Source organism: Pantherophis guttatus, chromosome 2, assembly GCF_059756535.1.
Source record: "Pantherophis guttatus breed Tessera chromosome 2, ASM5975653v1, whole genome shotgun sequence".
Lineage (NCBI taxonomy): Eukaryota > Metazoa > Chordata > Lepidosauria > Squamata > Colubridae > Pantherophis > Pantherophis guttatus.
In genome coordinates this window covers 293,583,514-293,655,602 of record NC_142064.1, presented here as the reverse complement: position 1 = coordinate 293,655,602, position 72,089 = coordinate 293,583,514, and the positions used below count along the sequence as shown (strand labels likewise).

General features: G+C 45.0%; 2 protein-coding genes across 2 annotated transcripts; both read left to right on the top strand.

Moving 5' to 3' along the window:
• Positions 1 to 32,990: 32,990 nt before the first annotated feature.
• On the top strand, positions 32,991 to 44,853 carry LOC148116213 (extracellular calcium-sensing receptor-like). The gene is made up of 4 exons (XM_087885418.1): positions 32,991 to 33,281; positions 33,316 to 33,726; positions 33,991 to 34,055; positions 44,635 to 44,853. The coding sequence occupies exons 1-4, from the start codon at positions 33,023 to 33,025 to the stop codon at positions 44,851 to 44,853; spliced, it is 954 nt and encodes a 317-aa protein (XP_087741544.1). The 5' UTR covers positions 32,991 to 33,022.
• Positions 44,854 to 44,998: 145 nt separating this feature from the next.
• Positions 44,999 to 66,759, top strand: LOC148116212 (vomeronasal type-2 receptor 26-like). Its single transcript, XM_087885417.1, has 2 exons — positions 44,999 to 45,364; positions 65,872 to 66,759. The coding sequence occupies exons 1-2, from the start codon at positions 44,999 to 45,001 to the stop codon at positions 66,757 to 66,759; spliced, it is 1,254 nt and encodes a 417-aa protein (XP_087741543.1).
• The last annotated feature ends 5,330 nt before the right edge of the window (positions 66,760 to 72,089 follow it).

Below are 72,089 nucleotides of genomic sequence, written 5' to 3'. Positions count from 1 at the left end.
AGGCAACTGAACTTTCTTGGGTTTTTGGGAAAATGTTTCACTTCTCACGCAAGAAGCAACCATAGCAGCAAACTGGTTTCTTGGATGAGAAGTGAAACATTTTCAAAAAAAAAAAACAAACCAGGAAAGTCCTGTTTCCTTTTGTAAAAACATCTTTGGGACAACCATGACCTGGGTGACTGAGAGAGAGTCTCCATTCAGCCATGTCACTCCTGGATTGCTGGGTGATTATACTTTAGGACACAGATGATGGCCCACTGCATGCAGTATCTCCATAAAACTGATGAGAGAGGCCCTGAAATGCTGGGGATTGTGGAGCTGTGTTAGCCTGAAGTTCAATGATGTCTTGTCCTCATAAATTTTGTTGACCAGTGCCCAAGTTCAGACTTGGACTGAATCCAGTGACATTGAATCAAGACTGGATAGAGGCTCTGTTGGTCCCAGTGGGAAATAAGCTTTAGAATTGGGATTCAGTTTGTCCTAGTTGGAGACGGGGTTCTCTGGAAGGGTAGATCCATGGTCTGTGAAGTTTTTAAGCCGACCAGACATGGCCAGAGTCCTCTCTTTCACCCCACTGGGATAGTGCCATAGGCCTTCTGCTCAAGAAAGAATATCTAAGACTTTCAGTTCACATAAAATCATTGTGACTCAGCTGACATGTGGCAAAGAAAGCTGAAGCTCTGAAGAACTTTGATCCAAATGACCCCTTCCTGACATTGTGTATATAATGAGGGACAAATTGAAAGGAAATTACAGTTAGATTTGGGCTTTGACTTGTAAGAGGGCACCGCCTGAAAACCCTTTGAAGGGATTTGTGTATCTTGATTGTTAGCTATTTTATGTCTCTCTGGAAAAAAAGGAGGCTCCAAATTTAACTAATCATAAATGTCTGTCTGTCTTCCCATGACAGTTGGTGTCAAATAATTGTAATTCTTGAAAAGAAAGGACCTTGCCTTGGATACCAAGCTGGGCCTTACAGACCATCCCTTTCCAACAGGGCTCACGTCCATGTCCCGTTTGCTGTGGCAAAAGATGTCTTCTGGCTTACCCTTTTTGAGGGACACATTCTCATGGACCTCACCTCCATCTCATCTCACTGCAGTTCGAGGAACTGGCCAGTCAATTTTAGTCTTATTTCACCAGCATGGTTGTCATATGAATGAATAAATATAAAAATAAACAAAAAATATGTCCCTTAAAGTTGGCAGTCCCAATTTGTAAAAAAAATTTTACTTTGTAAATTTACTGGGAGACTCTTTTAGACTACTTTGATAGAGGATTGGCTTTGCAATGTTTCATGTGGTCTAGGAGAACCATTCCAGGTCCTATTGGCTGAAGAGGTGGCTCAGTGGCTAAGACACTGAGCTTGTCAATCAGAAAGGTCGGCAGTTCGGCGGTTCGAATCCCTAGTACAGGTCTCCTGCGTGAACAGGGGGTTGGACTAGATGACTTCTAAGGTCCCTTCCAACTCTGTTACTGTAACTGTAACTGATATTAGTCAGAATGTCAGGTATACCTCCTTTCAACACTTAAGAAAGAAAAACCCCGACTCCATTTTCATAGAGAAAGGTACTTTTACTGGGTATGAACTGAATGCAACCAAAGAAAAGCAAAGTCTGAGGCAATAGGTGCGAAAATCACATATAGGAAGCATCCTTAAAATCACATATAGGAAGCATCCTTAAAACCCTCCCCCCAATCATCCAGTCAGGAGTATCCAATCCACATCCCCCCAAGGGGTCATGTGGGGTGCAGCTTCTGATGGCTCCATCCTCCTGATACGCCGTGACGGTTGACCTTGAGTGGTTATGAGCACGCCTCCCAGCTGCAGAGAAGCACTGAGGAAAACTTTCTCCCATTTATTCCACCAGCTCACTTCCCCTCCCCTCCCAGACATCCAGACAGCCCTCGCCTCCCCCCCCCGTTACAATGGCAGCCGAGCAAGCAAGCAGTATAAAGGCGGAGGCTGACACAGAAGTTACATTATTCAACACAGTTTAATATATCCAATAGGATAAAAATAAATAAATCTTTTAGAATAAATTTTATTCTAAAATATAATAGTAAATCATCATACTTTAAAATCAAGGATATATGAAGAATGGAGGAATGCATGTTAATCAGGGGTGAAATCCAGCAGGTTCTGACAGGTCCTGGAGAACCGGTAGCGGAAATTTTGAGTAGTTTGGAGAACCGGCAAATACCACCTCTGGCTGGCCCCAGACTGGAGTGGGAATGGAGATTTTGCAATATCCTTCCCCCAGGAGTGGGGAGGGAATGGGGATTTTGCAGTATCCTTACCCTGCCACGCCCACCAAGCCACGCCCACCAAGCCACGCCCACAGAACCGGTAATAAAAAAAAATTGGATTTCACCACTGATGTTAATAATGGCTATGAAGAAGAACCCACATGTTATCACTTTATGCTTAAATATTTTCACAATTACAACCCTCCAGACATTAGTAAGTAGAGAATTCCTTCCTTCCAATGTCATAGCCCAGAAGGAAAAGAAACTACTGTAAATTATGAATCTGCAATTAGTTGCATCTCTTACAACCATTTGGAATTAGTTATACATTTTTTATTTAACTAAGTAAATCTTGGAGACTACTTGGCTAATGTTCATGTCTACCTCCAATTTCTATGGATGATGAGTCCTATTACAATTTTTTTTGGCATTCCTTGTTATTTGCTTAGCCTCTGCCTCAGTCCAAATGTGTGAAAAATTGCCATCCCGGATCTGTCAAGCGGGCTCAAGAAGGAGAGCCAGTTTGCTGCTATGACTGCGTTCCTTGTCCAGAGGGGACCATCTCCACTCAGGAAGGTGGGTGACACCGGAGGAAAGGGTACTGGATTCTTCCAGAGCATTTTGATCAATCCACGTGTTAAAAAAGACATCCGCCCCGACTACTTTGTTGTTGTTTGTTCTTTATTTTCAACATGCCCAACTTCTTCCATAATGAGGAAACTAAGAAAAAGGTCAAAAAGGACAAGGTAGGAAGAGATAGAAGGACATGGGGGATTTCCTTCTTAAAGAGCAAATGTCTTATTTTGGAAGTGTCCCACCATGTTTTCCTTTCTCAGGAACATCTGAATTCCTGGAAACATGAGGAATGGTTTGAGGCCAATGGTTTCTACTCAGTAAACTAATATACCTCCTTATTGGCCAATGAAACAGTCAATCTTGATTAAGATCCTAGAGACACATAAGCAGAAAGATCTAATTGGGAGGATCATGGAGGGAGAGTGGTCAGGTTCAAGAGACAAGAGAAAACCAAATGGAAGACTCACCATAAAATCCATTTAGAGAATATCAGTGTAAGAGAAGGGATATAAACTAAATTTACCATTATTAGGGATAAAATCTCCCTCTTTCCTCTCCAGTGTCTATTTATGGATTAAGAGATAAAACACAAATATTGTTTATAACACAGTTCAACATTCCAGAGTTCAGCGTAATCACCTTCATATATTCCTTGGAGGGATTGCTGCTAGATCTTTGCACTTGTTACCTTTCCAATTTTCTTGGTTATTAAATAGTGAAATAAAAAACAATTATAATGCTAACACTAAAGAAATCCAGTTGTGGTTTTGAATGGGGGAAAAAACTTTACATACGCTGTTTTGATCAAAATGAACCAGATTTAGGAGAAAGGAATAGAAAAAGAGAAATAGCCAAGACATTGTAATGGAGTTTGGACTGGATAAATGTGCCTCACTCATCAACAGGGGAAAAATAGTAAAAACTGAAGGAATCAAGATTTCCTATGGAAATAACATCAAGAGTCTGGAAGAATACAATCACTACAAATACCTGGGCATCCTTCAAGCTGACAACAAGAAGTACACTGAAGTCAAGAAAAAATTTATGAATGAATACATTAAGTATGGGAAGAAGAGTCCAAATTCAGTGGAGGAAATACCATCAAGGCAATCAACACTTGGGCAATTCCAGTCATTAGATACACGGCTGGAATAGTGAATTGGACCTGAGTAGAACTAAAAGCATCAGATAGGAACACCAGAAAAATAATGACAATGAACCCTGCCTTTCATCCATGTGGCGATGTTGACAGACTCTACTTGCCAAGGAAAATAGCTGGATGTGAAATGTTACAAGACACAACAGATAACAAGGGCTGCCTCTACAAAGAAGTTGAAGATTATCTGGTTAGCTGCTGCAAGAAGATCATACAGAGTGATTAAAAACAATAGCATGACAAAGTAGCAACAATGGTGCATTGCAAGATCTGCAAGAAATAACATTAGTTTTCAAGCAAGGGGGGGGTCATAAGTCCCCCTCTAGAAAAAATCATAGAAAATGAAGAAGCTAAAGTGCTCTGTGACTTTAGAAAAGAAGCCACCTGCCATATAATACCCTGGAATTGTCGATAAGAAAAATGAAGAAATCTGTCTAGTGGATGTGGCAGTTCCTGAAGACAGCAGTCTACAAGAGAAAGACCCGGAGAAGATAATAAAATGCAAAGATAGTAAACTAGAAATAAAAGTAGAATTGCTGTGGCAAAAGAAAGCAAATTTAGTACCAATAGTAATAGGCGGCTTGGGTGCAGTCCCAAAACATTTGGAGCACCACTTGAACACCATCGGCACTGACACATTCACCATCAGTCAATTGCAAAATGTGGCTTCACTCGAAGCAGCTTCCATACTGAGACAATATCTGTTACACCAGGAGTCTGCAACCTTAAACACTCAGAGAGCCATTTGGACCTGTTTCCCACAGAAAAAGAAACCTGGGAATCACAAAACCTGGATGGGTGTGGCCAACTCGACGTCACTCACTCCCAGTCACATGACCCCCCCCCAGCCACGCCTACCCAGCCGGTCATTAGGGCAGAGAACCAGGAACCACAAAACCCTTTTCTCTCTCTCACCCCCCTCTCTGTATCTCTCTCTCTCTCTTCCTCTCTCTCTCTCTCTCTCCCCTCTCTCTATCTTCCCCCCTCTCTGTATCTCTCTCTCCCCCTCTCCCCCTCTCTCTCCCCCTCCCCCTCTCTATCTCCTTCCTCTCTCCCACTCTTTCTGCATTTCTCTCTCTCTCTCTCTCTCTCTCTCTATCTATCTATCTATCTCTATCTCTCTCTCTTTGTGTGTGTCTGTGTCTCTTCTCACTCTCTCAGAAAGCCAAGCAAGCTCTCATTGGGGCTCTTCGCTACTGCTTTTCTTTCTTCTTTTTGGAAATCCGGGCTGGCTGAGAAATGAGCGTGAAGCACAGCAGAGGCTTCCCTTCGGGCGACCCTCCTCCTCCTCCTCTTCTCACAAGCCCTTGGCCGGGCTAGGAGTGTGTGCAGAAGTGGGGAGATCCTCCTCAAGTGAGCACCCACCAACCCCATGCACGCCTTTGCTGCGCGTTGGCCGAGCCCACTGGCTCACTTGAGGAGGGTCTCCCTGCTCATGCGGACACTCCCAGCCCTGCCACAGCCGGCCAGGAGGTCATGAGAGGAGAAGGGAAGCCTCCATTGCGCTTCACACTAATTCCTCAGCCAGCCTGGATTTCCAAAAAGAAGAAAGAAAAGCAATAGAAAAGAGCCCCAAGGAGCACTCGCCAACTTGGCCCAGTCTCAGCTTTTCTGACCCCAGGGGTGGGGTGGGTGTGCGAGGTTCGGTGGGGATAGCCCCCTTTTCCCACTGCCCTGAGCTTCTTAAATCCACAACTGGGTGTTGCAGAACCGTCTCCCTTTCCATCATCTCCTTCTCCCAGATCCCATCCCCACCCCGCCAGCCCTCATGTTAGCGAGGCCAGCGTCGGTCGTGGCTGGGTCAGGGTAGTGTCTCGAGGCAGAGAGTAAGTTGCGCATCTCCCCAAGCGACTGAGGCACGCCCAGCACCAACAAGGGCCGGAAGAAGCTCCAGCCAGAGTGAGGCGCTGAAGAATCAGCCCCGGCTGCTTCTCTATCCCCTACTGTTACCCTTACCTTCTCAGGCCAGGCGAAGAGTGACTGGGAGCGGAGGGCAAGGGGCAGGGCCAGCCAGTTATGGGACAGGGAGCCATAGCAGAAGGCCCAAAGAGCCACAAGCGGCTCTGGAGCCGTAGGCTGCTGACCCCCGTGTTACACCATCAAACATCCACATCTCCCTGTCCCAGGTCCTTGGGAAGGACTCATTAGGCAGCAAACATGCCAAATCCAGTCTAAACATCTGGCAGATTTTGCAACCTTTCAGTCTTTAAAATTGTTAGCAAATGTAGAAAGTATGGAAAGATATTGCTTCATCTTCTCATTTTTAGAATCAAAAGACTGCAAATACCTAACAGACATGCTCTTCTTGAATTACTTCAGGAATTAATATGCCTTATGATAACTTTGTTTATAACAATTATTAGATATTTATCAAATTTCCATTGCTGCCTGTCTCACACAAAATGGCTCTAGATGGCATACACTTAAATAAATAATAAAACATTTTGTAAAACCAGATTAAAACAATGAAACATAAAAAAATTAAGATGGCAAGAAGGGATTAAGTTGAGATGTTACTCATGGTGCAATTAGTACACAGGGCTCTGTTACCATTGGATCCCCAGTTCTGTTGAAATAATCACAGATTAAGGAATTTCCAGAAGGCCTCAAGGGTTGGAGCTAATTTGACCTTGGGTGTAGTTAGTGCCTCTTTCCAGGAATGGGTCTTACAACCATCTGCCCTGAGGGATGCCTTAAGGTACCCTTTTCTAAAGAGGCTCTCGTGCTTGCAAGCATGTTAGGCAAGTTTCACCCAGTGCCCAATATTTTTAGGGAAATTTGTTGAGGGCATAATTGGCACTCAGAAGCATTATGGAGGCTGATGGCTGGAATACAGTGCTAAGAGAGCCTGGGTTGCTCTTGCAGATGTCCTATCAATGGGGGTGTTGCAACAAACCTGGTCCCCCTGGATCTCTCAGTGGCTTCTTTTTTATATATATAAAAGTTTATTATTATTTTTTAAAACATAAACATAAAACACACTTTTTCAAAAGAAAGCTTTTGATCCGGTCACAAATTAATACAAATCACTAACAAATCTTAATTTTCAATTAACACAACTTAATATTTTACTCAATTATTTCCCTCAATTTTATCTATTTAACTTTACCCAAAAACCTGTTAATTAAATCTTATTATTTTATTTCTTTATTTTATTTTATTAAATTTATATACCGCCCTACTCCCGAAGGACTCAGGGCGGTGAACAGCCATAAGATAAAAATACAGATAATACAAACGTTAAAAAACCATTTAAAATACATTAAATAATTTGGCCCAAAAACAAATTTAAAACACCCAATTTAGAACACAAATTTAAAAGCAATTTAAAAGGGAAAGTTAGGCCAGGCCAGCCTGCCGTGTGAGTAGGGCCATGAACTAACTGGGTCAGGTCCATGGCCGTCATGGAAGCCATGAACTCCCGGGCCACCTCAGACGTCTCACCAGCAGATGGCAGGTTAAAATCCCCCATGACCATAAGCCTGGGGGTATCAACCGCCACCGCGGCTATAACATTGAGCAGCTCAGGCAGGGCTGCCGCCATGTGGCAGGGAGCCAGGTACGTAACCAGCAAGCCCATCTGCACCCCATGACCCCACTTCACAAGGAGGGACTCACATCCGGCCGTCTGAGGAACAGTGGCCTCCCTTGGACCAAGACCTTCTTTAATAATACCCTAACCCTAACCCTAACCCCCCTCCCCTGTGACCTCGGCTGATGAAATGCATGAAAACTGGGTGGGCACATCTCAACGAGGGGGACCCCCCCTCCTGGCCCAACCAGAACTTAAATCCTAATCAATTATAATTCCATTTTTCTCTTTCATTTGCTTAGATGGATATATTTTAACAAAATAAATCATCACAATTATTATAAACATTAATAAAGTAATTAATTCCAACATAATCATTTTATTTTTACTAATGAACTCAACATTTATAGTCTTTATTTCTGTTATTAAAACTAACTTATTCATTTCATTTTAACTATTAATCTCAACATGTTCCTCCTTAATTGGCTATCCCACCTCATTTTATTTTGCTATGAAACCCAACATGTTTATCTTCATCTTTGTTGTTAAACCAGTCATTTTTATTTCCTGGTTGTTAAACACAGCATAACCATTTTATATCTTGCTGTTAAACACAGCATACTCATTTTTGTTTTTTGGCCGTTACACAGCATATCCTTTTATGTTTTGGCTGTTACACAGCATATCCATTTTGTTTGGCTGTTAAACACAGCATAGTCATTTTTGTTTTCTGGCTGTTACACAGCATATCTATTTTTATTTTTTGGCTGTTAAACACAGCATAATCATAGTTGGTTTAACTATCCCTACTTAATCCTTTCTTTGTTGTTTCCATCCATCTATACATTGCTTATTTTCAGTTAATCATATTTATCCTTATCCTTTTTCATAACAAGTTAACATTGAGACATGGTTCTTGCTTAAAATATACCTTAAAATATATTTATAAATTCCTTTTAACATTTATCCATATTTATCTTTATCCTTTTTTCATTTTTATCCTTTTATCCTTTTTATCCTTTAACATTGACACATGATTCTTGCTTCAAACACACCTTTAAATATGTTTATAAATTCCTTTTAACATTCTTAATTTCTGTAAAAACCTGCTTTTTATTACTACAATCCACCTGTACATTGTTTTATTTTTTTAATCACATTGTTTCAATTTTCTTTTTTCTTTTTCCAGTTGTGTTTCTCTTATTTTTTCATCTCCTCGCCTGCAAACATATATTTCCTTCCATTTTCAAAATTTTCAATTCTGTCCTCCATAAGTCATATTATATCTTTTTGTTATTTTTATTCCAGATATGATATATCAAATCTTCTCTTAGGCCTGCGCTTATTCCTTTTTTTATTCCTGCACCAATTTTTTAAGTTATTATTGTTTCAACTATGGGAGTTCCATTATAATTTGTTTTCTTTTCACAAAAGTCAAGCTGCCTGCAGACAGGGAAAAAAGACCTCCTCCACAAAATCCCACAACTTTTATCTGTAGAACTCAAAATTTCCCATAGCAGAAAGGAGTTACAAAGTTCCTTTTTGAACCAGATGGTGTCCCTCTATGATCCACATTTTCTATTAGTCATGCGAGTATCCATTTTGTGCTATTATGTAACAATCCAATTTATTTCTTCTTCTTTTAATTTTAAAAGTATTCAATCTTCTTTTTAAAAAAAAAATCCAATTCAAGTTTTAAAATATCCAGCCTTTGTCCCATATCTCGATATTTAATTCCTTTAGTTCTATTCAAAGCTTAGTTGTTTATTGGGTCTTTGTTTCTTTAAGGTAATATTTTAAACTTTCAGCTCCTTTATTATTCAGCTGCTATTTTATAGCTAGGGATCTTATAGATGTTAATTTTGCTCTAAGCATTGTTCTAGCCTGGGTTGGTTGTCACTCACCCGGCTTCAAAGAGCTCCGTTTCTATCCACTTTCCTCCAGCATATTTCTTGCCCGGTCTCAGCTTCATGGCAGCTGCCATGGCTGCCGCCCCCCGCCGCCAACTCACAGTGGGTTCCCTCTGACCTCCGAGGAACTTGCCTGTTCCTCTTGGTCATCCGAGGTGCCCCTCCTTTCCCCCCGTCCCTGCAGGACAGTTCTGGTCCGAAGACCCATCGGCGGTGGTTCATCAGAGCCCTCTATTTCCCCAACTGTCTCGCTGCGACGCGAAACCGGAAGTCTCTCAGTGGCTTCTGATACTATCAACCATGGTATCTTTCTGGGCTGGCCTCAAAGTTTGGAAGTTGAAGGCAGTGTTTCCCAATGGTTCCTCTTTCTTTCTGTATGGTTTCAGTTGATGTCAATCCCACTTGAGTCTCTCTCTCCTTTCCTCTCAATCATTTACCTGAAAGAGATAAGGGGGGTCACTTTCCATACCATGGGCTCTGGTGTCATCAGTTCACCACCTATGGCCAGGTGGGTGATCCTGTTGTCCTAGATGGGGTAACACTCTCCTGGATGGAGATGGTGCACAATTTTGGGAACCTCATAGACTCAAGCTCCAGGTCAATGTGCAGAAGGCAGGAATGGGTAGAGGAGCCTTCACACCATTTCTTCTTGTGCACCAGCTGCACTTTTTCCTAGATGGGAGCATTCTCATGCCTTGGTCACTTCCTGTTTGAATTCTGCAATGTGCTCTTGAAAGCCACCCAAAAAATACAAATTGTCCAGAATGTAATGGCATGTAAAATGTTGTGCTTCCCTACATTCACCCCTATTGTGCAAGCTGCTTAGGCTCTCAGTTTCTTCACAAGTACAATTATATTCACCTTTAAAGCCCTACATGACATAGGACCCGTGCACACACATATACACACACACATATATATTCACCATTTACCAAGGCTTTCCTATCTCTCAGTATCAGGTGTCATCCAAACAAAGTGTTCTTAAAACGTGAAAAGAGATATAGGTGGAAGATCATGATGAAACAATGCTTAAAAATGATAAGATATCTATATGTTGTATGTTGTGTAAATGTCATATATGTGTTATAATAAAATTACAATTTTTTTAAAAAAATGTGAAAAAAGATAAAAGAAATATTACTTTCTGTTTTCTCAGATACTGAAAAATGCACCAAGTGCCCAGATGGTCAATACCCAACTGAGAAGCAAGTCAAATGTATCCCCAAAAGAATAACCTTCCTGTCCTATGAGGAATATCTGGGCATCATCCTAGTTTCCTTTGCTCTACTCTTGTTCCTAACCACAGGCTTTGTTTTAATCATATTCATTAAATACCTAGAAACTCCCATTGTCAAAGCCAACAACCGGGACCTCTCCTACATCCTCCTGGTCTCCCTCCTGCTTTGCTTCTTGTCCTCCTTTTTCTTCATTGGCCAACCAAGGAAAGCCACCTGCCTTCTCCGACAAACAATTTTCAGCATTGTCTTCTCAATAGCTGTGTCTTCTGTGTTGGCCAAAACAATCATGGTGGTGCTGGCCTTCATGGCCACAAAACCAGGAAACCGAGTGAAGAGATATTTGGGGAAGAGCTTGGCCAACTCCATCATCTTTTCTTGTTCTGGTGTCCAAATTTTCATTTGTGCCATCTGGCTGGGAGTTTCCCCCCCATTCCCTGACTCTGACCTGCAATCCCAAGCAGGAGAGATCATCCTTCAATGCAATGAAGGCTCTGCCACTATGTTTTATCTTGTCCTCGGCTACATGGGTTTCTTAGCTGCCATTTGCTTCACTGTAGCTTTCTTGGCCAGGAATCTGCCTGGGGCCTTCAACGAAGCCAAGCTAATCACCTTCAGCATGCTGGTCTTCTGCAGCATCTGGGTCTCCTTTCTTCCCACCTACCTGAGCACCAAAGGGAAATACATGGTGGCCGTGCAGGTCTTCTCCATCCTGGCCTCCAGTGCTGGGCTGCTGGGCTGCATCTTCTTCCCCAAGTGCTACATTATCATCCTGAGACCAGATCTAAATACTAAGGAACATCTAATGATAAAAGTAGGGAAATCATAGCAAAATGGTTTCTTATGTTCATAACATTTAATTATTTGCGGAAAATTTTATTCTATTTGTATACTTCCTTTGCATGTGTTTGACAATTTAGCCTATTTAAAATTGAAGGAAATAAAAGTAAAAAGACTGTAAGACTAATCAGATTAATATAGAAGATATTAATTAAATAAATGAATTAATAAGTATTCATGTTTTTAAACAAATTTGGTAGTCCTTTTTCTCAGCAAACACATAAGGCAATATTTGGCCTATATAAATCACGCAAAGTCATTGTAACAACGCAATGGCATATGCAACTTCAATAGCTCTAACTGGTCTCGGTAATTCCTTTCTCCTGCTCTGCTCTTTCTCAGCCATCTCAGTTCATTTAAGCTCCAGATCAAGTTCCACCCTCTTCGTGGCTTCCTCTCTCTCAGTCTCCAGTCCCGGCTTCTCTGGGCTGAGGTGTGGAACAGACTTTCTCACTTCTGATGAGGAATCTCCTCTAGCAGGCATAGTTATAGCCAGTGCCCCTCTGACAGGGTTGACATACTGGTATTCTTTGACAATTCACAACCCATTGTTCCTAGTTTCTAGAAAACATATTTATTTATTTATTTTTTAATTTATTTTATTAGATTTATATACCTCGAGGCCTCTTATATGTGGAGTGCCTCAGGGGTCGGTCCTCTCGCCTCTTCTGTTCAACATTTATGTGAAGCTGCTGGGCGAGATCATCCATGGCTTTGGGATGAAGTACCATCAGTACGCTGACAACACCCAGCTGTACATCTCCACCCCAGGCCACCCCAACGATGCCCTTGAAGTGATGTCCCAGTGCCTGGAGGCTGTGCGGATCTGGATGGGGAGGAACAGGCTCAAGCTCAACCCTTCCAAGACTGAGTGGCTGTGGTTCCCGGCATCCCGATATAGTCTGTTGACTCCATCACTGACTATCGGGGGTGAGTCTTTGGCCTCCGCGGAGAGGGCGCGCAATTTGGGAGTCCTCCTGGATATGCAGCTGTCCTTGGAGGAACATCTGTAGCCAGGGGGACCTTCTGTCAGGTTCGCCTGATTCGCCAGTTGCAGCCCTTTCTTGATCAGGATTCCCTGTGCACAGTCACTCATGCCCTTGTCACCTCTTGCCTGGATTACTGCAACGCTCTCTACATGGGGCTCCCCTTGAAGAGCACCCGGAGGCTCCAACTGGTCCAGAATGCGGCCGCACGGGTAGTCACGGGCGCTCCCATACAACACCTCTCCTGCGTGAGCTGCACTGGCTCCCAGTGGTCTTCCGGGTGTGCTTCAAGGTGTTGGTTATCACCTTTAAAGCGCTCCATGGCATAGGACCTAGTTATCTTTGAGACCACCTGCTGCTACCAACGGCCTCCCATCGACCTGTGCACTTCCACAGAAAGGGCCTCCTCGGGGTGCCATCAGCCAAACAATGTAGGCTGGTGACCCCCAGGGGGAGGGCCTTGTCTGTGGGGGCACCTACCCTCTGGAATCAGTTGCCCCCAGAGTTAAGGAGAATCCAAGACCTCGGTGCCTTCCGCCGTGCCCTTAAAACCTTTTTTTTCCAGCAAGCCGGGCTGGCCTAACACTTTTTAAAATGTTTTTAATTGTCTGTTATTGTTTTTAATCATGGGGCCAAATTTATATATATGTCTTTTTAATTGTATTTTAATGTTTGTAGTTTATGTTTTTACTTGGCTGTTCACTGCCCTGAGTCCTCAGGGAGAAGGGCGGTATACAAATTTTAAAAATAAATAAATAAATAAAATAATACCACCCTACTCCTGAAGGACTCAGGGCGGTGAACAGCCAACAAATAAAACACATAGATACAAAATTTAAAAGCAATATAAAACCATATTAAACAATTTGGCCCAGGACAAATTAAAACACCCCAATGGTTAAAACAAATTTAAAATTTACACTTTAAGAGGGAAAAAGTTAGGCCAGGCCAGCCTGTTGAAATAAAAAGATCTTGAGGGCACGGCGGAAGGTGCGCAGATCCGGGATCCTCCGTATCTCCGGGGGGAGCTCATTCCAGATAGTAAGTGCCCCCACAGAGAAGGCTCTCCCCCTGGGGGCCACCAGTCGACACTGGCCGACGGCACCCAGAGGAGCCCCTCTCTATGAGAGCGTACTGGCCGGTGGGAGGCTACTGGCAGCAGCAGGCAGTCCTGTAAATAACCAGTTCCTAAGCCATGGAGCGCTCTAAAGGTGGTAACCAGCACCTTGAAGCGCACCCGGAAGACCACTGGGAGCCAGTGCAGCTCGCGCAGGAGAGGTGTTACGTGGGAACGCCATGTCGCTCCCATAACCACCCACGCAGCCGCACTCTGCGCCAGTTGGAGCCTCTGGGTGCTCCTCAAGGGGAGTCCCATGTAGAGAGCGTTACAATAGTCCAGGCGGGAAGTGATGAGGGTGTGAGTGACTGTGCGTAAGGAGTCCTGATCCAGAAAGGGACGCAACTGGTGGACCAGGCAAACGTGATGAAAAATCCTCCTGGTCATGGCCGTCAAATACTCTTCTAAAGACAGCCGGGAATCCAGGAGGACACCCAAGTTGCGAGCCCTCTCCGTGGGGGCCAACGACTTGCCCCCAATAGTCAGTGATGGTGCCAACTGACTATATCGGGATGTCGGAAACCACAGCCACTCAGTCTTGGATCGGTTGAGCCTGAGCCTGTTTCTCCCCATCCAAATCAGCACGGCCTCCAGGCACCGGGACATCACTTCAAGGGCATTGTTGGGGTGATCCGGGGTGGAGATGTACAGCTGAGTGTCATCAGCATACTGACGGTACTTCACCCCCAAACCACGGATGATCTTACCCAGTGGCTTTACATAAATGTTGAACAGAAGGGGCGAGAGGACCGACCTCTGTGGCATCCCAAATATGAGGCGCCTTGGGGTTGACCTCTGCCCCCCTGCCAACACAGACTGTGACCGGTCGGAGAGAAAGGAGGAGAACCACCGCAGCACAGTGCCCCCCACCCCTAACTCTTCCGACTGGTGCAGCATGATACCATGGTCAATGGTATCAAAAGCCGCTGAGAAATCTAACAGGACCAGAACAGAGGAGCAACCCCTGTCCCAAGCCCTCCAGACATCATCAACCAACACGACTAATGCCGTTTCTGTGCTATACCCAGGCCTGAAACCTGACTGGAATGGATCCAGATAAGCTGTTTCATCCAGGTGCTGGGGAAGCTGTCGCGCAACCACACTCTCAACAACCTTTGCCACAAAGCGAAGGTTGGAGACCGGACGATAGTTAGCCAACACTGCTGGGTCCAGGGAAGGCTTCTTGAGGAGAGGCCTCACCACCCCCTCTTTCAAGGTGGTGGGGAAGTCACCCTCACCCAATGAAGCATTTATAATCCCCTGGAGCCAGACTCGTGTCACCTCCCGAGAAGCCAGCACTAACCAGGCGGGACACGGGTCCAACAAACATGTGGTCACGTTCAATCTACCCAGAATCCTGTCCACGTCATCAGGAGTCACAGGATCAAACTCATCCCAGATAACATTCTCAAGACCTGCCTCAGTCATCCCCCCTGAAACTACCCAGTCGGAGTCCAGATCTTCCCGAATCTGAGTGATTTTGTCATACAGATACTGTACAAAGTCCTCGGCTCTACCCTCCAAGGGGTCCTCTTGCGCTCCCTGGTGGAGCAAGGAGGGGTCACCCTAAACAGGGCGGCTGAGCAGTTCTCTGATGATGCAATAAGAGCAGCAAAGTAATTACACTTTGCTGCTTTTATCGCCACTAGGTAAGTCTTAATATGAGATCTTACCAGTGTTCGGTCGGATTCAGAAAGGCTGGCCCTCCAACTGCTCTCCAGGTGTCTTTTCCGGCGCTTCATCTCCCTCAGCTCCTCAGTAAACCAAGGAGCCAAATGAGATCAGCGCCGGGTCAGAGGCCGCAAAGGCACGACCCGATCCAAAGCTCCAGCGGCTGCCCTATCCCAGGCCACTAAGTCTCCAGTCGAGGCGTGAGCCATAGCCTCAGGGAATGGCCCAAGCTCCATCTGGAACCTATCAGGCTCCATCAGGCGCCTGGGGCAGAACCATCTTACCAGTTCCGCCTCCCTGCAGCAGGGTGTAACGGTTCGAAGGTCAAGACGAAGGAGGGAGTGATTCAACCATGACAAGGGCTCGGTAATTATATCCCCTATCTCAAGATCACTTAACCACTGTCCAGAGACAAAAACCAAGTCCAGCGTGTTTCCCCCCGTGTGAGTAGGGCCATGAATTAGTTGAGTCAGGTCCATAGCTGTCATGGAAGCCATGAACTCCCGAGCCACCTCAGACGTCTCGCCCACGGACGGCAGGTTAAAATCCCCCATGACCATAAGTCTGGGGGTGTCAACCGCCACCACGGCTATAACATAGAGTAGCTCGGGCAGGGCTGTCACCACATGGCAGGGAGCCAGGTATGTGATCAGCAAACCCATCTGTACCCCATGACCCCACTTCACAAGGAGGGACTCACAACCGGCAGTCTGAGGAACAGTGGCCTCCCTCAGTCTAAGACCTTTTTTAATAATAACCACTACCCCCTTGCCCCTCCCCTGTGACCTCAGTTGATGGAATGCATGAAAACCTGGTGGGCACATTTCAACGAGGGGAACTCCCCCTCCTGGCCCAACCAGGTCTCCATAATACCTGCCTGTCCGCTCCCCCCTCCTGAACAAGATCACAAATGAGGGGGGAGCCTTATTTACCACAGACCTGGCATTGCACATCAGCCAAAGGCCCGGGCCCTGAGGGTCTGTGCAACCTGGGAAACGAGTGGAGCATTAGGGGCCGGAGCACGCCACTGCTTGAAGACAGTGGGCGTGCGCTCCCCCAACACGATATGGCTCCCTGCTCCCACTGTATCTGCCCCTTCCACCCACAGTACTGATAGCAAAAACATCATCTGGATAAGCTCTAACCCCCTCTTCAACCCCGCGTCCCCCACCCCCCCATGCTGCGCCTCACAGCCAGACCTGGCCCTTCCCTTGGTGGGTTATCCCCCACACCCACATCCCTAATTCTAATCCGACCCTCCCCCCCAGAACCCCTTAAAAGTTTAGCTAAAATTTTATGTAAAAAAACCCCTCAACCCCCTCTTCGCAGCATGCCACCTCTCTGGGTTCCAAGACCCATCATCAAGGTAGGCCCTCGATAACGTGGAGGGCCAGATCTGCGAGAGGGGGGAGTCTCGCAGTGCAAGAAGTTCGGCGGCTGAGTGCATCCAAAAAGCGGAAAAGGTGGAGATGAACATCTGGCCAGGGTTCCATAGAGTGGTCTAAGAAGTCCTGAAGACAGAGAGGCAGCAAATTTGAAATGTGGGCGACTGGACTCCACTGTCCTCCCACGACAGTGGGAGGAGTCTTGTGCCATTTCAACAACTCAGAGGGTACTCCTCCCAGGCATCTTCTCACAATGTCTGGCCAAGGTGGAATTTGCTATGGAGAGTTCGATAGTCTGTCCTCTCTGGTAGGTAAATGGCAGTAGTAAACTGGACTCCCTCAGAGCCCACATCATAGCTGTCCATTGTCCAAACAGTCCAGGGCATAGATGGAATAGAGCCAGTCCAAAGGCAGAAAAGTAAATAGTAAACCTGGGGGTAAATAGATGACACACGGAAGGAGACGGAGGAGATGGCTTGCGAGGCAATAGGCAGCTGGGGTGATGACCATAGTGAGGCCTGCACAGGCCCAAAAAAGGGGGGAGGGGGAATGCCCGAGGCAACCCAAGGCCAACTCTCAGCCATCCCCCAACCTCTCCCACTCCCCAGGTCTTTTGGTCATTCATACCCCCCAGTCTGCAGCCCCAAACTCAAAGGGGCCTCTGGATTCCTGCAGGAACGGGCCAGCAGAAATAAACCAGCCCCTAACAGGTCCAGGCTGTTACACAGTGGAAACTAAAGGCCTCTCACCACGCCATCAATGTCAGAAACCGCCAGCTGCTGCCTCCTCGTCTCCACCATCGTCCAGTAACAGTCGACGCCCCCGCAGGCACCACCACCAACGACGACGACAACGACGCTTCCACCAGGGCTCCCACCATGCTCCAGAAACCCTAGGAGCCTTAAAGAAGCCCCAGAGAAGCCAGAGAGCCAGGGAAGCCCCCATATCACTGCCACTGTCACAGAGTTGCCGCCGCTGCCCCGACCGCCGCCGGCCCATGGTAAAGGGAGAGAGCGTCGCAAATCAGCTGTTTCTGCCACCACCCCGCGGCGCCTTCAGACGGCTGCTTCTTCTCAGCCCCAATGTCCCAGAGGGCAAAAAACCCTTCAAAATGCTGGGAAGAAGCCCCTTTCACTAGGACTGGGGGCCAGGATGGTCAAATTGGCCCCATGAAGCCCCGAAACACCAGAGATCATCCCCATCCTCCGGGAGCGTCTCAGACCGGGTCCACCATCTTGGGCATGCGCAGAAGGTCATCTCATTTCTATATTAAATAGAAATAAATATTAGAGATGCTGGCAAAAGGTCTTATCCAGTTATCTGGTGATAGTTGAATCCTGTTGGACCTGATGATTTGGAGAAGGTTAGGGTACCCATCTCTGCATTGTGATTGGCTAAGAATGCCTCCTTAGGGCTGCTTGGAGGTTTGGAGGCTTCCATTTTATTCCAGAATGAACACACACACAGAGAGATGGGCACCACCGTGAACCACTCTTGGACCTCCAGTACCTCAAGTCTACATCAAGCCTTCAAGGAAGAGAAGATCCCTCCAGTCAAAGAGTGAAAGGGCCTGCAAATCTCCCTGGCTCCAGGCACTTTGGATTGTGTCAAAGAGGACGTCCCTTCCTGCACTCTCCAGGCCAAGGCTGGGAAGAACAGCTGAAGCTTTGGAGGCTAAACTATAAATACGAGCATTTTGTCCCTCTTACTAATAGAAAAAAACCCCCATCTTGATTATACCATTTATATCAAATAAGGAATATTGCTTGTTCTGATTATTCAAGTTTTTTTTAATTAAAAATAAGTTGCTCTTCCTGCAAGAAATTTTTATCTTCTCTAAACTCCAGTTGGTTGGCCCCTTCATTCTGGGTTGTTGTTGTTGTTGTTGTTGTTGTTGTTGTTGTTGTTGTTGTTATTATTATTATTATTATTATTATTATTATTATTATTATTATTATGTTTTTTCCTCTTTCCCACTGAAGGCAAGGAATCTGCCAATGAGATATTATTCCTGTTTTTCCCAGTCAGATCCTGAGACTGGCCGACTGATGCTGCTCATTCACTGGGGTGGCACAAAGCCTGGGGGGACACACTGGAAGCTGGGAAGAAAGGAACAGGGTGTGTTTTCCTTTTTGCATCCCCACCTAGTGCTCTAGCACAAGGGTGTGGTAAAATTCTCCCACAGACAACATCAATGTATCTGACTGCTGGGTCACAACTCCAGGATCCCTCCATGCCAGGGGGAACGGTTCCCCATCCTTCACCCACCAATCGTACACTTCCAATTGGCTTGAGGGCCCAATGGAAAAACTTCATAATGGGAATGGTTGACTAATTAAAACTTAACCCCTCTCCCCCTTCCTGCCCCATGTGTCCAGCTTCCACTTTTGCCATCTGCTGCTAATGATTTTATTTGTTGATGATTTTATGCTTCTATGCTATAAGCCACCCATAGTCACTGGATACGAGATGGGTGGTAAATAAATTTCATAAATAAATAAGTAAAGTAGTCACGGTTGCCTCCAATGAACTGGCACGGAGTTTTAATGTGATGGGCTCAGCCTGCAAACTTCCCATCATGCTAGCAGAGGAGACATCATTTCCAAAACAGGTGAGACCAGATGGTGGTTGTGCTGTAGCCAGGAAGAGAACTGAGAGCCAAAGAAGAGATCCATTCTGCACCCACAAGGCTCCAAAAGCTGCAAGAAGGCATGGACCGAACCATTTCATTTTTAATGGGAAATTAATTTAAAAACAAATTACTGAATCAATCAAATAAATAAATAAATCTTCCTCCAGCAGCACTTCACAACATGACCTGATAGGAAGGACCACAACATATACAGAAAAATGCCCCCAGGGATACATATGTAATATTTCACTAACATGCTTTCCTCCAACTATCCCTCTGCACACGGAGCCCTGGAAGAAATTTAGGATCCCCAGAGGAGAAGTTGCTTTTCTCTGTAATGATCACCATCCTGGTCTTTGAGACCTCTTCTGCTATTTCTCCAGGGACTGCCTTGGATGTAAACATCAAAGTGAAGTAACATGGAAAGGATCTTGCATCAGAAAAGGATAAATGCACAACATTCATGCACAACATTCAGGAAAGGCAGGGGATGTGCTCTTGAATGTAGCCATCTCTCCTTTCCAGGTGAAGCTCGGTCTGCTCTGTCTGGATCAGGAGAGCCACTGGCATTTCTACCTGATAAGAGTTCTTTGAATTCTTCTCCTTCTTGTTTGGAAACAGGAAAGACGTTGATTCAGCCCATGAATTATGGACCTCCTGCTTCTGTTTCTGATGCTGCCAGCATCCCAGCCAGGCTCTGAGAAGCTTCGAATGAAGTGTCCGCTGAGTTTGGAGAACCAGGATGGGAAAAAACCATGGAGCTATTACAAGCCAGGAGACCACATCATTAGCTTGGTCAGCACCACAACAACAATATCATCTGCAACGCTGACCTTCAACATAGTTCCTTATAGTCAGGCTCACTTGTAAGTCATTCAGTATGAGTGAGTTGCCTCCTTTCCATTTTCAGTTCCGACACTCGTCTTCTTTTCATTTCATTTACTCTTGAATTGCAGGACCTGCTTAATATCTTGAATAATTTCGATTTCCATGGTTTAGCTCTTTTGCTTTATCCTGTGGAAAATACTCAAATCCAGATGAGGCAGGGGGAAAAAAACCCTGAAAGAAGTTGATGTTATTTTCCTACCCCTGTCCAGCCCTGACTTCGTCACTTGAATACTGATATTTGTATAAAGTAGTGACTGAAGTGGTTGCAGTTGCCTCCGCCCAGCCCGTTTCCATAATTTTATAAATGCTTATTGACATTCAATGATTAGTCCTCATAAGAATAGAGTATGGCTTGCTTTTTTAAAGAGATTTTCTAGATCACTTAGGAAACATGTGTTCCTTTTATTATGGTTTTACTTTAATAACTGAATGAATTTGAATACTGGCACTGGGTAGATTAAAATGACTATTGCTACAAATGATGATATATTTGTGATTCTCAACCCTGATGGTGGACTCTCTTCCTCCCATCTTCTCAATGTTCATAAAAATAAAAAAGTGATGAGTGACTACCATTTGCCTCTGATTTTGGATCTGTATTGGTTTAGGACACGGTAGGCTTGTAGAGACAAATAAAATTAAATGGAAAAATAAACTATTTTGTTGTTGCTGTTCCTGCTGCTGCTGATAACATGAACACTTTTTTTCCTTACAGTAATTTACCTTTTAATGAGTTCAGAATACTACCCTTCATTTCCGCTATTCAAGTTGTCAATAAGAATCTCCGACTCCTGCACAATCTCACAGTGGGCTACAACTTCTATGACAACTATATGAACACCCTCGGCACTTCAGAAGCCTTGCTGGACTTGCTCTCTACTGGAGAAGCCAACGTCCCCAACTACAGCTGTGGAAGGGAGGACAAGCTTCTGGCTCTTCTTGATGCAGCTACCAGGGACATCTCCATCCAGATGTCAAATTTAGTAGGCACCTACAAAGTCCCACAGGTGTGTGTGTGTGTGTGTGTGTGTCTGCTAGGGTTGCAGTGGGTGAAGAATAGACCCAACCTTATCTTCTCTATGGAATTTGAGAGCTGGAATTCTCACTAAGGGCCATTGTAGCCGCCACAGCTGTGGATTGGGGTCCAGAGTGGGGAGGGGTGAGGATAAAAGCAGCCGCATCTTGGTATGATACCATCCAGACTGATTTGGGGGCATCTGCTGTGCACTCGTGAAGGTGAGGGGAGCCTAATGAAAAGGTCTTCTGTGACAGAAGTTGCAGCAATGACGGGAACCTTGTATTTTGTACACGATCAGAGGGTTGTCATTCTGGGGAAAATAGAGGAGTTAGGAGTATTAGGTATGTTCATGGTTTTGAGTTATTCATAAAAACAATAAAGCAGGGTATAAATAAATACACCAATAAAATAAATAATCCAAGGGTGAAATCTACTTACCTTCCTTACCGGTTCAAGTGTGTGTGCTCGCCTTCTGCACATGCATAAAAAAACATTACTTCCTGGTTAAAACCAGGAAGTAATGACACCCGGGCGGCGATCGCTACCAGATCGCCGAACCACAGGGAAAAATCACTACCGGATGGGGCAATCCGGTCCGATCCTGGAGCATTTCACCCCTGAAATAATGGCAAAAATAATATTTTCAAACATGAATAAATCCCAGATTCATGAATGCTCTGTCACGAGATGGCAGGCATTGACTGAGGCAACATGGAACATTTAACAACTATTTATTAATGGTACAACAGTTAACTGCTACTCGTGGAACTCACTCAACAACTGAGGCTGACAGCTTTTATATAGTAGCTGTCAGACTCCATTAATCAATCAGGAAGCACAGAGACTCCCGTGCTTGCAGCAACTTCATTTCGGCCAATCGGAACACAGCGTCTCCGTTGTCAGGCAGCGTGCTGAACACAACACCCCTTTCCCCCCGGATGGAGCATACATAATCCTTTAGGTAGGCAGGGCACTTGCACACTCGCCCAGATCACCTCAGTTCAGGAACGGAGCCTGTGGGGCGGGTCCCAGGTCGACCAGCGGACCGGCCAGCAGCTCTTCCAGGCCATCGGTCGGCATGGTCACATCTGGTACGTCTAGCGGTGGTTCTTGCATGCCAGGGGTAGGTGGGGGAATGGTGTCTAGTGTTGAAATGGGTGGGGAAGCCTCTCGGAACGCAGGTGGAGCACTCTCTATGCCAGTCTGCAGTGGGGGTGGAAGTCGTCCTCGTAACTGGTCCACATGTCATCGCCACGTTCTGCCATCATCAAGCAGGATTCTGTAAGAGCAGGGACCAGTTACTTGGGTCACTTGTCCCGGCAGCCATCCCAGTTCGCCCCTGTAGTTGTGCGTGAAGACCAGGTTCCCCCTCTTTAAATGCCCTGGAGGCCCGACAATCATCCCGAGGGCTTTCTGGCACGTAAGTGGGATGCAGCCGGTCTAGAGTGGTCTGCAAGTGGCGACCCATTAGCATTTCAGCGGGGCTTCAGTTAGTGATTGAGCAAGGCATCGTATGTTTCGAGAGCAGATAAACGGACACCCTTTCCTGCCAGTCAGCAGGTTTTAGCCTGGCCTGCATCTCCTTGGCTGACCTTATGGCCCGTTTAGTCAGGCCATTACTGGCTGGATGAAATGGGACAACCTGGGCATGGCGGATTCCTAGGTTGGCGAAGAACAGCTGAAAGGTGGCAGACGTCAATTGTGGCCCATTATCTGACACCAGTACGTCAGAGAGGCTGTGAGTAGAAAATAGCCTGTGCAACACCTTGTTGACTGCCTCCGAGGTGGTGGAGGTCATTAACTGTAACTCCACCCACTTAGAATAGGCATCTACCACAATAAGGACAGTGCAACCCATATATGGGCCAACGAAATCCAGATGAATTTGCGACCAAGGTCCCCTAGGAGTTTCCCATTCTCTAGGAGGGCTGGTGCAGCAGGCCTTGACAGCTGTCATTTCTGACACCTGGAGACCCGGTTGGCGATGTCCCTATCAATATGGGGCCACCAGACATAACTCCGGCTTAAGCCCTTCATCCTGATAATGCTGAGATGACTTTTGTGTAAACACCCCAGAACTGAGGGCTGTAGCTTGGGTGGAACCACCACCCTATTTCCCCACAGTAAACATCCCTGTTGGATGGACAATTCATACTGCCAGAACCGGAAAGGCAAAAATGGTTCAGCCACCTGCCCTAACGGCCACCCCCTGCTCACCCAGTCCAGGACCTGAGCTAAGATGGGGTCCCTCAGTGAGTGGGCCACGATGTCAGTGGCAGTTAAGGGATTGTGAAGCTCATCAACCAGAAGGACGGACAGAGCAGGCGCAGGATCCACAACAGACACAGGCAAGGGGCAGCAGCAGAGAGCGTCCGCGTGTGGTATCAATTTGCCGGGGCAGTAAACCAATGTATAATTATCAAAAACACCACCCAATGGGACATCCGAAGGGAAAGAATCTGAGGGGTTTGATGGTGCCCGGCCAGAAGCTCCAAGAGGGGTTTATGGTCTGTCACCAGCTCAAACGGTTGGCCATACACATAATCATGAAACCGCTTGATGGAGGCGACAGCACCTAAAGCCTCCCTATCAAGCTGGCTGTATTTTCGTTCCGTAGAAGACAAGGTCCTCAAGTAAAAGGCTTTAGGAGCCTCCAATCCATTCGGAAACCTATGGCTCAAAACAGCTCCTATACCATACAGGGAGGCATCAGCTGTTAACGTGAGGGGAAGGGTCAAGCTATACTGCACGAGGACAGCCGAAGAAGTGTGTAAATCTTTCACCACCTGAATAGAGCGGGAGTGTACGTGGCCCCATGACCACGGCATGTCCTTGTTCAGTAACCTGTGGAAGGGCTCAGCCACAGTGGCTTTATGTGGCACAAAAATGCCTGCAGTTCCGCCTGATAGGCGGGCACAGCAGCATGTTTAATAGCAGCAACCTTAGAAGGGGTGGGGTGTATGACCATGGCATCAATCAGGTAGCCTAGAAACTCGACCTTTGGAACACCAATTATGCATTTACTCTTCTTCAATTTTAGGCCATATTGATGAAAACGCAAAAGGACTGCCCTAACTCGATCGATGAGCTCACTTCGACAAGAAGCGGAGATGAGCACATCATTGAAGTAGGGCATGACCCCCGGCAGGTCGTGTAACAACTGCTCCATCAGGTTCTGGAATAGTCCAGGGGCAACACTGATTCCAAATTGAAGATGCCGGCATTTAAATGCTCCCCGGTGTGTCATGATGGTCTGAGCCTCAGCCGAGGCATCATCCACTGGGAGCTGCTGGTAAGCCTGAGCCAAATCCAATTTGGCAAAAATGGAGCCAGGGCCGAGGGAGTGGAGTAAATGCTGGACCACCAGAACTGGGTATGCATTGGCCTGCAATGCCTTATTTAGTATGCATTTAAAATCGGCACAGATACGAATCAAGCCATCAGGCTTAATAGGGATCACTATCAGGGTTTCCCACCGTGAGTGGTCAGTAGGTTCCAAAACACCCTGGGCAATTAGCTTGTCCAGCTCAGCATCCACCTTAGGGTGGAGGGCGAAAGGAACCCGACGAGGTTTGAGCCTAATAGCGGTGACTTGAGGATCCAAATTAAACATTATAGGGGAGCCAACATATTTACCCAGAGAGTCATCGAAAACGTCAGCGAACTCAGTGGACAGGACATCAAAATCATTAGATGATGTGGAGTGGATTTCTGTAATGCCCAGACCCAGAGAGCTAAACCAATCTAACCCCAAGAGACTGAGAAGAGAACAGTCAACCTCAATCAAGGGAAGATGCCCTGCAAAACTATTCTTCTCCACTAGGAAACGGCCATGCCCAATTATGGGAATGTAATTCCCTTGATAATATCGAAGCTTGACAGGGCAGGGGCGCAGCTGATTCTTTCGTAGGTCGGGTATCAGCTTCTTTATAGTTGACCAAGACACAATAGACTTGGATGATCCGGTGTCCACTTCCATCTGGCAGATTGCGCCTTCTATTTTGACAGTAAAAATCCCAATGGATTATCTTAATTACAGTACAGTTGATAATACATATGTGTGTGTTATGGGCTCATAGGGATCACTAACATAAATTACCCATTTTGTTAAAAAATTCAGGCGCATTATCTAACGCATCAACTATTTTTAGCCTAAAATGTTCCTGATCAAATTAATCATAAAAGGCACGAAGACTAATGGAAGCACCAATGGCCCTGATCACAGCCCTTTATTACTAGCTCTTGTTGGAGAGAGATCAGTTTGGGATCAAAGGAGCCAAGAAATTGATACTTGCTGAGGTGGTAAAACCAGGCTCCATACCTGCACCGTGGAAAGAACTACTTATCCGGACCAATGAGGGAGTCAGATGTACACATGCCTAAAGTACTAAATACATATAGTAAACATTTTGTTACGTGTGCTGACAATAGGATATTATTACCATAATCTCAGGTTTGTTCCATAGGCTTGACTCCTGCTCTCATAATAACATTCTGATTATTAATTAATCGGCATCAGAAGTTGCAGCTTTTGGGAAAGGACTTCACAGCCATAGATGGCTCTTCAGTGGCCAGGCAGTAGAGCGAGTGAACGCCTTTCCTCACCTGGGAGTAGCTTCCTCTGAGCCTTCATCTTGCCTCCCTCATCATCAAAGGAGCTCATGTAGACTGCAAGGGCATCAAACTGGCGGGCCGGATGTGTCAAGTATTTTCAAGTATTTACTTGAAAAAGGTTTTAGCTTCTGGACACAGTTAAATAAGGAAGATATAACAAAGTCCCTTAAAACAGACAGGCTTTTATTTGTGGAACTCCAGAGATAGAAGATGTAACACATCTATTATTTGAATGTTAATTTTGTAAGAAAAATCGGTGTCTTGGATTGCACATTAGACAAATGACTTTTGGTGATATTTAAAACAAAATATTTCCTGTGCAATAAGAATTTAAATATATATAATGCAGCCCTTTTTTTGAAACAAAACTGTTCACTTGATCTGTATATATGGGTCTGACTGAGGTAAATTCTATAGTTGACACAGGAATACGACTTTTATTCATTGTTCTTGTTTTATTTTAGTTAATTTCTTTCTTTTATTATATTTTTATATACAGTTTTGTTACTATTCTGTGTCTTTTAATTCTGTACTTTGATATAACTTAATGACTAATCAAAAACCTATTCTAATCTATTCATAAGAACAAAGTTGGATTTATTAAAAGTGATTATTTTGAATGTCATAGGACCCTAAAGTATAACATAGCATTCTTCGTTATTTATTCAGATGAGAGACAGAATTGTTTCAGAGGCTCTGAGTGATAAAAGTCGGTTCCCTTTTTTCCACCCGATGCTCCCCAAAGAAGGGATCCAGTACCCAGGAATTGTCCAACTGCTCCTCCATTTTAGATGGACATTGATTGGACTCTTCACTTCAGACACAGAGAAGGGAGAACATTTCATGAGGATTTTGACTCCTTTGCTCGTCAGGAAGGGAATCTGTGTCATTGTATCACAACGAATCTCAAAGACTGGCCTTACAGCACCCGTCAGGGATGCTGTCTCTAAGTGGAGACAAGTCAATGTCTTTGTTCACTTCATGGAATATGATTCTCTTTGGGACAGAATTCTTCCTTTCCATTCAACATTTGAAGGTTTGCCAAGACCCACTGAAGGGAAAGTCTGGATCATGACTCTCTTGGGAACATATTCGATAAAGAAGCACAGACTTCTCAAATATGTCCATAGTATTTGGACTTTTACTTTTCAGTGGAAAAAAAGACTAAATAACGATGGATTTGAACCCAATCTCTTTGTGGAAGCCCAGTACCAAGATCAGTCTTTTCACTGTTCATTTTTGAAGCACGTCTTTGCTGTCAAAGGCCGGAGAAAGTGCACCCAGGAAGCGCTACTGGAGACCACAGAGAAAAGGAACAGGATCCGGATCCCAAATTACCACTATATTCACGCTATCATTCATACTCTGGCTCATGCCCTGAATTCTGCCTATTCCTCCAGATCCAGGTGGAGAAGGAAGGAAAGCAAAGAGAGGCTGGGAACTCCAAGGCTGCAGCCATGGCAGGTATGAGGGTCTGGAAAAGGATCCTTCAGATTTAGTTCCTTTTGAGGAGGAACCTGGAGGATGATGAAGGGGAAACATCTAAACCTCCTCCTTGTGCCACAAAAGGCCAACCATTTGGCCAATCTAATAGCTCAGGGTATAATGTTCCAAAGAGCAGGCACCATAACAGACCTATGTTGACATTGAACGTTCCCAATTTAAAAAAGGATGTGTATTACTTTTTTTACATAAATTCCTGTATGTATGAATTTGAGATTAAAATGATACTTCATAAATTTAAAAGAGCCTGAGACCATCTAGCCCAACCCTTCATCTCTGCAGTTTAAAGCTGTTCGGATTGATGGCAGTTTGGTTTTTGCATTTAAGAAAATCACTGAATGGGAGACAGAATGTCTCTGGTTCAGTGACTCAGCTCTGAAACTGCTCCTCGTTTCCCGCTCCTTTAGCCAGAATTTCCCCTTTTGCAATTAAAATCATTTTTCAATGTCTGGCATTCTGGAACTATGGTGAACAGATTTTAAGTTTCTTTGAAACATATTCAGTTATTTTTTTAAAAAGTGCTGTATCCTCTCTTCTCCAGTTAAGAGATTGTGTTAGTTGGAAAAGTTGTTCCCAAACTCCTCCTGATTTTTAGCTTGTTGTCTTTCCTCAAGTCTAAGAGCTTCCTTGGCTTCCTTGCCCTTCCCTAAACCTCATCCAGGTTTTGTGAAAAGCCGTCTCCTACAATGGTGCACACAGGGGGATCTTGCCTTTGAGTTGGGGTGCCCCCAAAACACAAATTTCACTTCCTTTGCCTCTTATTTATTTATTTGGAAATTTATATTGCCGCCTATTTGCACATGGCAACTCAAGGCAGCTTACAAGAAATAAAATCTCCTATAAAAACAATAAAACTAATAAAAGAGAGAATCATATAATAAATTAATAAAATAATATAGCAAAATAATGGACCCATTTGCATTCTTTCCATGAGCATCACACTTGGGGCTCACTGTAATTTTGCAATCAACCACTATTTTGGATTGTTTTCACAAATATTCTGATTTGGTATCCTTCAGCCTTCTTCCCATGCTTCTCGTTTTTTCTTATTCCAAGCACAGAACTTTACACCCACTTCACTTATTATTTGAATACAATTTTATCCACCTAATTATTGTACCATGCAGCTCTCATTTAACTAGGTTTGTAATAACACCAGGAAATAGTTCGTTAAGATTTTACAAAATCAAATTATATCACTAGCGTTCCCACAATCTGGTAAGGAATGCAATGCAATGCCATGGGCGAATAGGCGGCAATATAAATTTAATAAATAAATTACCTTGGGCAATGGGAGAGGGGAAGAGATGCTTTCAACCGGACAACCCCTGAAGGGGGAGTGTGGGATCCCAGAGCTACATAACTGGGAGAGAAAGAAATTCAGAAAGGATCTTCTGTAATTTTCTAAGCTCCAAAAAGTGTTGGTCAGAGATTTGTAATCGTTGATAGATTTGCAGATTCCTTGTTTTCCCAAATAAGTATATTTGAAAATTAGATAACCATAAAAAACATTCCAATGTGAAAAGACCACATGAAACAAGACATGGAGTTTTCTGCTTTTAAAATGCCTAGATGTTTCTATTCTAGTTCCATCCCTTTCTAGAGAAGAATGAGTTTTGCAATCTTTCCCGGAACAAACTGTACTTGGATCAAAATGGCGATGTAACAGCAGATCTGAACATTATGAGCTTGGTGAACCTTCCTGAGGAAAAGCCCTTCAATGAGAAGCTGGGGAGTTATGAAAGACAGAGGCTTATGATCAACAAAGAGGCTCTTTCACGGCTAACGTTGCTTAACAAGGTCGGAGAAACATCGGTAGCTTTTCTCTTCTCTTCCAAATGGCCTTAGGAGCCATTTCAAGGGAATTAAACCTAGTCACAAAGGTGGATGACCTTCAGTGAGAATTAAATGTTGGTCCTAGAACCCTTATAATTGTGGGGGATGCCTTCAGTACTATTGAGCAAAGGTGTCCTTCAGATGCTGTAATATGGAACCTAGTTTAAAGCTTATTCAGCCATGTCAAAAATGGGACGCTGGATAATTATTGCTTAGGACACAGGAAATTTTCTGTCCACTCTTTTTTTCAGTACCTCCATAAAATTGGTGAGAAAGTAATTTCCCCTTATCATCTTTGCTGCTTTTTTCTAGAGTCTCTTTGTACTCTTTCCAAGGTCTCAACATCTTTTTTATATTGCGGTGACCAAAACTGGACACAGTATTCCAAGTGTGGCTTTACCAAGGCATTATAAAGTGGCATTAACATTTCATGTGATCTTGATTCTATCTCTCTCTTAACACAACCTAGGACTGTGTTGGCTTTTTTGGCAGCTGGCTCCTATTTAAGTCATTGTCCACTAGGACTCCAAGATCCCTCTCGCACTTATTACTCTTGAGCCCAGCACCATTTATTACTGTTGAGCCCAGCATGCACTATTCCTGTGCATTTGGTTTTTCTTGCCTAAATGTAGGCAAGAAATGGTTTTCTCACCATTGAATTTCATTGCAATGAAAACTGTTTTCTGTTTTCTGTAGTCCACAAGACTCTTTCCAAATTCCTACTGGTCAGAAGTTTCTTTCTTTACCATTATTTTATTCTATTTTAATATAATTAATTTATTAAAATTTAATAAACTTTTAGAATTTTTTTTAGAATAAATACATTTTATTTATTCTAAAATTTAATATTAGATCACCATACTTTAAAATCTTGAGTATATGAAGATTGGAGGAATACATGCTAAGATGGCCATGAGGAGCAACCCAGATGCTTGTCATTCAATGACTTAGCTAGTGGGAAAGTCTTTTATTGCCATGTGATACCCCAGAAGCAAAAGGGAGGAACTAAATGAATAATATACCAATAATTCTATCTCCTACATCAGTAGGGAATGAGTCAGTGATTTCATATTTATCTAAGTGAAGCCCAGAGATTTCTTGGCTAATGGTCATGCCTACATCCATTTTCCATGGATGCTTCCTTCTGACATATTTTCTTTGGCATTCCTTGGTTTTTCTGCTTAGTCTCTGCCTCAGTCGAAATGCGTGGGAAATTGTCATCCTGGATTTTTTAAGCAGGCTCGGGAAGGAGAGCCAGTTTGCTGCTATGACTGTATCCCTTGTCCGGAGGGGACCATCTCCACTCAGGAAGGTGGGTGACACCAGAGGAAAGGGTGCTGGTTTCATTCAGAGCATTTGTATCCTATGACTATCATTGTGTTGTACTTTATGATACTTGATGAACGTATCTTTTCTTTTATGTACACTGAGAGCATATGCACCAAGACAAATTCCTTGTGTGTCCAATCACACTTGGCCAATAAAGAATTCTAATCCATTCCATTCCATTCCATTCCATTCCATTCCATTCTATTCTAACCAAGGTGCATGTTAAAAGAGACATCTAGGCTTGACTATTTTGTTCTTGTTCTTTATTTTCAACATGCCCAATTGCTTCCATTGTGGGAAGAATAAGAAAAAGATTTTGAAGGACGAGGTAGGGAAAGATGGGAGGTCATAGTGGATTCACTTTTGTCAAAAGGAATCTCTCTTCTATTGGTCAACTTGGAAGTGTCCTCCCATGTTTAACTTTGTTAGCAACATCTGAAACCCTTGAAATACCAGGAATGGTTTCAGGTCAATGGCTTTTGCTCACCCAAACTATCTTTACCTTATAGGCCAAAAGATATAAATCCATCCATCCATCAATCCTTACTGAGATCATAGAGCAATATAAGCAGGAAGATCTAATTGGGAAGATCATTGAGGGATAGTGGTTTGACTCAAGGGACAAGAGAAAACCAAATGGAGGACTCATCATAAAATCCATCAGGAGGATATAACTGTGAGAATAACAGCAATGGAATAACAATACAACAGATTAACAGAATAGCCAAGTTGGAAGGGACCTTGGAAATCTCATAGTTCAGTTCACTGGTCTACTAATTTAGTCACATTGCCAACCTACGCAAAAAGATTTGTCTGATATGATCTGTTTTTGATAAACTCGTGTCAGCTGCTGACACAGATTCTTTTTATGTACCAGCTGTGCCTTTTCCTGGATTGGAGGCCTTGCCCATGCCTTGGCCACTTCTTGCTTGAATTAATGCGTTGTGCTTTGCATGGGGTCACCTGGAATTTATGAGTACGATGGCAGTGCATGCACAATGTTGAGTTACATCCCTGTTGTGTGAGTTGCACAAGCTTCCAGTTTCTTCCCAAATGCAATTAAAGTCAAAGTTAAAGCTCTACATCCATAGAACTAGGGTACTTGTGGGACTTCCTCTCCCTCTCCCTCAGGAGATCTCCTTGTCTCACCAGAGTGGATAGGAAAGCCACGCTCCAGGTCCATTCCCTAAAACTTTGCCACTTTGTGGATCCTTGGAACTCTGTGTTTTTCTATTGCAGCCCCTGTCCTAGAGAACAGGGTTCCCCAACCCCCACCCTCAGTCTGTGGGCTGGCACTGGGCCACGGAATGCCAGAAACCAGTCCACGCAAAGAAGTGAAGCCCTATCTGCAGGATGCAGGCAGCATGCAAAACCATGCCCCCCACAGTCCACAGAAAAACCTTTCTCCTTGGAACCAGTCCCTGGTGCTCAAAAGATTTAATCTGGTTTTAATTATGTCTTTTAACTTTTGTATCTATGTATTTTATTTTCTTTTGTGCCTGTTCACCGCCCTGAGTCCTTCGGGAGTAGGGCGGTATATAAATCTAATAAAACAAACAAAAAACAAAACATAAAACAAAAGGTTGGGGACCACCGCTATATAGAACACCCTCCCTGATGAGTTCTGAAAGACCTCCAGCCTTCTAACCTTCCAGGGAATTTGGTGTTTCCAAAAGTGGTGCAAATAGGGTGAGGTAAGCGCAGGATGAAAATGTGGGTGGCCTCAACGAAGGGTAGTTGTAGTGCCAGGTAATACTCTTTTGGGTTTTATTACATCCCAGAGTTCTGAAGAAGCTGGCAGGTGTTATCTCAGAAACATTGTACCATATCTTTAAAAAATCCTGGTGCACCAATGAACTACCAGAGGACTGGAAAAGAGCTGATGTGGTTCCCGTCTTCAAAAAAGTGGCGAGGGGAACAGACCCAGGAAACTACAGACCAATCAGCCTAATACCAATACCTGGGAAGATACTGGAAAAGATAATTTAAAAAAAAACAGATCTGTGAACATCTAGAAACAAATAAAGTTATAACTAGTAGCCAGCATGGGTTTGTTAAAAAAAGATCATGCCAAACCAATCTTATTTCATTCTTTGACAAGGTGACTAAATTAGTAGACCAGTGAAATGCTTTGGACATAGTATACTTAGATTTCAACAAGGCATTTGACAAAGTAGACCACAACCTACTTCTTGATAAACTAGAAAAAAAATGTGAGATAGACAGCATTACCACCAGAGGTGGAATTCAGCTGGTTCGGACTGGTTCAAGCAGAAATTTTGAGTAGTTTGGAGAACCAGCAAATCGCACCACTGGCGAATCGTACAGGCTCCTAGTTAACATTTATTATGGCTTTCCTGCCTCTCAGTATTAGCTGTCATCCAAAAAGCTCTTTCTTGAAATATGAAAAGAAGGGCTATAAAAGAAATATTACTTTGTTTTCTCAGATATTGAAAAATGCACAAAGTGCCCTGATCATCAGTATCCAACTGAGAACCGAATCCAATGTATCCCCAAAAAAGTATCCTTCATGTCCTATGAAGAATGTCTGGGCATCATCCTGGTCTGTTTGGCCCTACTTTTATTTCTAACCACAGGCTTTGTTTTAATCATATTCATAAAATACCTAGAAACTCCCATTGTCAAAGCCAACAACCGGGACCTCTCCTACATCCTCCTGGTCTCCCTCCTGCTTTGCTTCTTGTCCTCTTTTCTCTTCCTTGGACGACCGAGGAAAGCCACCTGCCTTCTCCGACAGATGGTATTCAGCATTGTCTTCTCAGTAGCAGTGTCTTCTGTGTTGGCCAAAACAATCACAGTGGTGCTGGGATTCTTAGCCTCAAAACCGGGCAACAGGGTTAGAAGATGGTTGGGGAAGAGCTTGTCCAACTCCATCGTCCTTTCTTCTTCTGCTGTCCAAATTTTCATTTGTGCATTGTGGCTGGGGTTTTCCCCCCCATTCCCTGACTCTGACCTCCACTCCCAGCCTGGAGAGATTGTTCTTCAATGCAATGAAGGCTCTGTCACCATGTTCTACATCACCCTCAGCTACATGTGTTTCCTAGCTGCCATTTGTTTCACGGTGGCTTTCCTGGCAAGAAACCTGCCTGCAGCCTTCAACGAAGCCAAGCTGATCACCTTCAGCATGCTGGTCTTCTGCAGCATCTGGATCTCCTTCCTGCCCACTTACCTGAGCACCAAAGGAAAGTCCATGGTGGCTGTGCAGATCATTTCCATCTTGGCCTCCAGTGCTGCGCTGCTGGGTTGCATCTTCTTCCCCAAGTGCTACATTATCATCCTGAGACCAGATTTAAATACTAAGGAACATCTAATGATAAAAGTACATGACTTATATTGAAATTGTTTCATAAACTCATAATGTTTAATTTTTCATTGCAGTTATTAAATTTTACACTTCCTTTGCATTTGTTTTACTATTAAGGTTACTTAAAATGGAAGGAAATAAAAAATATGAAGAGTGTTTATTCTCTCAAAACCCTTTCTGGATACAGTATATCCCAACAAGAATAACTCCATTGCAAAACAGCAGTTGGAAGGTTCAACATTATCTGTGAAGGTATCCCCAAAAGAAAGAAAACAGCCTGAAACCAGATTGGTCTCTTATCCAAAAGGCCACATGATCCTCTGGTCCACAAATGGGAAGCTGTTGTCTGTTAATGCGGCGTAGGACTGTGTTAGCTTTTTTGGCAGGTTCCGCACCCTGCTGACTCATATTTAAGTGAGTGTCCACTAGGACTCCTAGATCACTCTTGCAGCTAGTACTATTGAACCAGGTACTATACCTGTGCATTTGATTTTTCTTGCTTACTTTTCTTGCCATTGAATTTCATTTTTTTAGATACGTTCCAGTGTTCAGGTGTGTTGTGATCCTTCTATATCTTCAGCCCATCTTCTGCAGTATTGGCTACTCCTGCCAGATGTCGACCCTGAAGCTGACATATGTTTTATTGTAGTCATTTCCTATTCTTTTTCTAAACTTTCTCTAGGTACTCTGCAAAGGGATTTTGTCAGAGTTTCTTGCAAAAATCAAATCCAGAAGCACACACAGATAACTGAATCAGCTGGGTTCATTAACTTCTTTATATTCATAATAACACATAAAGTATTTACAATACCAATAGTTGATTCTTCAGCTCAGATCAGCAGACATGTTCACAGACACAGATTACAGCAGAGAGAGATTAACACACACTGGTTTCAGTTTCTCTTTCTCTGCACAGACTCAGAAGTTGCAGACTAAGACACGCCCTGGTTCCAGTCTGTCAGCAGTAGGAAGGGAGGTTGTAGGGATAAGGGGGGATGTTGTGGCTAGGTGGCATTCTTTCCCGTGGGAACTGAGAATGTGCCTGCAGATAGCTGAAGGTGGAGTTTGGAGTCACTGGAAAGTTGGATTGTAAGCTGATTGGAGAATGTGACTAGGGGGGGAAATTTCAAACTTTTGCTTTTTACTGGATGTAATTCCAGCATGAGGTCAGAGCCGGAATTACACCAAGACCTTGCCAATTTGATATGTTTCTAATAAAAAGACTTTGATGGAATATGGTTGCCTTGGATTATTCATTCTGGGGACATATTACTTGGAGGCTTGACATCAGATTGATGTCATCTGAAAATTGATGAATTCCCCTTCTATCCCCTTGTCCAAATCATTTATGAATATATTGAATAGTACCGGGCCTAAGACAAAGCCTTGATTTACTCCACTGTATACTTCCTTCCATATGGATGCAGTTTCATTAAGGACTACATGTTGAGTACAGTCGGTCAGCTGTTTATGAATCCATTTGGTGGTCATGCTATCTAACCCACATTTTTCTACCTTATCGAGTAGTTGGTTGTGGTCTACTTTATCAAATGCCATACAGAAGTCCAAAATAGTCACCACCAGATGGATTTGTAACTGGCTGACAAACTGCATTCAATGAGTAGTCCTTAATGGTACTACTTCTACATGGAGGGAATTGAACAGTGGGGCACCAGGAAGTTCCGTCTTAGGGCCAGTACTCTTCAATATCTTCATAAACAACTTAGTTGAGGGAATAGAAAGGGAACTCTTCAAAATTTCAGATGACACTAAGCCAGAAGGAATAGCCAACACCCCAGCTGATAGGCTCAAGATCCAAATGGATCTCAACATACTTGAACACTGGGCCCAATCCAACAAAATGAAATTTAATGTAGGGAAAAGTAAGGTTTTACACTTAGGCTGAAAATGTACAAGTAAAGATTAGGTGAAACTTGACTCACACGCAATAACTATGAAAGGGATCTTGGAGTCCTAATGGACAATCACTTAAATATGGTTTATGCCAGCAGTGTGCAGCAGCAGCCAAAAAAGCTAATGCAATCCTTGGTTGCATAAACAGAGTCATAGAGTCAAGATCATGTGAAGTATTAGTACTGCTTTATAAGACCTTAGTAAGACCATACCTGGAATACTGCATCCAGTGTTGGTCACCACATTGTAAGAAAGATATTGAGAATTTGAAAAGAGTGCAGAGAAGAAGAACTAAAACGATTAAGGGTCTGGAGACTAAAACATATGAAGAATGGATGCAGGAATTGGGTACAGCTAGTCTTGACAAAAGAAGGACCAGGAGTGACATGATAGCAGTGTTCCAATATTTGAGGGCTTGTTAAAGAAAAGAGGGGGTCAACCTGTTTTCCAAAGCACCTGAGGTTAGGACAAGAAGCAAAGGATGGAAACCAGGGGTGAAATCCAGCAGGTTCTGACAGGTTCTGGAAAACCTGTAGTGGAAATTTTGAGCAGTTCGGAGAACTGGCAAATACCACCTCTGGCTGGCCCCAGAGTGGGGTGGGAATGAGGATTTTGCAGTTTCTTTCCCCTGCCACACCCACCAAGCCACATCATGCCCACCAAGCCACGCCCACAGAACTGGTAGTAAAAAAATTTGGATTTCACCACTGATGGAAACTAATCAAGGAAAGAAGCAACTTAGAACTAAGGGGAAAATTCCTAACTGTGAGAGCAATTAACAAATGGAGCAGCTTTCCTTCAGAGGTTGTAGGTGCTTCATCACCGGAGGCTTTTAAGAAGAGACTGGACAGAGACTTGACTGAAATGCTTTAGGGCAGGGGTGTCAAACTCAAGGCCCAGGGGCCAGATCCAGCCCATGGGGAGCTTAGATCTGGCCCATGGGACCAACCTGGAAATAGTGAATAGAATTCTATTCTATTCTATTCTATTCTATTCTATTCTATTCTATTATATTCTATTCTATTCTATTCTATTCTATTCTATTCTATTCTATTCTATTCTATTCTATTCCATTCCATTCCATTCCATTCCATTCTGTTGTAGCCAGTGGTAGATCAGCCCCCTGCAAACTCCATCTCTCGAGGAGCCCAGCCACTCACCAATCACCAAGTCACCTGGACTCCCAGTGACGGGATGGGGTCCTTCAGGCACTTAGTTTGGCCACCTGTTTAGTAGCTTCAGCCAGCAGCTACCACACAAATGTTCATTGCCAGCCATATTTGACACTCCTAGCTGCAGTTTACTTGTGAGCACCATTGGCTGGGAGAGGCAGGGAGAAAGGCCAGATTAGAGGCAGCCAGCACATCGCTGGCTGGCTCGCTCGGCTGCTTGCCACCCTCAGCTTGCAGGCAGTGAACGAAACCCATGTCATGACTGCCGCCTCCTGTCCTGCTTCTAGTCCAACCCCCTGCCCATGCAGGAAACCCTACACCACTTCAGACAAATGGTTATCCAACATCTTCTTTAAAATTTCCAGTGTTGGAGCATTCACCACTTCTGCAGGCAAGTTGTTCCACTTATTAATTGTTCTAACTGTCAGGAAATTTCTCCTTAGTTCTAAATTGCTTCTCTCCTTGATTAGTTTCCACCCATTGCTTCTTGTTCTACCCTCAGAACTATTCTGCTTTGGAGAATAGTTTGACTCCCTCTTCTTTGTGGCAACCCCTGAGATATTGGAACACTATCATGTCTCCCCTAGTCCTTCTCTTCTGGAGCCAGCCAGAGGTGGTATTTGCTGGTTCTCTGAACTATTCAAAATTTCCATTACTGGTTCTCCAGAACCTGTCAGAACTTGCTGAATAGGGCTTCCGGTTTGGTTTCCGCCACTGCCGGACGGTCTTTCGGGACCACCAGCCTCACCGCCTGTAAAGAGCCGTCTCTACAGCTGAGAGACGGCTCGAAAAACTCTGTCTCCTTAGGAGACGTGAGATAGAGCCGGCGAGGACAGGTAGAGCCCTCTGCGAACTCCCCAGAGTTTTTTTTTTACTCTTGGGGAGGAAGCAGAATGTGGCTCCCTATACAGCTCACCGTTGCTCCGGGCGTCGGGGGAACTCTGCTTCTTGCAGAGCCAGGCGATGGGACCAACCCAATCAACAAAATCTAACAGATTGTTTGAACAAATAGGATGAAATCTGGATTTGGAACCCTAAATCCCAAGTATTTCTAACAATTTTATGAGTGATTTTAAAAGTGAAGAAAGAAAGTTTTTAAAATGGTGACTGACTGAGGCTTGAGAAGAAGAAAGCTGAAAGCGAAAGTCCTTCCGTTTGAATAGCCTAATACGCTACAAAGTATCTGAAACAATAGCGCTGGCTAGAATTGAAGAGAAAAATTTCTATTTTAAGTTTCTTCCTTCTTAGAGACTTGATATTGATATTGTTTGGAGGAAAGTCCTTTTAAAAAAAAAAAGAGTTTGTCTGTGTGGCAGCATGGCGTTAAAACAGATAAAGCCAGACAACCAAGCTGGGGGGGGGTCCCCCATCTACAAATCATATGAGCAAGTTTTGAGCTTGCAGATTCAGAAGAATGGCTCTAAAGACCTAAAGGAATTTGTTTTGGAGGAGATGGCAAGACATGATGAGATTGTGAACCAGAATCTTGAAAAATTCAGGCAGGAAATTAAAGAGTTGGTACAACGAAAGTATGATAATCTGAAACAACAGATTATAACAGCTTTGAAAACTTTTTCAGAAATAGTTATAAAGATGGATAAAAATATCAATTTATTAGAGTCTAAAATGAATGAAGCTGATGATAAGATTTATAATTTGGACAATAAAATACAAAAAATTGAAAATGATTTGATAAATACTCAAGAAAATAGCTCAGAAGTAAAGCCTAAAATAAAGAAAGCTGAGCACAAGACCTACAATGCAGATAATATAAAACAAAGGATTGAAAGAGAAGTTACAATGATGCAATATAGGTCCATGGAATTTGCAGTCAGAATGAGGGGAATACAGGAAAATAGCAGAGAGGACCTGAGAAAGATGTCTGCTGAAGTTCTGGCTGCGATTTTAAAGGTTAGTCCTGAAGAGGTATCCTGTAAGATTGATAAGGCGTACAGAATAAACTCTTGGGTTGCAAAGCAAAGGCAGTTGCCTAGAGATGTGGTGATTTACTTTACTGATAAAGGAATAAGAAATGATATTGTGCAAAAGTCTTTTAACTCCACTCTAGAAATAAATGGAAGGAAGATTTGGATATATAAAGAGCTGCCGTCCAAGATGTTAAAAGATAGAAAGGAATTTGAATTTCTGGTGACTGAGCTAAAAAAACAAAACATCCCATTTAGGTGGGATGCTCCAGTTGGTATAATATTGAGATACCAAGGAGAAAGATATCAATTAAATACTGTTGAAAAAGCGGAAGAATTTTACTACAAGGTCTTCAAGATGGATCCAACACCTCCACGTATGCCAACAGTGTCAGGAACACAGGAGGGGGATAAAGAAAAGCAAAATGAACAAGAGATTGAAATTCAGGCTAAGCAGATGGAGATGGAGGTAATGGAAAAACAACAAGTTACAGAGGTCTTTTTGGATGAGCCACTTTTGGATTCTCCTTCAGAGGCTATAGCTGGATCACCTATAAATATAAGAGAGGCGGCTTTGGATTTTGATTTGATGTCTCATCAAGTTACAGACCAGCATGGAATTCAATCAGCTGATATACAAGTCCTAGAAAGGCAACCAGGATGGAGATCTAAACCACAACAAGTTAAGAAAAGAAGAAGCAGGTTCTACAAAACTAAAAAATTTTAAACTAAACAAAAAACATTTTTTTCTTTTTTTTTCTTTTTTATTAGCCAACAGACTAATGCCAGTTACTTAAGAGATGATTAAATACAATAAGTGGGATTTATAGATGGCTGATATATGAAAATATAATTGAGGCAAATTATTGACTTATACTATTTTGAGGAGAATGGCAGATCTCTGCAGTGCTGGTGCTTTCGGGATGTGGAAGGTGGCCTCTGATTTGGTGGATTGGAACTTTCTATTTTGGACTCTTTGAAAAATGGATTACGTATATGCTGAGCTATAAGGCAAGAGAACTATGGGATTGGGGCATGCAGAAGATCTGGTTGTTACCCCAATGTGGTGGTTGGAATCAATAATCTAGATAAAAGACACTACAGAAGATACCATGTGGAATATAAATATAAAGTCACTCGGGTGGTTTTTTATATACGAAAATACTTACTATTGATGGGGGCAGATGGTAATGGAAGATACTGAATATACTGTTGGAAGCTGAACCTGATGTTACCCTAACATGGGCGATGGAATTAATAATCTAGTTGAAAGACGTTACAGAAGACGCTATATGGATTATAAATTTAAAGTCATTAGAGGATTTCACTTATATGGAAATATTTTTTAGTTGTGTGGTGCGGGCAGATGAACAAAGATATTAAAAATATTATGTATGGTAGACCTGTAGGAAAATGTGTGGAGATGGGTTAGGTTACTGATTGTTTAGTTTAGGAAAAGGGATGTTATGTTTAGATATAAATATACGCAAAAGATTTGAATTAGGAGATATATGTATGGGGGAGGAAATGGGTAGATTATAAATTGAGTAAATGTCAAATTAGGATTTATTATATAGTTTTATAGTTGAAGGTTGCTTTGAAATGTATAGTATAGGGGAAATATAATAATAACGTTAGAAAGAAATGGTTAGCATGTGGGGGGTGGTGTAAAAGGATGGTAAAGTATATATAATTTGATATCAATCTGGATTTTATTTTTGGAGAAGCCATGGGGGGTGGGAGGGTGAGGGGGGGTTAGGGAGGAGGGGGGAAAAGGGGGAAAAATTTGTATTTGAAAAACTTTTTCAATAAAAAAAAAAAGAACTTGCTGAATAGCACCCCTTGTTATATCTGTATTTTTTTTTCACTAAAATGCTTTTCTCCGACTACCTGTCTACATAAAATGCTCCAGAAGAATTTCGGGATCCCCAGAGGAGAAGTTGCTTCTCACTGTAATTATCACCATCCTGGTCTTTGAGGCCTCTTCTGCTATTTCTCCAGGGACTTCCTTGGATGTAAACATCAGATTGAAACAACGTGGAAGGGATCATGCTGGGTGTTTTGCATAAGATTTAGGATGGACAGGGGCTGTGCTCTTCAGGGTACTTATCTCTCCATGTGAAGCTCAGTTTTTTTCTCTCTCTCCCTCTCTCCCCCTCTGTTTCTCTTTCTCTCTCTCTGTCTCTCTCTCTGAATTGAGAAAGCCATTTGGCAGTTTCAACTTGTGAGGTGCTTTGAATTCTTCTAACTCTTCCTGTTGTTCTTGTTTAGAAAGAGGAAAGGGATTGATTCATACCTATCAATTATGGACCTTCTGCTTCTGCTTCTGGTGCTGCTGATGTCCCAGCCGGTCTCTGGGAAGTTTAGGATGAAGTGCCCACTGATTTTGGAGCACCAGGATGGAAAAGGACCATGGAGCTATTACAAGCCAGGAGACCATCTCTTTAGCTTGGTCATCTCTGCAACAACAATACCACGTACAACATTGCCTTTCAACACGCCTCCTTCTAGGCAGTCTCACTTGTAAGTAGCTCATTCTGATGGAGTTTTATTCCTTCTATTTGCAGTTCCAACAGTCTTTTTTCTTTTCTTCTTGTTACATTTTATTGTTATATTGCAGACTTGTCTGGTTTCTTGAAATGTTTTGGTTTCCATGGCTTCCCTCTGTTGCCTTACTTTGTAGAAATGACTCAAATCCAAGGATGGGGAAGAAAAAAACCCTGAAATAATTCCAGATTATTTTCCCCTTCCTGCCCAATCCTAAATCCATCACTTGAATACTAGATACTTATTATTGCTGTTGTTTACAGTAATTATGGAAAAGGTTTAGTCGACTGGCCCATTTCCATACTTTCTTAACTGCTCATTAACATTCAATGGCCAATCCTCACAGGCTCACTTGCTCGTAGAAGGCTCTTTCTGGGTCATTTATGAAAAGTCCTTTAATGGTGGTTCTAATTTAATGATTGAATGTTAGGTTTTGAATCCTAATTTTTGGCTAAATGAAAATCACTATAAATAGTTGTTATATTTGTGACCATTAACCCTGGTGGAGGAGTATTTCCAGCCCATCATCTCAATACTCAAAAAAAAATAAAAATAATGATGATGTGTGACTATCATTCGCCTTTGTTTTTTCAATGTCTTGGCTTGAGGCTCAATATACATGTCTAAAGAAAGAGATGATAATCTGAACATATTTCTACAGTGCTACATATACTTATCTGCCTCTGCTCCTACGCATCATTTTCACCTTTCAAATGGTCAACAAGAACCCTCAGCTCCTGCACAACCTCACACTCGGCTACAACATCCGTGACAACTATCTGAGCAACCTCGGCACTTCAGATGCCTTGCTGGACCTGCTGTCTACTGGAGAAGCCAACGTCCCCAACTACAGCTGTGGCAGAGAGGACAACCTTCTGGCACTTCTTGATGCAGCTAAAAGGGACATCACCATCCAGATGTCAAACTTAGTGGGCATCTACAAAGTCCCCCAGGTTTGTGTGTGTGCATATTTATGTCAGGGTTCCAAATAACACCCCCAACCAGTGAAGACTCCAAGGCCAGCAGCTCCTCAAAGTTCCATTTTATTAGAGATTTCATATTGGCACATCTGGGGAAAACCCGAATCTGAAAGCTCCCGGGTTTCCCCCACCCAAAGGAAAGCCGAAGTCCCTTCCCCTACACCCACATGTCCATCACATGGTCCAATCAATCCACCGTCCCAACTGGAGTTGCCTCCCAATCACACCACTCCAGGTGCAGGCTGAACCTTCTTGACTCTCAGAGAAAAGAATGTTATGGCTAAATACTTCTACCAACTCTATACAAACTCCCTCCCAGTTTTCCACAGACTAAGTGTGGCAGAAAAGATGGCCTCCAGGGCTGACAATTTCTTTATCTGGTAAAGTGAGTGGGATGTTGATGGATGACTGATAGATCTAACCGGCCAATACGCTCTCACAGAGAGGGCCTCCTCAGGGTGCCGTCGGTCAAGCAATGTCGGCTGGCGGCCCCCAGGGGGAGAGCCTTCTCTGTGGGAGCACCCGCCTTCTGGAACGAGCTACCTCCCAGAATACGGCTGATTCCGGATCTCCGCACTTTCCGTAAGGCCCTGAAGACATTTTTATTTCAGCAAGCCGGCCTGGCCTGAATAGGTTTTAGGGTTTTTTTTTTAATTGTATTGCTAGGGGTTTTAAATTGGGGCGGCCGTTTAATTTAATTTATTTTTACTTCTTTTAACTTTTATATTGTATGTTATTTTAATTCTCGGCTGTTCACCCCCCTGAGTCCCTTCGGGGAGAAGGGCGGGATATAAATTTAATAAATAAATAAAATAAATAACCACATCTTCTGTTTTGAATTCAATGGCTGCTTTTCAGAATGGCCAGTCATGGCTGTGGGTTGAGAGCCACAGTGGGGAGGGGGCAAGGATCAAAGCAGACGTATCCTCTTATGCCACCATCTCCATTGCTTTGGGGGCCAATCAAAAGGTCTTCTATGCAAAAGGGAAGCGTGGCAGTGATGGGAAGCTCATATTTTCTACATGATCTTAGTCAAAATTACAAAATTTTGAAAGGTGAACAAATCGCATATTCATGAAAAAAACCCTAATAGATTATATGACCTACATTTGAAAAATCATATATGTCTCATGAACTCATAGGGAGGATTAGCAATACTTAGCCACTTTATTTAAAAAATTACAAGCTTATTAGCCAATATCTTAACTATTTTATACCAATATGTTTATGAGTAAATTCATCGTAAAAGATTTGAAGAGTAATAAAATCCCTGGACAGGACTTTCTACCAGCTGAACTGTTCCAAAAATATCCCAGCTGGTTGATCACTCTACAGGCAATTTCATTTACTCTGTATATACTACTGTATATCCATTTGGATGGAAGATGGCAATATTAGTTCCTACGTGTAAAAGGGGAATAAAAAGTACCCCAGCAATTACAAGCCCATCCATCTGATATTGTGGCTAAATATATGCCAGGTTCCTCTTGAGTAGAGTTGAAAATGGGTAGATTAAAATTGCATTACTTACAGAAGCAAACGTGGGTTGTAGACAGAGGAAATCTACAAGTGACAATTGTCTTTTTTGAACCATCTAATTACAAAATGCGTCAGTCAGAGGAAACAACATTTTGTTACTTTTATATATCTTAGTGCAGAATCTGATACAGCGAGCAGGGAAATATTGGTTGCCCTTAAGACAGAACTCAGAACTGCTGACCTCGATCAGCCCCTTTCCTAGCAGCAGTGAGAGAGTTTGGGCTCAATGGAGCCAATGATGAGAAGGGTCGATACTTTCGAAAGGGCAGATGTGGCTGCATCCTTGAACCCTTGTTATTTAGTCTACGTACATGAATGACTTACCAGGTCTACTGAAGGATCCTAAAGAACCGTGTCTAAGGGGCTAAATACATATAGTAAATCCTGATAATCAACTGTTTCACATGCATCAACTGTTAAAAAAAATCTTGACTCTTACTCTCATGATAGTTCTCTGACTATTAATAAATCAAAAATCAAAAGTTTTGGTATTTGAAAATAGGTTACAGCTCAAATGTAAAAAGTTCTAGCTAATCAACTTCCTTAGCCCCATTTATTAAAGTATATAAGGCCAAGGTTACCCCAAACCTTTTGTATCAAGCTGAAGTTTGGGGCTGAAAATATATCACTACTAGATATATTATATACAATATTACATGTAACACAGCTCTGCTTTTTCATCACTTTTTCAGATCAGTTATGCAACTGTTTCAGAGGCCCTGAGTGATAAAAGTCAATTCCCTTTTTTCCACAGGATGCTCCCCAAAGAAGGGATCGAGTACCCAGGAATTCTCCAACTGCTCCTCCATTTCAGATGGACCCTGATCGGCCTCTTCGCTTCAGACACAGAGAAGGGAGAGAATTTCATGAAGACTTTCACTCCTGTGCTTTTCAGGAATGGGATCTTTGTTGTGATATCACAACGAGTCTCAACGGTTCCGCCTACGGCATCCTTCAGGAAGGCCATCTCTAAGTGGAGACAAGTCAATGTCTTTGTTCAATTCATAGAATATGTTTCCCTTTTGGAGCGAATTCGTTGGTTCCATTTAACACTTACAAGTTTGCCAGGACCCATTGAAGGGAAAGTCTGGATCACTACAAGTTTGGGAGTATACCCGATGAAAAAGGACAGAGTTTATAAATACATCCATAGTATTTCAAGCTTTTCATTTCAGGAGAAGAAAAGGCCAAACGATGATGCCCTTGAACCCAACATCTTTGTGGAACCCCAGAATGAAGATTATTACTTTTACTGTTCTTTTTCAAAGCATGTCTTTTCTGTCAAAGGCCGGAGCAGATGCACCCAGGAAGCGCCACTGGAGACGCAAGGAAAAAGGAGCATGATACGGGTCCCATTTAACCACCATATTTACAGTGTCATTAAGACTCTTGCCCAGGCCTTGAGTGCTGCGTATACCTCCAGATCCAGGAGGAGGAAGGAGGGCAAAGAGAGTTCAGGGTCTCCAAGGCTGCAGGTGTGGCAGGTAACAAGGATCCATCAAATCTAGTTTCTTTGGAGAATGAATCCAAGGGAGAAGGAAGGGAACTTTGGTAAACCTTAATGCTTGGTCTTTGCATTAAGACAACCAGTGGAGACTGAAGACTTCTCTTTAAAGCTCAGTTCTAATATGGCTCCTCTTCCTAGTATGTTTTTCCTCTTATTAGCCAGAATCTGGTGGCTAACATCTTTCATCTGCAACATCTTTCATTAATTAGAAGAGTGCTGTATCCTCCCTTCTCCAAACAAGATACTTTGTAGGTCCCACACACCAACATGGTCTTTGTTGTTTTTCCCTCAAGGCTGTGAGAGCTCCTTAGATTTCATGCTTGGCTTCCTTGCCCTTCTCCAAACTGATCTAGTTTTTGTGAAATATCTTCTCCAACCATGGTGCCCATAAGTACTTACAGGACCACCTCCTACCGGCCTCCCACCGCCCAGTGCGCTCACATAGGATTGCCCTCCTCTGGGTGCCATCGGCCAGACAATGTCGGCTGGTGGTGCCCAGGATGAGGGCATTCTCTGTGGTCGCACCAACCCTCTGGAATGAGTTACCCACTGGGCTCCGGACGGCCCCCGACCTCCGCACTTTCCACGGCGACCTGAAGACATGGCTTTTTCAGCAAATTCCCTGATCTGCCAGTTTTAATTGCTTGGGGATTTTAAATTGGATTTATTTATTTATTTAGCATATGGTTGGTCACACACAGTAAATTTAAATTGGATTATTTTAATATCATTTTATTGTCGTATTGTTTTATCTTGTGAGCCGCCCCGAGTCCTATGGGAGAAGGGCGGCATATAAATACGATAAATAAATAAATAAATAAATAAATAAATAAATAAATAAATAAATAAATAAATACATAAATACATAAATACATAAATACATAAATACATAAATACATAAATACATAAATACATAAATACATAAATACATAAATACATAAATACATAAATACATAAATACATAAATAAATAAATAAATAAATAAGGGGACCCTTATACATATTGTTATCAAGCTTGGTATCCTTCATTCTTTTTCTACTGCATCATTAATGATATTTTATTTATTTATTAAATTTATATGGCCTATATCACCAATAAGGTGATATTATACTCTAATTAATTCTATGATTATCTAATCATTAAAATACAATCACTAATTTACTATAATCAGTGACCAATTACATATACAATAATATAATAAAAAGTATACATGAAATAGTAACAAAGATCTATATTGTAGGTCTTATTTTTTTCTTATACAATATACCATAGTTTGTCAAGTCCTAGGAATAATCAGACTTTTTTGGGGGGTGGGGGGGAGCTCACAGCTTCATAATATGCAGTGAAAGGAACGCAGAAATTATCCTCTATAACTTTCCAGGCTGTCAAGAGAGTTGGTGGGAGATTTCTACTTTCAGAGTTGCCAGATTCTTTTAATGTTGCCCTACAATAAAATAGAATGAGCTCATCCGGTCATGTTTCTCATCTGGTCTTCCAAGGAGAACATTAGCCTGACCTGGCCTGGAACGCTCCGTATCATTGATAAATTTTGAATTTACTAATTTTGTCAACATATATTTTTTTCAATATATGATTTACAAACTTTCCTGAATGCTTATTTTATCCTTATTTTGTAGATAGTGGTGACCCTTGTGTCATCAACTAAGCATATTTTGAAGTTAGACAACTGTAGAAGGAAGAAAGATTCAAATGGGAAAAGATGTAGAACATAGAATAACAGAGTTGGAAGGGATCTTGGAGGTCTTCTAGTCCAGCCCCCTGCACAAGCAGGAAATCCTATACCCGTGATGGCGAACCTATGGCACGCATGCCACAGCTGGCACGCAGAGCCCTCTCTGGGGGCACGCAAGCTGTCGCCCAGCTCATATCCACTGCGCATGCATGCGCGCGCCTCCCGCCAGCCAGCTGGTTTTTGGGATGCGCAGGGGGCAGGCACATGCAGGAGATGCACGCACATGCATAGGGGGGTCGCAACCCGCCCCACCCCCATGGTCCATTTTTGGGCCCAAGAGGCTGCAGGGAGGCCTGCTAGGCCAAAAATGGGGGGTGGGGGAGGTCACACACATGGGGAGCCGGGGGGGTCGTGTGCACATGTGCAGGGGTCGCATGCATTGCATTATGGGTGCCGGCACACAATGAGAAAAAGATTAACCATCATTGCCCTACAATGGTTGTCCAATCTCTTCTTAAAAACCTCCACTGTTGGAGCAGCCACAATTTCTGGAGGCCAGTTGTTCCACTGATTAATTATTTTCACTGTCAGGACGTTTCTCCTTAATTCCAGGTTGCTTCTCTCCTTGGTTAGTTTCCATCCGTTGCTTCTTGTCCTGCCTTCAGGGGCTTTGCAAAATAGATACCACGTGGGATAAGAAAGCAAGTTTTCTTTCTTTTTTAATTCCTGGATGTTTCCATTCTAGTTCCACCCCTTTCTGGAGAAGAATGAGTTTTGCAATCTTTCCCAAAAGAAACTGTACTTGGACCAAAATGGAGACGTAGCAGCAGATCTGAACCTCATGAGCTTGGTGGTTCTCCCTGAGGAGAATCCAATGAAACTGCAACTGGGGAGTTTTGAAAGACGGAGGCTTATCATCAACCAGGATGCTGTGTCACAGCTAAAGTTGCTCAACAAGGTGGGGAAAATATTGTCAACATTTCGGTTTTCCAAAACCTTATGACCCATTTTAAGGGGGTAAGCCTAGTCCTAAATTTTCTATCTTATATATCTAGTAGGATAAAAATTGCGTATTTATGTATATCCTGCCTTTATTATTTGTATAAATAACTCAACGCAGCTAACTTACACAACACACCTTCCTCTTCCTGTTTTCCCCACAATAATCCTGTGAGGTGGGTTGGACTAAGAAGAATGACAGACCCGAGGTCTTTCATGGCTAAGGCAGGACTTGAACTCACCGTCACTTGCTGATATTTGATTTTTATATCTTATCAACCGTCACTTGCTGATATTTGATACTAGACAAACTGGTTCTAAAAATAATAATCAAATGACAAAAAAATAATATAACTTCTTGAATAAATTTAATACGTATTACTTAATAAAATTTAATTTTATTATTAATGTTAGCAATTTAATATACATTTAATATCATGAATGTATGAAGAATGGAGGAATGCATGTTCATATGGCCAGGAGGAGGAACCCACCAGTTGTCACTTTATGCTTAAATCCCATCAGATTTTATTAAATAGAAAAGGGTTTTGTTGCAATGTGAGATGCCACAAGAAAAAGAGAGGAATTAAACGAAGAAAAATCTGCACATGTTATATCTCCCATAATATTTTGACACAAGACAAAAATATATGAAGAACGGTTGCAGGAAGTGGACATGGCCAGTCCAGAGAAAAGACGGACGAAGGGGGAACATGACAGCAGGATTCCAGTGTTTGAGGGGCTGCCACAAAGAAGAGGGGGGGTCCACTTATTTTCCAAAGCCCTAGAAAGCAAGACAAGAAACAATGGATGGAAACTAACCGAGGAGAGAAACAACCTGGAATTAAGGATAAATTTCTTGACAGTGAGAACAGTTAACCGGTGGGAGCAGATTGCCTCCAGAAACTGTAGGCCCTCCATCACTGGAGGCTTTTAAGGGGAGACTGGACAGCCAATTGTCTGAAATAGCATAGGGTCTCCTGCTTGAGCAGGGGGTTGGACTAGAAGACCTCCAGGGTCCCTTCCAGTTCGATTCTGTTTGATTGAAGTTAAGAGATTTTATACTTATCTAAGTGAAGCCCAGAGACTCCTTGGCTAATGGTCACGTCTACATCCATTTTACATCAATGGTTAGTCCTAACATATTTTCTTTGACATTCCTTGCTTTTTCTGCTTAGTCTCTGCCTCAGTCGAAATGTGTGGAAAATTGTCATCCTGGATTTTTCAAGCAGGTTCGGGAAGGAGAGCCAGTTTGCTGCTATGACTGCATCCCTTGTCCGGAGGGGACCATCTCCACTCAGGAAGGTGGGTGAAACCAGAGGAAAGGCTGTTGATTTCATCCAGGGCATTTGGACCAACGTGCATGTTAAAAGAGACATCTTGGCTTGACTACCGTATTTTTCACTCCATAAGACACACTTCCCCCTCCCCAAAGTGGGTGGAAATGTCCGTGCGTCTTATGGAGCGAATAGGCAGCAGTGGCGAATGGCAGCAGTGATCCCCACCCCCTGGAACAGCTGATCGGTGGTATTCTCGGAAGCCCATCCAACCACCGAGCTGCTCGGTGGCAAAGGCTCCACCGTTCCCTGGCGGAGGCAGCAGACACGGAGGAGGCAGCAATGGCAGCATTTCCAGTTGGCCAGCCCACTGATTGGCTGGGCTACAGGAGGCCGGGATCCAGCTGTCACTCAGCTGACTGGTGGTGGGTGCAATGGAGCACAGCCCTGATGAGCCACGTGCTGGAGCTGCGATAACGCATTGAAGCTGACCAGGCTGTTGGCTGTTGGCTGCAAGGATGCTAACCAGACAAATACCAGATGGTGGTTGAGGCATGGCCAGGCAGAGGGGTGTGGGCAACCCCCCCCACCCCCCACCCCCACACAAAAGACACTGGGCGGCAGAGGCAGATTTTTTTTCTTGTTTTCCTCCTCTAAACCTAGTTGTGTCTTATGGTCAGGAGCATCTTATGGAGCAAAAAATATGATATTTTGTTTTTGATCTTTATTTTCAAATGTCCAATTTCTTCCATAATGGGAGGATCAAGAAAAAAGCCTGGAGACTAAAACATATGAAGAGCAGCTGCAGGATTTGAGCTTGGCTAGTCTAAAGAAAAGAAGAATTAGGGGCTGATGCTGTGCAACACCCGGTCCGTGGTAAATAAAGCCCCCCTCATTGGTGATCTTGTTCAGGAGGGGGGAGCGGACCTGGCGGGTATTACGGAGACCTGGTTGGGCCAGGAGGGGGGGGTCCCCCTCGTTGAGATGTGCCCACCCTGTTTCCGCGCATTCCATCAGCCGAGGACACAGGGGAAGGGCGGGGGGGTGGCAGTTGTCATTAGAGAAGGTCTTGGTCCGAGGGAGGTCACTGTTCCTCAGACGGCTGGTTGTGAGTCCCTCCTTGTGAAGTGGGGTCATGGGGTGCAGATGGGCGTGCTGGTTACATACCTGGCTCCCTGCCATGTGACGGCAGCCCTGCCCGAGTTGCTCAACGTTATAGCCGCGGTGGCGGTTGAGACCCCTAGGCTTATGGTCATGGGGGATTTTAACCTGCCATCCATCGGTGAGGCGTCTGAGATGGCTCGGGAGTTCATGGCTTCCATGACGGCCATGGACCTGACCCAGTTAGTTCATGGCCCTACTCACACGGGGGGAAACACACTAGACCTGGTTTTTGTCTCTGGTCAGTGGTTGAGTGATCTTGAGATAGGGGATATAGTGATCAAGCCCTTGTCATGGTCAGATCACTCCCTCCTTCGCTTTGACCTTCGAACCGCTGCACCCCGCAGCAGGGAGGCGGAACCATTGAGGTGGTACCGCCCCAGGCGCCTGATGGATCCTGATAGGTTCCAGACGGAGCTTGGGCCATTTCCTGAGGCTCTGGCACACGGCTCGACTGAGGAGCTGGTGGCCGCCTGGGATAGGGCGGCCGCTGGAGCTTTGGATCGGGTTGTGCCTTTGCGGCCTCTGACCCGGCGTCGATCTCGCCTGGCTCCTTGGTTCACCTAGGAGCTGAGGGAGATGAAGCGCCGGAAAAGATGCCTGGAGAGTGGTTGGAGGGCCAGCCATTCTGAATCTGACCGAACACTGGTAAGGTCTCATATTAAGACCTACCTGGTGGCGATAAAAGTGGCAAAGTATAACTATTTTGCCACTCTTATTGCATCATCAGATAATCGCCCGGCCGCCCTGTTTAGGGTGACCCGCTCCCTGCTCCATCAGGAAGCACGGGAGGACCCCTTGGAGGGTAGAGCCGAGGATTTTGTACAGTATCTGTATGACAAAATCGCTCAGATTCGGGAACATCTGGACTCTGACTGGGTAGATTCAGTGGGGAGGAGAGAGGCAGGTCTTGTGAGTATTATCTGGGAAGAGTTTGATTCTGTGACGCCCGAAGACGTGGACAGGATACAGGGCAGACTGAGCGCAGCCACATGTTTACTGGATCCGTGTCCCTCCTGGTTGGTGCTGGCCTCTCGGGAGGTTACACGAGGCTGGCTCCAGGGGATTATAAATGCTTCCTTGAGTGAGGGTGTCTTTCCTGCCGCCTTGAAAGAGGCGGTGGTGAGGCCTCTCCTCAAGAAACCTTCCCTGGACCTGGCAGTGTTGGCAAATTATCGTCCAGTCTCCAACCTTCACTTCGTTGCGAAGGTTGTTGAGAGTGTGGTAGCGCGGCAGCTCCCCCAGTACCTGGATGAAACGACGTATCTGGATCCTGTCATGATAAATGCCTAACTACTATGTCTCCCTGATCACCCGGACCTTCAAGGGTTAACTAACCACATATCCCATAATCCTTATAACCACTCCTTACCTCTTAGCCCCTCCTCCTGGGTACAAAAGGTCCAACCACATGGTCCACAGATGATTCCAGATGTATACCTGAAAGAGAAAGGTACAAGGTCAGTGACCTCCAGTACCAACAGATCAATAATAAAGCTACAGAAAAGAATTGGAGTCTGTCTTTGAGTTATTGGGCTAGATCCATCTTATAACAAAATGGTAGCAGAGGTCGGTTGCCCATAACTCCAGACAATGACTGAACCCAACACCTACCCTGAAGAAGCAAACAGAGCACAGACCAGAGCTCTTACCAAGAAGATGGCTGAGAAGCTTGCAACCAAAGCCACAGCCATGGAGGAGACAGAAGCTGGAAGCGAGCAGGACTCCAGCCTGGACTCACAATCAGATGAAGAGGGGCCATCCAAGGAAATCACCGCCCCGGAAGAAGAAACAGCACAGAAAATGAATAAATTCAAACTCTCCATCCTGAAACTGATGGAGGCAAGCAGCGACAAAGAAAACCTCATCGCGGATATTCAAAGCCTCTTCGAGCAACAAGAAACAGCGATTGAGGCCCCAAAGAGCACCGAGAAAGAAAAGCCAGCAAAAAAAGGGTAAGCCACCCCAACCTGATGATCCTGAGCCGGCAGAACCCATTTCCGCGCCCCCTTCCCGGTGGCCATCTTGGGACGAGCTCGCCATCAATGGAGGGTGTGGGAGGAAAAGGAGTGGAGATAAGCAGCCGCAGCGAACACACAAATAGTTCCTGGATAGCAGCATTCAGGGCGATGATTGATGACGTTGCTGGGCCTCTCCGATTCTGCTGTCCTCGCTGCTCTGGTGCTCGCAGCTGTTACTGTTAAGGGAGTGGGGGGTGCTTGATTGATAATCACCGGATGTATGTTTAAGGGGCTGAGTTTTTGTTAAATAGCACTGTGGTGTGATTACACCCAGCGCTGACTTTGAACCAAAATACCGACTTGTACTTTACTTTTGACTGCAAGCTTATCATTGCCAAAGTAAACCCTGATTCTCTGTGCGTTACTGGTGATTATTTCCTATCGCAGTTCTGAACGAACGACAAGCCGAGAGAAAGTCAGCGCTTGGTTCCTTTTCGCAAGAGGTGAGGAGTCCCTGTGGCTTTGCAGCAAAGGGGGATATGGCAGAAGGGACAGCCTTGGAAGAGCAGGAGTGTGGTGGAGATGTGGAGGGCTGGAGGGAAAGACGATGGACTGAGGAGGATGAAGGGGATTGGGGGTATCCTGCCTCATCCGGTCCCAGCACCATGGATATGCTACGTGAGCGTTTTGGGGAATCTGGATTTCGTGACGCCCCATCCTGGCAGCCCTGGGTTGCAGGGCTGGAGCCTCCAGGTTCTTCTTGGCAGGATACAGGGGTGACTGCTTCGGAGACCCAATTCCGGCTCACAAGTCCTAAATTGAGGATGGAGCGGACTTCTAGACGATCCATGGACCAACCCCCTCCAGAACAAGACCAAGGTGCCTCGTCGGGAGACCTTGGAGCCGGTCCTGAGCCCCAACCAATGCAATTGGCAGGGGGCTTACCTGTTGGGAGTCGCAGGGCGACGAGGGACCGACCTAGGCAGGACAGGAGAGCGACTGGAGCAGCGAGGACCCCAGGCCCCATGCCTTGGCCTCCGGGGGCCCCGCCGGGGCTGTGGGTCCCGCAGGCCGTTTGGGGACCGCCTGCCCTGCAGACTTCCTTTGACGGAAGCCCTGAACGAGTGGCTCTTTTCTTAAGCCAGGTGATAAGCCATATGGACCAATATGGACAGTGGTATCCCTCCCAGTGGGCTATGGTGGTTGCTGTTACGGGGGTCCTGACGGGAGAAGCGGCTGAGTGGGTGGCAGGCCTCCATGCTAAACATGCAAGGGAACTCGTGGACATGGGACGATTTCTGGAGGCTCTTCGTGCCAGATTTGAAGACGAAACAAGCGCCCAGGTTGCAGAGGGGGATTTGTTTGCGCTTAAGCAACGGGGCGTACCAGCAAAGGAGTATGTACAGGAGTTCCGAAAGATTGCGGCTCGGTTGGTGGGGTGGCCAGAACGTCTTCTGGTGCACCAATTCCATAAAGGACTAGACCGTGATTTACGGCAAGCCTGCGTGTACCGGGGCTTGCCCCCCAAGTTGAGTGTGTGGTACAAGGCAGCCATCGAATTGGACGTCGGTCTCCGAGAATTCCGTATACGGGGTGAAGGGGTTGCAAGTCAAGGAAAACGACCAGCAGAACGCACACAACCACCCAAGGAGACTAAACCGAATGCTGGCTCCGGCTTGGGGGAAAGGATCCAGCGGCCTGCGTTTCGTTGCTTCAGATGTAATCGCCTTGGTCATCGAGCAGCTGACTGTCCTCATCCCATGCCCCGCAACTCGGACCAAAACCCCCCTCCTAGAGCTGTGTTGAGAGGCAGAGGCCGACCAACATCTGAACGGTCCCAAATGACTCAAACATCCTGTATGGAGAGGGATCCCCTGGCTACAGATACTAAGAAAGTGGTGGCGGAAAAATTCCCGATTGTGGCTGGGGATAGTGATGACGACGATGAGGACCAACACGACCCGATGGTGAGCGACCCCATCCGACCTTTTGTGGTACCAGTCGTACTCCGAAACCCACGGGCAACCACCGGACGCCGATATGAGGCATTGATTGACTCAGGGTGTACTCGTTGTTTAATTCGTAGGGCAATAGTTGACGAACTTGGGCTGCGGGTTGTGCGGTTGAGAACCCCTATTACATTTGAACAAATGGATGGTTCATTGCTGGGAGGGGCACCAGTGACTCATATAACAGAAAAGGTGCACCTCGATATTGGGGAGCATACCGAAACTATTCGGTTTATTATAGTGGAGAAAATGTTAGAACCAGTAATTTTAGGATTAGCATGGTTGGACAAGTGGGCTCCTACGATATGGTGGGAAGGGGGTTTTCGCAAACTTCGATTACCGTTGGGACCTCCCCCTACCAAGGAGGAAAAGGAGCCAGCAGGGGGAATAGAAGTAGAGAGCCCACCAGCAGACACGACGTATCCTAATGTGTATAAGGATCTCGCCAGAGTCTTTAGTGAGGAGGAATGTGAGACCCTGCCTCCTCACCGGCCTACGGATTGCAGTATTGAGTTAATACCCGGGACGAAGCTACCCAAGCCCCGGATGTATTCAATGACACAACCCGAACTAAAAGAATTACGAAAATATATAGACAAGAACTTGGCCCGGGGTTTTATCACACCTAGTCGATCAAAGATGGCTGCCCCTGTCCTGTTTCGTGGGAAGAAAGATGGGGGTTTACGCTTATGCGTTGACTTCAGAGGTCTCAATGCGGTGTGTGTGGAGCCCCTCTATCCACTTCCTTTAATGAAGGACCTGTTAGCTGCCCTAGCCACCGGTCGTATCTTTACGAAACTCGACCTACGCGAAGCGTATTATAGGATACGAATCAAACCAGGGGATGAGTGGAAAACAACATTCAATTGTCCCTTGGGAAGCTATCAGTTCCAGGTCATGCCGTTCGGACTACAGGGCGCCCCTGCGGTGTTCATGCAGTTCATCAATGAAGTGCTGCATGAACATCTGTACAGGGGTGTCCTTGTATATTTGGATGACATCTTAATTTACACGCAAACTGAAGAGGAACATATATCTCTGGTCCGACAGGTCTTAGACAAATTATTAGCTGCTAGGCTGTACGTGAAACTATCCAAATGTGAGTTTCACAAAAAGAGGATAGATTATCTAGGCTATAGAATATCAGAGAGCGGGGTAGAGATGGATCCCAGAAAAGTCCAGGCAGTGCTTGAATGGCAGGCCCCTAGAACCAGAAAGCAATTGCAGAGCTTTCTAGGCTTTGCAAACTTCTATCGGCAGTTCATTCCCAGATTTGCTGAAATAGCCCTACCACTAACGGATCTGTTACGGACCAAACCGGCCACGGCTAAACCAAAGCCGGGACAAGCGTTGACGTGGTCGTCAGCGTGTCAAATGGCTTTCAAGCAGTTAAAAACACTCTTTGCTCAAGAACCAGTACTCAAGCATCCAGACCCAACGCAGGCATTCGTAGTCCAGGCAGATGCTAGCGACGTGGCTGTAGGAGCAGTACTCCTACAAAGAACACAGCAGGGAGGGTTACAACCTTGTGCCTATACGTCTAAAAAGTTAACCACGACAGAGCGGGCATGGGCGATCTGGGAAAAAGAGGCATTCGCGGTCCGTTGGGCGTTGATGACATGGCGACATCTCTTGGAGGGGGCGTCTCATCCTTTTGAGGTATGGACGGACCATAAAAACTTAGAAGCCTTACAAACGCCCAGGCGACTATCTCCCAAACAGATAAGGTGGGCACAATATTTTCAGCGTTTCTCTTTCCGGTTGCGGTATGTTCCTGCTGGGAAAAACTTCCTGGCTGATGCGCTGTCCCGGATGCCACAGTATAATAGCAAGCGAGAGGAAGTGATAGAACCTCTAATTGCACCTTCCCAAATCCTATTAAGACTTACAGAAGTAGATGGTCACTTACGTACCGAGTTTAAAACAGCTTTACAACAGGATCAATGGGTAATCCAAAACCCCTCTATGGTTAGCTATAATGATGGAATAGCGTGGAGGGAGAATAGAATATATGTTCCAGAACGTTTACGGAACGTAGTGTTATGCAGGTGCCATGATGCCAAGTCAGCAGGCCATTTTGGGTATTTAAAAACTCTACACCTTGTGAGGAGGCAATTCTGGTGGCCACGAATGCGTAAGGACATAGAAACATACGTAAAAGGTTGCACAACCTGTGCAACCGCCAAACCCTGGTCTGGACGACCGTTAGGACTATTACAGACAGTCGCGAATCCTAGCAGGCCTTGGGAAGAGATCGCTATGGATTTCATAGTCGATCTCCCCCCTAGCCATGGCCACACTGTAATTTGGACGGTGGTAGATCTGTTTTCGAAACAGGCCCACTTTGTGCCATGTAAAAGCATACCATCTGCGCGACAATTAACCGAACTCTTTTTACAACATATCTATCGTCTCCATGGAGCACCTAAGAGGATTATATCCGACCGCGGTGTTCAATTCACCTCTAAATTTTGGAGACGATTTGTCCGTTTAATTGGGTCCTCTCAAGGGTTAAGTTCAGCATTCCACCCGAGCACTAATGGGGCGGCTGAACGGGCCAATGCCATGGTCGAAAGATATATCAGATGCTACGTTTCTTACCAGCAGACGAATTGGTCAGGACTCCTGCCTTTCACCGAAATGGCATATAACAACATACCTCACCGCAGTACTGGGTTCTCCCCTTTCCAAGTAATATATGGCCGAGAGTTTTCAGCCATTCCAGAGTTAGATCCCCCTATGACAGACGGTGACACGCCACGCGGTTGGGCCGATAAAATTAGTCATGTATGGCCAAGTGTAAAAACAGCATTACAAAAGGCAGCAGACGAGTACAAAAAATATGCAGACAAGAAAAGAGCTGATCCAAAACCATTCCGGATAGGAGACAAAGTATACTTATCTACAAAATACCTTAAACTCCGACTGCCCAGTAAAAAATTAGGACCTAAATATATAGGACCATTTCCCATAACACAAGTCATCAATCCCGTAACCGTAGCTCTTAAACTTCCCCCTCTGTTCAGTAGGATACATCCCGTATTCCATAGCAGTTTGGTGAAACCGGTGACGACAGAAAGGCCAGGTACCTCGACTACTCCACCGGGTCCCGTGCATACCAACCAATATGAGATAGATCGAATATTGGACTCCAGGGTTCGTAGGGGGATGTTACAATATCTTGTGCGGTGGAAAGGATATCCTATAACACAGGCCTCGTGGGTGGCAGCACCCGATGTTCACGCTGCCCGATTGATACAACGGTTCCATCGGAAATACCCAGACAAACCTAATACAGGATCGTAACAGTGACTAACATTTGTATGCTTTCTATTTATCGGTGAGCTCCCGGTAGGGGGGGCCGCCTGTCGAGTCCTACCGGAGCTCGCCATCAATGGAGGGTGTGGGAGGAAAAGGAGTGGAGATAAGCAGCCGCAGCGAACACACAAATAGTTCCTGGATAGCAGCATTCAGGGCGATGATTGATGACGTTGCTGGGCCTCTCCGATTCTGCTGTCCTCGCTGCTCTGGTGCTCGCAGCTGTTACTGTTAAGGGAGTGGGGGGTGCTTGATTGATAATCACCGGATGTATGTTTAAGGGGCTGAGTTTTTGTTAAATAGCACTGTGGTGTGATTACACCCAGCGCTGACTTTGAACCAAAACACCGACTTGTACTTTACTTTTGACTGCAAGCTTATCATTGCCAAAGTAAACCCTGATTCTCTGTGCGTTACTGGTGATTATTTCCTATCGCAGTTCTGAACGAACGACAAGCCGAGAACCAGCCAATGGGAAGCCAGGATTTGAATCCCTTGGCGCGAAAATGCCCGAACCCCGAAACAGACGAGGGGGACTCAGAAAGCGACTACGAAGAGCCCAGCTCTGAAAGCGACCACGAAGAGACCACAATAATAAAAAGAAAAACACCTACCGATCTCGAATTGCAAAAGGCAATCGAGACCATCACCGCTGCCCTAGGCTCCGCTTTCGAGCCTCCCGCGGCACTCAATAAACCAAAGAAAAATCCTGGAAAGCACAAGAAGGCCAGGACAACCAACAAAGACCAGGCAACCGAGTCACAGCCAACTAAAAACACCGCACACACCAACAACCGGCACAAAAGACCGCCCACCTGCAGGAAGAATCAACTGCAGAACTCGAACTCACCACCCGCTACACCGACAACCCGAGGCCCGAGGGAGAAGAGAAGAACCGGCTACTCACCCACGCCACGACATCCATCAGGCCAGTCCACACGACCAGGGACCAGCGACCACGAGGGAGGATCCGCCGCCGCCGCCGCCGCCATTACCGCCGAGCCGCTGAGTGCAGGGAATCCTCAACCTACGACCTCCGCTGCTGCCGCGCCGCCGACCCGCGAAAGTCCTCGACTTGCGACCGCGTCGCCTCCTCACCTTCTGCCCTTCTTCGCCGGGGATCCGGCCATCCAGCAGTGGTGTCCAGCCTCAGGGGGAATCTTCGGACCCACCGGGGGTGGGTCCAGCCTCCCACCGACAGGCCTAGGCCTAGGCCTGGGAGCTCCAGCAACAGGAACCTCACCCGATGGACTCCAACGCGGAATGAGCTTCGCGCATGCCCAGTACCTGCCTGTAACAAGAGAAGCAAGTTACATAGATCCAAGCAAGTACAGAATGGCCACAGACATCCCAAAGCCTTATTGTGAGTTTAATCACATTTTGGACCATGGACAGCTCCCCCCAGTAAGTAACCTTACTAATATTTCTGGGGCAAATTACACCAATTTGCCAAAATTGCAGTTAGATGGGGGTAATATTATAGAATGGAGCCAACAATTAAGAGTTGCTCTCATGAGAGAGAATGCACTGTTCCTAGCTAACAGACCTCCCCAAAAGCCCTGGTCACTGGAAATTGACTGCATTCATCACAGGGCATTTTGTATCATGTTAACCTCCATTCCATCTGCTATGTATCCATCTATTGAGGACAATCTAACTGTTTATGATATTATGCAAAAACTATGTAACCTGTTTTATAGCCAAAGCAGAGCCACTACCACTAGACTATCTAGGGAGTTCCACTCCACCAAGCATAAGGCAGGGGTCCCCATGAGTGAGCACATCTTAAAAATGAATGCTGCAAGGGCAGAACTCATGCAGAGGGGGGAAATCATCACTGAAGAGAGCATGATAAGTATAATCATAAACTCTCTTGATAGCAGCTGGGACAGCTTCATGACCCAACTAAATAGCCTCAACTTGCAATACCTCACACTAGGCGCACTGACCAGTCAGCTCGTTGCAGAGGACACTCTGAGGAGGGAACGCCAACTAGCCAAAGGGGACCCTAGACCCACAAAGAGGGTGGATTTCCAGGATAGGGCCAGGGATACCTCAGAATGTTATTCTTGTGGATCAAGGAACCACTTAAAGAAGGATTGCCCCAGGAACCATAGGGATAGGGGACAGCACGACAGTAGAGGGGGAAGGTCACCCGAACGCAGGCACCCAAAGGAAAGAGGGCGAGGGTGGTCACCCAACCCCAGGAAACACCATGAGCGCAGAGACCACTCCAGGGACAGTAACTCTGGCTCCATGTATGGGATCAGGCACGATGACCCAAGTGACAAACATAAGGCAGAGAGAAACACATGGCTCCTGGACTCAGGGGCCACAAGCCACACTACTTGTAACCCAGAGCTGCTAGACTCACTCACAGAAATAGACTCAGAAATAAAGGTGGCAAACCAAAGCAAGGTCAAAGTAGTGGGGAAAGGAAACGTACACATCACACAGGTAGGGGACTTAAAAGGAGTACTGTACGTACCAGAGATTCCCCACAACGTGCTAGCCATCACAAAGCTGACACGAGACACAAATATAGAAATAAAATTTAAAGATGGAAAGGCACACTTGATCAAGCAAGGGAAAGAGATAGGGAAGGTAACCATACACGAGGGGTTTCCCTACTTCACACCCAACGCAAGGGAGGAAGAAGGCATTGATGCCAGCACAAACCACAAGGTAGATAAGTATCCAGAAACAGAGGGGGTGCAGCAGGAGGCAGGATGTAGCCATGAGAAGACAAACAAGTCTGTATCTATCGGCAAGCCATTGCATGATAACTGCGCCCACCTCCTCCACAGGAGACTGGGACACATAAGCTTCCCCATTGTAAAGAAAATGACGGAATGTACCGAAGGTCTCAAAGTAAAGAACTGCGAAAACTACTTAGAGTGTTCAGTTTGTAAGCGTTCTAAGATCAAGGTTAAGGCCATCCCCAGGGGATCCAAACGAACCACGGAATACCCCTTCCAATTGGTGCATATGGACTTGGTAGGGCCAATGAAACCCTCTGTAGGACATAGGAAGCGATTCTTCCTCACGATTGTGGATGACTACACCAGATACGGGTATGTCTACTCCCTCAGACACAAAAACGAAGTGTTCCAAAGGTTTAAGGAATTCCACAGAAGAGTAGATATGCAACATAACATGAGAATAAGGCAGATAATGACTGATAGGGGCTCAGAATTCATGGCCAAAGAATTCACAAGGTGGCTGAGGGAGCAGGGCATAGCGCATTACACCTCTTCACCTTTCTCCCCCTTTCAAAATGGAGTCTCAGAGAGAAAAAACGGGATGTTGCAAACCATGATGAGATGCGCCCTGGAGGATGCTGGGATGGGGCAGCATTTCTGGTCAGAGGCATTACACTACGCTAATTACACCCTGAATAGACTGTGGTCAAGCTCTATCAATAAGACACCATACGAGATGCTATACAACAGAAAGCCCAACATTACACACTTACACATATTCGGCACCCCAGCTGATGTCCACATTCCCAGACAGCTAAGAAGAAAAGGGGAGAAATTATCAAAAAGGTTGAGGTTCGTGGGTTACGAACCGGGCACAAAGGGCTACAGATTTGTCGACAACAATAACCGTTTTGTGGTTTCCAGATCGGCCAGTTTCCACGAAAACGCAAACTGGTCGAGGGTACACTCCAATGACATCCCAGCCAATAGGGTCACGTTCGAGCATGCCCAAGGGGAAAGGGAGGTCAGAGAGGTCACAGGGCACAAAGCCAACCATCGCAAGGCAAGCGTCAAAGGTTGGAAAGAAGGGCACCCTTCACTGAAGATAGATGACCTGACGGACAAAGAGGCAGACAACATGCAGGAAACCGAGCCAACCCCCAGCAGGCCAATCAGAGAAACCAGAAACAAGCTACCAAAGAGGTTAGAGGACTACGTTATGACCATCCACAACACCCATTTCACGCCCAGCTCATATGAAGACATCCTCGGGCTCCCCCAGGAAGAGAAAGAAAAATGGATGCTTGCCATGGAGAAGGAGATGGAAAGCCTAAGGAACCTCCAGGTATACTCACCTGCCCAAGTTCCAGAGGACAAAAAACCAATAGGAACCAAATGGGTGTTCAGGGTTAAGACATTAGACGACAACAAGGTCCTATACAAGGCAAGACTAGTCGCGCAGGGTTTCGCCCAAAGATACCCCGAAGACTATACAGACACCTACTCGCCAACCGTCAGGGCGGAGAGCGTCAAAAGCGCCCTGGTGGTGGCCACCATCCTGGGCTTGGAGGTCTTCCAATTCGACGTACAAACAGCGTACTTGCACGCCGAGCTGGATAAAGAAATATACGTCAAAGCGCCGCCTGGGTACAACAAAGGCGAGAACCAAACCTGGCTGCTGAATAAAAGCCTGTACGGGCTCAAGCAGTCAGGCAAAAGGTGGTATGACTGCTTGGCCAAGGCCCTCAGATCCATGGGCTTCGAGGCCACCTCAGCCGACAAATGCTTTTTTACGAGGAGAGAAAACAACACATTCGAAGGTGTGCTCGTTTACGTGGACGACATCTTGTACATCAGCAAACACAAGAGCAGGTGTGACAAGTTCGCCACTGACCTGGGTAGCCACTTCTCCTTAAAGTCACTTGGAAAGATTGACAGATACCTAGGGGTCCAAGTGATAAAAACCAACAAGGGCTTCCGCCTCTCCCAGAGAGAAAAGATCATCGAGCTGCTGTCCAAATGCAACATGTCCGAAGCAAAACCCAGCGAGACCCCCATGCAACCCGAGTTCCTGAAGACCATGTATGAGGAATCTGAACCTTTCACAGACAACAAATTGTATAGATCAACGATAGGGTCACTGCTGTACATATCCAACTGGACCAGGCCCGACATCGCCTTAGCCGTCAACCTGCTGTCCAGGCATGTAAGCAAACCCACGGTAACACACTGGAACGCCATCAAAAGACTACTTAGATACTTAAAATTCAGTGCGGATGCCCTACTCTGCCTAGAACCAGAAACATCCGAGGAACCAAAGCTAACCTGCTATGCTGACGCTGACTGGGCTGGGGACGTAGAGTGCAGAAAAAGCACCTCAGGCTACGTGCTACTACTCAACAATTGCCCCATCCATTGGTACACTGGAAAGCAAAAACTGGTGGCCACATCAACTACGGAAGCAGAATTTGTTTGCCTATCAAAGGCCGCAAACAATTTAGTATGGTTCGATGACCTGCTCTGCGACATCTGGGCTGAACCCTCATATCCAATAGTTATCCACGAAGACAACAAGGCAGCGATAGAGATCTCTAGGGCCGATGCCATAGGTCAGCGTTCTAGGCACATTGACATTAAATACAAACACGTCAGGCAGTTTTCAGAGATAGGTTTCATTAGGGCAGTACACTGTGACACAGAGGAGCAAACAGCAGATATTCTCACTAAACCCCTACCACATAAACAACATGCTTACCTCATGTCAAAAATGCGTGTTTGCCTGTAATTCATGCCTGTACCTGTGTATTCTCTGTATGTACGCAAACACCGCCCCAGGTACCCAGTTAGGCATTTAGAGGGGGTTTTGTCATGATAAATGCCTAACTACTATGTCTCCCTGATCACCCGGACCTTCAAGGGTTAACTAACCACATATCCCATAATCCTTATAACCACTCCTTACCTCTTAGCCCCTCCTCCTGGGTACAAAAGGTCCAACCACATGGTCCACAGATGATTCCAGATGTATACCTGAAAGAGAAAGGTACAAGGTCAGTGACCTCCAGTACCAACAGATCAATAATAAAGCTACAGAAAAGAATTGGAGTCTGTCTTTGAGTTATTGGGCTAGATCCAGCTTATAACAGATCCGTTCCAGTTGGGCTTCAGGCCTGGGTACAGCACGGAAACGGCATTGGTCGCGTTGGTTGATGATCTCTGGAGGGCTCGGGACAGGGGCTGTTCCTCTGTCCTGGTCCTATTAGACCTCTCAGCGGCTTTTGATACCATCGACCATGGTATCATGCTGCACCGGCTAGAGGAGTTAGGGGTGGGGGGCACTGTGTTGCAGTGGTTCTCCTCCTTTCTCTCTGACTGGTCGCAGTCTGTGTTGACAGGGGGCCAGAGGTCGACCCCGAGGCCCCTTGTATGTGGGGTGCCACAAGGGTCGGTCCTCTCGCCCCTTCTGTTCAACATTTATGTGAAGCCGCTGGGTGAGATCATCCGTGGTTTCAGGGTGAAGTACCACCAGTACGCTGATGATACTCAGCTGTACATCTCCACCCCGGACCACCCCAATGATGCCCTTGAAGTGATGTCCCGGTGCCTGGAGGCCGTGCGGATCTGGATGGGGAGAAACAGACTCAGGCTCAACCCATCCAAGACCGAGTGGCTGTGGTTTCCGACATCCCGATATAGTCAGTTGGTGCCATCGCTGACTATTGGGGGCGAGTCACTGGCCCCCACGGAGAGGGTTCACAACTTGGGTGTCCTCCTGGACTCACGGCTGTCTTTAGAAGAGCACATGACGGCCGTGGCTAGGGGGACTTTTTATCAGGTCTGCCTGATTCGCCAGTTGCGTCCCTTTCTGGATCGGGACTCGTTAAATATGGTCACTCATGCTCTCGTTACTTCCCGCTTGGACTACTGCAATGCTCTCTACATGGGGCTCCCCTTGAGGAGCACCCAGAGGCTCCAGCTGGTCCAGAATGCAGCCGCACGGGTGGTTATGGGAGCGACGTGGCGCTCCCATGTGACCCCCCTCCTGCGCGAGCTGCACTGGCTCCCGGTGGTCTTCCGGGTGCGCTTCAAGGTTTTGGTTACCACCTTTAGAGCGCTCCATGGCATCGGACCGGGGTATCTACGAGACCGCCTTCTGCTACCAATAGCCTCTCACTGACCAGTACGCTCCCATAGAGAGGGGCTCCTCAGGGTGCCGTCGGCCAAACAGTGTCGACTGGCGGCCCCCAGGGGGAGAGCCTTCTCTGTGGGGGCACCTACCATCTGGAACGAGCTCCCCCCAGAGATACGGAAGATCCCGGACCTGTGTACGTTTCGCCGTGCTCTCAAAACTTTTCTATTTCAGCAAGCTGGCCTGGCCTAACTCCCATCTTTTAAATTTTTTAAATTTTTTAATTTGTGATTTTATAAATTGGGTGTTTTAATCTGTGTTTCGGCTGAAATATTTAATAATTTTAAGGGACTTTTTTAATATTTGGATTATCTGTATTTTATCTTGGCTGTTCACCGCCCTGAGTCCTTCGGGAGTAGGGCGGTATAGAAATTTGATTCATAAATAAATAAATAAATAAATAAATAAATAAATAAATAAATAAATAGCAGTATTCCAGTATTTGAGGGGCTGCCACAAAGAAGAGGGGGATCAAATTATTCTCCAAAGCACCAGAGGGCAGGACAACAAACAATGGTTGGAAACTAATCAAGGAGAGAAGCAACCTGGAATTAAGGCAAAACTCCCGAAGAGTGAGGACAATTAACCAGTGGAATAGCTTGCCTTCAGAAATCATGGGTGCTCCATCACTGGAGGTTTTTAAGGGGAGACTGGACAGCCAATTGTCTGAAATAGTATAGGTTCTCCTGCTTGAACAGGGGGCTGGACTAGAAGACCCCCAAGGTCCCTTCCTGCTCTATTCTATTCCATTCCATTCCATTCTATTCTAATTACCTTGAAGGATGAAATAGGAAGAGATAGGAGAACATAGTGGATTCACTTTTGTCAGAAGAAATATCTCTTCCACTGGTCAGTATGGGAGTGTATACCCATTTTTTTAGGATAGGTTTCTTAGGTAGTTAACTTTTCTGAGGAATATCTGAAATCCTTGAAACTCCAGGAATGGATTCAGGTCAGTGACTTTTGTTCGCCCAACCAACTTTATCTTACAGGGCAAAAGGTATATCAACCAATCAATCAATTTTAAGATCATAGAGACACATAAGCAGAAATACCTAATTGAGTGGACATGGAGAGTGAGCAGTTGGATCAAGGACTAAAAGATAAATGGGAAAGAAGGGACTATAAAAGAAATATTACTTTCTGTTTTCTCAGATGCTGAAAAATGCACCAAGTGCCCAGATGATCATTATTCAACCGAGAACCGAATCCAATGTATCCACAAAACAATAACATTCCTGTCCTATGAAGAACATCTGGGCATTATCCTGGTCTCTTTTGCCTTACTCTTGTTCCTAATCACAGGCTTTGTTTTAATCGTATTTTCTAAATATCTAGAAACACCCATTGTCAAAGCCAACAACCGGGACCTCTCCTACATCCTTTTGGTCGCCCTTCTGTTTTGCTTCTTGTCCTCCTTTTTCTTCATTGGCCGGCCAAAGAAAGCCACCTGCCTTCTCCGACAAACAGTGTTCAGCATTGTCTTCTCAGTGGCCGTGTCTTCTGTTTTGGCCAAAACAATCACGGTGGTGCTGGCATTCCTGGCCACAAAACCAGGAAACCAAGTGAAAAGATGGTTGGGAAAGAATGTGGCCAATTCCATCATACTTTCTTCTTCTGCTGTCCAAATTTTCATTTGTGCCATCTGGCTGGGAATTTCCCCTCCATTCCCTGACTCTGACCTGCATTCTCAGCCTGGAAAAATCATCCTTCAATGTAACGAAGGCTCCGTCACTATGTTTTATGTTGTCCTCGGCTACATGGCCTTCCTAGCTGCCATTTGCTTCACGGTGGCTTTCCTGGCCAGGAACCTGCCTGGGGCCTTCAATGAAGCCAAGCTGATCACCTTCAGCATGTTGGTCTTCTGCAGCGTCTGGGTTTCTTTCCTGCCCACCTACCTGAGCACCAAAGGGAAATACATGGTGGCCGTGCAGGTCTTCTCCATCCTGGCCTCCAGTGCTGGGCTGCTGGGCTGCATCTTCTTCCCCAAGTGCTACATTATCATCCTGAGACCAGATCTAAACACTAAGGAACATCTAATGATAAAAGTAGGGAAGCCATAGTGAGATGGTTTCTTAGGTTCATAACATTTAATTATTCACTGCAGTTATTACTGAGTGCACATATTTCATGTTCATCTGTTTCATTTTAACAATTAAAGTCATTTAAAACCAAAGGAAATAAAATTGTGAAGACTGTAAGGCTAATCAAATTAAAATCCAAAATTAACCTCAAACAGTAAAATAAATGAATTAATAATTAAAATTGCATTGCAGCCAGTGAAGGACAGAATACAAAATGAGAACTTACATTAGCATATGACAGCTGCAAAGGAGACAAGGCTCCCAAAATTGGGAGCGGGAGAGGAATCCGTTGCCTAAGGTGTGATGATTCTAGCAATCTAAATCTGCTTGAACCTGGTTTCCTTCTGTTATTTGTTTTTAAAGTTAAGTAAGGGAAATAGAGTTGGGTGTCAAAACCATGCAGATGACCCCAGTTGCAACACGCTGGATGAGCTACCCCAGTTATTTCTGCAAGTGTTGGGTGACATCACAGAGCTTGTGGGACCTCCAGACCTTAGTGTGGAATCTTCACTCTCCCAACACCCTTTCTGGACAGATCCCAACAGGAGTGATCCCACTGCAAAAGAGCACCTGAAAGGTTCAACACCATAATCATAAGTTTATTTTGTCAAGCATATATCAGATAACAGGTAAAAGTATAAACATAATTTGAATACGTGAAAAGAGTAAACAAAAAGGAATATTAGGACAGGGACGGTAGGAATGCTGGTGCACTTATGCACGCCCCTTACAGACCTCTTAGGAATGGGGTGAGGTCAACAGTAGACAGTCTAAGGTTAAAGTTTTGGGGGTTTGGGGAAGAAACTACAGAGTCAGGGAGTGCATTCCAGGCATTGACCACTCTTGTTACTGAAGTCATATTTTCCGCAATCGAGTTTGGAACTGTTTACCTTGAGTTTGTATCTATTATTTGCTCGTGTATTGTTGTGGTTGAAGCTGAAGTAGTCATTGACAGGAAGTACATTGTGACGGATAATTTTATGTACTATGCTTAGGTCAGACTGAAGTCAGTGTAGTTCTAAGTTGTCTAAGCCCAAAATTTGAAGTCTGGTGGCATAAAGTTGCGGTTAGAGGAACGGAGGACTCTTCTCATAAAATATCTCTGGACTCTCTCGATTGTATTTATGTCCAATATGCAGTGCGGGTTCCAGACAGATGAGCTGTATTCAAGAATTGGTCTAGCAAATGTTTTGTATGCTGTAGTTAGTAGTACAACATTACCAGAGAAGAAGCTATGCAAGATTAGGTTAACAACTCTTAAAGCCTTTTTGGCAATGTTGTTACAGTGGACTCGGGCACTTAGATCATTAGAAATGAGTACTCCAAGGTCTTTGACAGAGTGAGGGTCATCTACAAGGTCATGTCCATCTAATTTATATTTTATGTTTTGATTTTTTTTGCCAATGTGCAAGAAAGAGCATTTGTTGGTTGATATTTGAAGTTGCCACTTGTTAGACCAATCTGACACATAGTCAAGGTCTTTTTGAAGGGTAGTTGCATTGTCGGTGGTGTTGAATAGTTTAACATCGTCAGCGAAGAGAACACAGTTGATTTTAATATGATCGCAAAGGTCATTTATGTAAAGTATGAAGAGTGTTGGACCTAAGACACTGCCTTGGGGAACATCGCTATTAACATGTACAGGATTGGATAGAGCGCTTCCTATTTTGACCACTTGTTGTCTGTTTGACAGGAAGGCAGCCATCCATTTATGTAGGAGTCCAGAAATGCCATAGGATTTTAGTTTTAGAAGTAATTTGTCATGTACCACTGAATCAAAAGCTTTACAGGAGTCTATGTAAACTGCGTCTATTGCTTTGCCCTGATCGAGATGTGTAGTCCATATGTTTTTGCAATGTAGTAGTTGTAGATTACAGGATAATTTTTTTTCTGAAACCAAGTTGTTTGTTAGAAAGAAGGTGGTTTGTCTCTAGGTGTAGGGTAACAGATTGGTTAATGATTGATTCCATGACTTTGCAGGTGACCCAACATAAAGAGATTGGTCTGTAATTTTCAACTAGGCTATGGTCTCCCTTTTTGAAGATAGGGATGACCCTGGCTTGTGACCATTGGTAGGGCAAAGTGCTGGTACTGAAAGATTTTTCAAAAATTATGCTTAGAAGTTCTGAAAGTGCAGTGGAAACCTTTTTTAAAAAGTATGCACATAGTCCATCAGGTCTATGGGAAGAAAAAAGGAAAAAAAGTCTGAGACCAGATTTGACTCTTACCCAAAGAAGCCACACAATCTTCTGATTGTGCCCAGATCATCAATATACAACAGAGAACCGAGTCCAATGTATCCCCAAAAGAATATCCTTCCTGTCCTATGAAGAACATCTGAGCAGCATCCTGGTCTCCTTTGCTCTACTCTTGTTCCTAATCACAGGTTTTGTTTTAATCATATTCATTAAATACTTGGAAATTCCCATTGTCAAAGCCAATGACCAGGACCTCTCCTTTTATTCTCCTGATCTCCCACCTGGTTTGCTTATTGTCCTCCTTTCTCTTCATTGGACAACCAAGGAAAGCCACTTGCTTTCCAACAGACAGTGTTCAGCATTGTCTTCTCAGTAGCTGTGTCTTCTGTGTTGGCCAAAACAATCACAGTGGCGCTGGCATTCCTGGCCTCAAAACCAGGCAACAAGGTCAGAAGATAAATAATAAATAAATAAATAAATAATTTTATTTCTATACCGCCCTTCTCCCGAAGGACTCAGGGCGGTGTACAGCCTATTAAAAACACAAAGACAAACATCAGTTAAAAATAATTAAAATTATTACATAATTTCGGCTCAGATTTAAAACCCCAAAAATTTAAAACACCCAATTTAAAAATCATTCAATTGATAGCCCGGCTTGGCGGAATAGCAGGGTCTTGAGGGCACAGCGAAATACACAGAGGTCGGAGATCTTACGCATTTCCGGGGGCAGTTCATTCCACAGGGCAGGGGCTCCCAGAGAGGGGGGAGGAGGTTGCCAACTCCATTATCATTTCTTGTTCTGCTGTCCAGATTTTCATTTGTGCCATATGGCTGGGAATTTCTCCCCCATTCCCCAAGTCTGACCTCCACTCCCAGCCAGGAGAGATCATCCTTCAGTGTAATGAAAATTCTGTCCCATGTTTTATGTTGTCCTCAGCTACATGGCCTTCCTAGCTGCCATTTGCTTTGTGGTGGCTTTCCTGGCCAGGAACCTGCCTGGGGTCTTCAATGAAGCCAAGCTGATCACCTTCAGCATGCTGGTCTTCTGCAGCGTCTGGGTTTCTTTCCTGCCCACCTACCTGAGCACCAAAGGAAAGTCCATGGTGGCCGTGCAGGTCTTCTCCATCTTGGCCTCCAGTGCTGGGCTGCTGGGCTGCATCTTCTTCCCCAAGTGCTACATTATCATCCTCAGACCAGATCTAAACACTAAGGAATATTTAATGGTAAAAGTACAGAACCGATAGTGAAATGGTTTCCTTGGCTGAAAACATTTAATTATTCATTCCAATTATTATTGGGCTTTTTTTCTTCTTTGAATCTGTTTGACAATTAAGGTTATTGAAACCTAAAAGAAACAATTATATGAAGGGTATAAGACTAAGCAAATTAAAATCCACGATAATGATCAAACAGTAAAATAATTAATAATGAAAATTGTCATACAGTGCAGGAGTAGAGAAGGCAGAGCTAGGGATGGAGTTAAGCAAGTCACATGTCAACTCGCGAAGCTTTCCTGACCTGCTCCCAAGTTGCCATAGGCAGGGGGATGGGAAATCGCATCTCACAACTGCACCAAGGAATTCACAGCTCAGTGAAAACAAAACACATCCTAGCCGGACAAAGTCAAGGCCATCTCCAGGGAGACCCGCAACAGCTGGAGGGAGTGACTTCTACAATCCGTGAAATTGCTTCGTTGGGGAATGTGACTGGTGACACACCTTGGGGGAAGGGGCAACAGGGTCAGAGGCAAGACGCGAACTGGATGAAGTCAGAGCTGGCTTCACTTAGGTCGTGGCGCTCCTAATAAATTGACATGACGCTCCTAATAAACAACTGGATTTTCCTTGCAAAATGACTTGAGGCTCCTGATTTTATTAGAGCATTGGTCGGAACCAAGGGTGGGTTCCAATTTTTTTTACTACCGGTTCTGTGGGCATGGCTTGCTTGGTGGGCCTGGCTTGGTGGTCATGTGACTGGGTGGGCGTGGCCAACTCAATGTCACTCATGTCAAGGAGTGCCTCGTCTGGCCCCTCCCCTCCCACCCATTCCTTGTCACACCCAGCCTCAACGTATCTATAGTTCTGTAAAAATGTTGTTCACCTTTTTTCAACTTTATTATCTACATACTATAGATGCACTTCAGAGGTGGGTTGGTACCAGTTCGGACCGGTTTGGGAGAACCGTTAGTGGAAATTTGATGCGCTTCCCCGAACCGTTAGTGATCTTTGGCTGGCCATGCCCCCGAACCGGTCCCCTCTCGCTCACCCCACTCGCCTGACGCTTGCCCACCCTGCCCAGCCACTTCTTGCAAAATCTAGCCCCGTACTTCTGCTCACCGCTGCTGGCAAATGTAAGGCTGAAGGTCATGGGCCAGTGGGTGGGCGGGGGAGGGAGAGCTGGTGGAGGGGTGATACCAGCAGCGGGTGGTAGACCGATGCATGCAGGGAGGGAGGGGAGCACACGGGAGATCGCGGCACTGGAGCTCTTCCCGTGCATTTCCCCCAGCTGGCCTGGCCTGCGAGGGAAACATGCGGGAGATCCTAGCTGCAATTTACTCATGAGCAACATTGGCCGGGAGAGGCAGGGAGAAAGGCCAATGGTGCTCACAAGTAAACTGAGGCTCCTAAGAGAGGATGAGCCTCCCTGCCCACAACATCTTCACCTGAGGGCATCGCTGGCAGCCACTTCCTGCACCTCCCATCCCATGCTCTTCCCACTGCTGCTCGACCTCCTCGATGCACGGAGGCAGGAGGCGGCGGTGGTTTCTTTCGCTGGCTGCGATCTGCTGCCTGTCTCTAATCTGCAGTTTACTCATGAGCAAGTTTACTCGTGAGCATGGTGCTCACCAGTAAACTGCAGATTACAGGAAGCCGGCAGATGGCTGGCTTACTCGCTCTGCTGCTCGCCTGGCAGAGTGCAGACTGGCAGCTCCAGGTTGTCTCTCAGCCGTTGTGTGCAGGGAAAAACCTTGCAAAGTAAAGAAAAACTTCTCCTGAGTGCAAGAAGTCAGTTGCCTCGCACTCCCTGCACGCAACAGCTGAGAGACGACCCGGAGCTGCCACTCTCCGGTAAAATGCGCGTCTCGCAGTGGGGCACAATTTGGGGTGG

Coding starts and splice junctions, on each gene's coding strand:
- LOC148116213 (XM_087885418.1), top strand. CDS start 33,023: ATGTCTGGGCATCATCCTGGTCTGTTTGGCCCTACTTTTATTTCTAAC. Junction 33,282..33,315: donor TAGCAGTGTCTTCTGTGTTG/GCCAAAACAATC, acceptor TGGGATTCTTAG/CCTCAAAACCGGGCAACAGG. Junction 33,727..33,990: donor CATTTCCATCTTGGCCTCCA/GTGCTGCGCTGC, acceptor TTCTGGATACAG/TATATCCCAACAAGAATAAC.
- LOC148116212 (XM_087885417.1), top strand. CDS start 44,999: ATGAAAAAGGACAGAGTTTATAAATACATCCATAGTATTTCAAGCTTT. Junction 45,365..65,871: donor CAAGGCTGCAGGTGTGGCAG/GTAACAAGGATC, acceptor AAATGCACCAAG/TGCCCAGATGATCATTATTC.